The sequence below is a fragment of the Leucoraja erinacea genome, chromosome 10 (assembly GCF_028641065.1).
Source record: "Leucoraja erinacea ecotype New England chromosome 10, Leri_hhj_1, whole genome shotgun sequence".
NCBI lineage: Eukaryota > Metazoa > Chordata > Chondrichthyes > Rajiformes > Rajidae > Leucoraja > Leucoraja erinaceus.
The window spans coordinates 61,790,128-61,862,216 of NC_073386.1; the positions used below are offsets into that span (position 1 = coordinate 61,790,128).

The 72,089-nt window shown below is 42.9% G+C and overlaps 2 protein-coding genes across 2 annotated transcripts; one reads left to right on the forward strand and one right to left on the reverse strand.

Annotated features, from left to right (window-relative positions):
* Positions 1 to 28,413: 28,413 nt before the first annotated feature.
* LOC129700669 (probable G-protein coupled receptor 139) lies at positions 28,414 to 29,885 on the forward strand. Its single transcript, XM_055641249.1, has 2 exons — positions 28,414 to 28,483; positions 28,981 to 29,885. Exons 1-2 carry the CDS (start codon positions 28,414 to 28,416, stop codon positions 29,883 to 29,885), a joined length of 975 nt encoding a protein of 324 aa, XP_055497224.1.
* A 14,644-nt stretch (positions 29,886 to 44,529) lies between these two features.
* On the reverse strand, positions 44,530 to 53,590 carry LOC129700670 (uncharacterized). The gene is made up of 4 exons (XM_055641251.1): positions 53,438 to 53,590; positions 46,586 to 47,021; positions 45,747 to 45,961; positions 44,530 to 44,771 (listed from the first exon to the last, which is right to left on the reverse strand). Exons 1-4 carry the CDS (start codon positions 53,588 to 53,590, stop codon positions 44,688 to 44,690), a joined length of 888 nt encoding a protein of 295 aa, XP_055497226.1. The 3' UTR covers positions 44,530 to 44,687.
* Positions 53,591 to 72,089: the final 18,499 nt, after the last annotated feature.

Consider the following 72,089-nt stretch of genomic DNA (forward strand, 5'->3'; position numbering starts at 1 on the left):
AGCAGCACCCATGGTTCGGATTGAACCAGTGTCTCCGGCGCAGCAAGGCAGCAACTCTACCGTCGAGCCATTCAGTCTTCCAGATGCTTTGAATTTTATTTCTACATTCCTGACACTTACTAGATGACAAGAAGTCCTTAAAATTGATCTTCACTTTGCTTTTCACATTCTGTTGACGCAATACTGACACCTACTGATATAATTAGCAATCTCCCATCAGCACACAAGATGGTGATGATATGCTTGCATCTGACCTGGAGTTAAAACCAACACAGATGAATGGGTTCTCCTGGGCAATAGTTAGCGTAAAATGAATTGCATTCAAGATATTTCAGCTACATTGTTACTGACAATGGCACCTTATAGCTTGTTACATGGTGTTGGATGGTAGAGGCAGATACAATCGTGGTGTTTAATAGTGTTTTAGATAAGCCCAGCTGCTGCCTCACAGCATCAGAGACCAGCCTCTGACCAGCCTTTTCTCCAATTTCCAGTGTATACAAGCCCAGTCGTTCCATTCTTTCAACATATGAGAGTTGCGCCATCCCGGGAATTAACCTCGTGAACCTGTTTGAGTGAATGACTTTCTTCATGTGAATATCCTATATGAAGAAAGGCTAGCAAAGGATTAAGAATGGAGGACTACTGCACATCACAATTTGGAGCTATTTATATCCCAAAGGGATATTTCATTTAATCCCATGATGAATTAAGATGTGGAGTAGACTCGATGGGCCGAATGACCTACTTTAGTCTTTAGAGATACAGTGAGGAAACGGGCGCTTCAGCCCAGTGAGTTCGCACCGACCAGCAATCACTATCCTCCACACTCGGGACAATTTACAATTTACAGAAGCCAATTAACCTACAAACCTGTACGTCTTTGAAGTGTGGGAGGAAACCGGAGCACCTGGAGAAAACCCACGTGGTCACAGGGAGAACGTACAAACTCTGTACAGACAACACCCATAGTCAGGATCGAACCGGGGTCTATGGCGCTGTGAGGCAGCAACTCTACCGCTGTGCTCCCTTCCTCTGCTCCTATGACTTATGAATGTTTGTCGACAGGATCCAGGAAAATAAACTGTATTCATTTCCTTTCTCTATCAGCATTCTGCATAATTAAAAGATTAAAAAATTGCACTTAAATGGAATCTTAGCGGGTGATATTTTTCTATATTAGATTCAAAGAAGATGATGACCCCCCCCCCCCCCCCCCCCCCCCTCTCACCCACCAGGCGTTCACAATAGACTATAGGTGCAGGAGGAGAACATTTGGCCCTTCGAGCCAGCACCGCCATTCAATGTGATCATGGCTGATCATCCCCAATCAGTACCCCGTTCCTGCATTCTCCTCATATCCCCTGACTCCGCTATCTTTAAGTGCTCTATCTAACTCTCTCTTGAAAGCATCCAGAGAACAGGCCTCCACCGCCTTCTGAGGCAGAGAATTCCACAGACTCACCACTCTCCGTTCTAAATGGCTTACTCCTTATTCGTGAACTGTGGCCCCTGGTTCTGGACTCCCCCAATATCGGGAACATGTTTCCTGCCTCTAACGTGTCCAAGCCCTTAACAATCTTCCATGTTTCAATGTTTCACCTATTAGCAGCTATGCTATTCTGCCTCTCCTCTCCCAGCTTTCCTCTCCACCCCCTCACCCCACACATAGTCTGAAGAAGGGTCAGAGAGCACGGAAACAGCCCAAATTCCTATGTTGACCAATATATCCCATCTACACCAGTCCCAACTGCCTGTGTTGGGCCCATAACCCTCTAAACATTTCCTACCATGTCCAAAATATCATCTACCCATGTTTTCCAGAGATGCTGCTTGACACACTGAGTTACTCCAGCATAGTCTTTCATTTGTAAATAGGCATCTGCAGTTCCTTGTCATTACAAGATTATAGATTACAATATTCTCCTGAATTTGAAAATGAACAAAGAAAACAGCAGATGCTGGAAATCTGAAATAAAGTCAGGAAACAGCAGAACATCTCAGCAGGGTCATGTAATGTGTGTGTGTGTGTGTGCATGCATGTGTGTATGTGTGCATGTGTGCGTGCGCATGTGGAGGGTGGGGAAGAAAGAGTTAACATTTCAGGTCAAAGGCTCCATCTGAAAAGGGGGAAATACAAGTTAGAGACACAAGGAACTGCGGATGCTGGAACCTTCAGCAAAATACAAAGTGCTGGAGGAACTCATTGTGTAAAGGACCTGTTCCACTTTCACAAACTCTGCCGAGTTTGCACTTGACTCATACTCGCAGCATGGTCGTCACGAGGTCGCAGGTAGATCGTAGCAGGCTGTGATGCTAGTCGTAGGTGCTCGTGCCATCATCTAGGTCGAGGCATTTTTTCTAGCATGATGAAACATGTTCATGAGTAAAAAAGGTCGTGAATTAGGTCGTGAAAGTGGGACAGGCCTTTAGGGCAGCATCAGTGAAGGAAATGGGGAGGCAATGGTTCAGGTTTGGACCTTTCTTCAGATCCTGGCTGTTATAAATATGTTTTAGTTATCAGTATGAATATAGGTGGAGGAGGGTGTGAGAAACATGTTATCTCTAATACAGTGCGACAAAATAGCTTAATGAGAACAATTATCAGTACATTCATGGACATACGAAGGGGGGGGGGGTGCGCTGGGTGCAACCGCACCCCCCTTTTTTTCCCTTAAGAAAAAGATTGCCAACAAAAAAAAATTAAAAATTAAAATAAAAAAATTAAAAAATATATATATTTTTTAAATTTAAAAAATCAACGTTTACACTTTGGAAAAGGCCAGTTCTCTGTTCTCTCGTCCCCGGGCGGGAGTGGCTAAATCTGAATGCAACGGCTGTAACCCCAACACCAGTCGCTGCTGCAGCGGAGCACGCTCACCTCGCCTCTCCCCGCCACCGGGGCCCAAGCCATCTTCCCCCCCACACCACCCCCGGTGAGCCCACACCACCCCCACTGGGCTCATTCCACCCCCGCTGAGCACACGCCACCCCCGCTGGGTCCACGCCACCCTGGCTGACCCCTGCTGGGCCCATGCCACCCCCGCTGGGTCCACGCCACCTCCACTGGGTCTACGCCATCCCCGCTGGGCTCATGCCACCCCCGCTGGGCCCACACCACCCCTGCTGACCCCTGCTGGGCCCACACCTCCCCTCTAAACACTCTAGACAAAGGCAAAAAGACAAACGACAAACGACAAAGGCAAAAAGACAAACGACAAAGGCAAAAAGACAAACGACAAAGGCAAAAAGACAAACGACAAAGGCAAAAAGACAAACGACAAAGGCAAAAAGACAAACGACAAAGGCAAAAAGACAAACGACAAACGCAAAAAGACGAACGACAAACGCAAAAAGACAAACAACAGACAAACAACAAACGCAAAAAGACGACGCCAAAGGACAAACGCAAAACGACGAACGACAAACGCAAAAAGACGAACGACAAACGCAAAAAGACAAACGACAAACGCAAAAAGACGAACGACAAACGCAAAAAGACAAACAACAAACGCAAAAAGACGACGCAAAAAGACAAACGACAAAACGCAAAAAGACAAACGCAAAAAGACGAACGAGAAACGCAAAAAGACAAACAACAAATGCAAAAAGACAAACGCAAAAAACGACGCAAAAAGAAAAACGACAAACGCAAAAAGACAAAAGACAAACGACAAACGCAAAAAGACAAACGACAAAAACGACGACAAACGCAAAAAGACAAACGACAAACGCAAAAAGACAAACGACAAACGCAAAAAGACGAACGACAAACGCAAAAAGACTAACGACAAACGCAAAAAGACTAACGACAAACGCAAAAAGATAAACGACAAACGCAAAAAGATAAACGACAAACGCAAAAAGACGACGCAAAAAGACAACCGACAACGCAAAAAGATGACGCAAAAAGACGACGCAAAAAGACAAACGACAAATGCAAAAAGACAAACGACACACGCAAAAAGACAAACGACAAACGCAAAAAAGACAAATGACAAATGCAAAAAGACAAACAAAAAAGCAAAAAGACAAACGACAAACGCAAAAAGACAAACGACAAACGCAAAAAGACAAACGACAAACGCAAAAAGACAAACGCAAAAAGACAAACGACAAACGCAAAAAGACAAACGACAAACGACAAACGACAAACGACAAAAAAGACAAACGACAAACGACAAACGCAAAAAGATGACGCAAAAAGACAAACGACAAACGACAAACGCAAAAAGACGAACGACAAACGCAAAAAGACGAAGGACAAACGCAAAAAGACGAAGGACAAACGCAAAAAAAAGACAAACGACAAACGCAAAAAGACAAACGACAAACGCAAAAAGACAAAAGACAAATGCAAAAAGACAACCGACAAACGCAAAAAGACGAACGACAAACGCAAAAAGACGAATGACAAGCGCAAAACGACAAACGACAAATGCTAAAAGACGACGCCAAAAGACAAATGACAACGCAAAAAGATGACGCAAAAAGACGATGCAAAAAGACAAACGACAAACGCAAAAAGACAAACGACAAACGCAAAAGGACAAACGACAAGCGCAAAACGACAAACGACAAACGACAAACGCACAAAAAAGACAAACGCAAAAAGACGACGCAAAAAGACAAACGACAAACGCAAAAAGACGACGCAAAAAGACAAACGACAAACACAAAAAGACAAACGAGAAACGCAAAAAAAACAAACGACAAACGACAAACGCAAAAAGACAAACGACAAACGCAAAAAGACAAACGACAAACGCAAAAACGACAAACGACAAACGCAAAAAGACAAACGACAAACGAAAAACGACAAACGACAAACGACAAACGCAAAAAGACGACGCCAAAGGACAAACGCAAAAAGACGACGCAAAATGACAAACGACAAACGCAAAAAGACGAAGCAAAAATACAAACGAGAAACGCAAAAAGACAAACGAGAAACGCAAAAAGACAAACGAGAAATGCAAAAAGACAAACGAGAAATGCAAAAAGACAAACGAGAAACGCAAAAAAGACAAACGAGAAACGCAAAAAGACAAACGAAAAAGCAAAAAGACAAACGACAAAAAAAGACAAACGACAAACGCAAAAAGAAAAACAACAAACGCAAAAAAAAGACAAACGACAAACGCAAAAAAGACAAACGACAAACGCAAAAAAAAGACAAACGACAAACGCAAAAAGACAAACGACAAACGCAAAAGAGACAAACGACAAACGCAAAAAGACAAACGACAAACGCAAAAAGACAAACGACAAATGCAAAAAAAACGACAAACGCAAAAAGACAAACGAAAACGACAAACGCACAAACGCAAAAAACAAAACAAACGCAAAAAAACAAACAAACAAACGCAGAAAACGACAAACGACAAATGCAAAAAGACAAACGACAAACGCAAAAACGACAAACGACAAACGCAAAAAGACAAACGACAAACGCAAAAAGACAAACGACAAACGCAAAAAGACAAACGAAAAAAGCAAAAAAAAAAAAAGACAAACGACAAATGCAAAAAGACAAACGACAAACGCAAAAAGAAAACGACAAAGACAAAAAGACAAACGACAAAAAAAAAGACAAACGACAAACGACAAACGCAAAAAGACAAAAAAAAACGACAAACGAAAAACGCAAAAAGACAAACGACAAACGCAAAAAGACAAACGACAAACGCAAAAAGACAAACGACAAACGCAAAAAAAGACAAACGACAAACAAACAAAAAGAAAAACGACAAACGCAAAAAAAGACAAACGACAAAAAAGACAAACGACAAACGACAAACGCAAAAAAAAAGACAAATGACAAAAACAAAACGCAAAAAGACAAACGACAAAACGCAAAAAGACAAACGACAAACGCAAAAAGACACGAAAGACAAATGACAAACGCAAAACGACAAACAAAGCAGACGACAAACGCAAAAAGACGACAAACGCAAAAAGATGACGCAAAAACGCAAAACGACAAAAGACAAACGACAAACGAAAAAAGAAAAACGACAAACGCAAAAAAAGCAAAAAGAAAAAAGCAAAAACGACAAACGCAAAAAAAACGCAAAAAGAAAAAAAGACAAACAAAAAAAGACAAACAAACAAAAAGAAAAGACAAAAGACATGGAAAGCGGAGGGCGACGAAGGGCGAAACAAACGACAAACGCAAAAAGACAAACGTGGACAACAAACGCAAAAAGACAAACGCAAACGCAAAAAGACAAACAACAAACGCAAAAAGACAAACGCAAAAGACAAAAAGACAAAAAAGACAAACGAAAAACGCAAAAAGACAAACGACAAACGCAAAAAGCAAAAAGACAAAAGAAAAAAGAAAAAAGACAAAAAGACAAACGACAAACGCAAAAAGACAAACGACAAACGCAAAAAGACAAACGACAAACGCAAAAAGACAAACGACAAACGCAAAAAGACAAACGACAAACGCAAAAAAAAAGACAAACGACAAACGCAAAAAGACAAACGACAAACGCAAAAAGACAAACGACAAACGCAAAAAGAAAAGACAAACGCAAAAAGACAAACAACAAACGCAAAAAGACGACGCAAAAAGACAAACGACAAACGCAAAAAGACAAACGACAAACGCAAAAAGACAAACGACAAACGCAAAAAGACAAACGACAAACGCAAAAAGACAAACGACAAACGAAAAAAGACAAACGACAAACGCAAAAAGACAAACGACAAACGCAAAACGACAAACGAAAAACGACGACAAAAAAAAGACAAACGACAAACGCAAAAAGACAAACGACAAACGCAAAAAGACAAACGACAAACACAAAAAGACAAACGACAAACGCAAAAAGACAAACGACAAACGCAAAAAGACAAACGACAAACGCAAAAAGACAAACGACACGCAAAAAGCAAAAAGACAAACAACAAACGCAAAAAAGACAAACGACAAACGCAAAAAGACAAACGACAAACGCAAAAAGAAAACGACAAACACAAAAAGACAAACGACAAAAGACAAACAACAAACGCAAAAAGACAAATGCAAAAAGACACACTCAAAAAGACAAACAACAAATGCAAAAAGACGCAAAAAGAAAAACGCAAAAAGACAAATGACAAACGCAAAAAGACGACAAACGCAAAAAGACACGACAAACGCAAAAAGACAAACAAACGCAAAAAAAGACAAACAAAAGACAAACGACACGACAAACACAAAAAGACAAACGACAAACGCAAAAAGACAAACGACAAACGACAAACGCAAAAAGAAAAACGACAAACGACAAACGACAAACGCAAAAAAGACAAGACAACGCAAAAAGACAAACGACAAACGCAAAAAGACAAACGAAAAAGACGAAAAACGCAAACGACAAACGACAAACGCAAAAAGACAAACGACAAATGCAAAAAGACAAACGCAAACGACAAACGCAAAAAGACAAAAACAAACGCAAAACGCAAAAAGACAAAAACGACAAACGCAAAAAGACAAACGACAAACGACAAAACGCAAAAAGACAAACGACAAACGCAAAAAGAAAAACGACAAACGCAAAAAAAAAACGACAAACGCAAAAAGACAAACGACAAACACAAAAAGACAAACAAACGACAAACGCAAAAAGACAAACGACAAACGCAAAAAGACAAACGACAAACAAAAGACAAAAAGACAAACGCAAAAAGACAAACGACAAACGCAAAAAGACAAACGACAAAAGCAAAAAGACAAACGACAAACGCAAAAAGACAAACAACAAACGCAAAAAGACAAACGACAAACACAAACGAAAACGACAAAAAAACAAACGACAAACGACAAACGACAAACAAGAAACGCAAAAAGACAAACGACAAACGCAAAAAGACAAACGACAAACGCAAAAAGACAAACGACAAACGCAAAAAGACAAACGACAAACGCAAAAAGACAAACGACAAACGCAAAAAGACAAACGACAAACGCAAAAAGACAAACGACAAACGCAAAAAAAAGACAAACGACAAAACGCAAAAAGACAAACGACAAAAGGAAAAAAGACAACCGACAAACGCAAAAGAAAAACGACAAACGCAAAAAGACGACAAACGCAAAAAGACAAACGACAAACGCAAAAAGACAAACGACAAACGCAAAAAGACAAACGACAAACGCAAAAAGACAAACGACAAATGCAAAAAGACAAACACAAACAAAAAAGACAACAAACGACAAACGAAAAACGCAAAAAGACAAACGACAAACGCAAAAAGACAAACGACAAACGCAAAAAGACAAACGACAAAACGCAAAACGACAAAAGACAAACGCAAAAAGACAAACGCAAAAAGACAAACGACAAACGCAAAAAGACAAACGACAAAAGCAAAAAGACAAAGGACAAACGCAAAAAGACAAACGACAAACGCAAAAAGAAAAACGACAAACGCAAAAAGACAAACGACAAACGCAAACGACAAACGACAAATGCAAAAAGACAAACGACAAACGCAAAAAGACAACCGACAAACGCAAAAAGACAAACGACAAACGCAAAAAGACAAACGACAAACGCAAAAAGACAAACGACAAAACAAACGACAAACGCAAAACGACAAACGACAAACGCAAAAGACAAACGACAAACAAACGCAAAAAAACAAACGACAAACGCAAAAAGACAAACGACAAATGCAAAAAGACAAACGACAAACGCAAAAAGACAAAACGACAAACGCAAAAAGCAAAACGACAAACGCAAAACGACAAACGACAAACGACAAACGCAAAAACACAAAAAGACACAAACAAAAAACGCAAAAAGACAAACGACAAACGCAAAAAGACAAACGACAAACACAAAAAGACAAACGACAAACGACAAAAAAAAGACAAACGACAAACGCAAAAAGACAAACGACAAACGCAAAAAGACAAACGACAAACGCAAAAAGACAAACGACAAACGCAAAAGACGACAACGCAAAAAGACAACCGACAAACGCAAAAAGAAAAACGAAACGAAAACGCAAAAAGACGACGCAAAAAGACAAACGACAAATGCAAAAAGACAAACGACAAACGCAAAAAGACAAATGACAAACGCAAAAAGACAAACGACAAATGCAAAAAGACAAACGACAAAAGCAAAAAGACAAACGACAAACGCAAAAAGACAAACGACAAACGCAAAACGACAAACGACAAACGACAAACGCAAAAAGACAAACGACAAACGCAAAAAGAAAACGACAAACGCAAAAAGACAAACGACAAACGCAAAAAGACAAACGACAAAAACGCAAAAAGACAAAAGACAAACGAAAAAAAAGACAAACGCAAAAAGACAAAAGACAAACGCAAAAAGACAAAACGACAAACGACAAAAACGACAAACGACAAACGACAAAAAGACAAATGACAAACGCAAAAAGACAACCGACAAACGCAAAAAGACAAACGACAAACGCAAAAAGACAAACGACAAACGCAAAAAGACAAACGTCGCAAAAAGATGACGCAAAAAGACGACGCCAAAAGACAAATGACAACGCAAAAAAAGACGACGCAGAAAAACGACAAAAAAAGACAAGCAAAAAAGCAAAAAAACAACACAAAAAAACGACAAACGCAAAACGACAAACGACAAACGACAAACGCAAAAACGACAAACGACAAACGCAAAAAGACAAACGACAAACGCAAAAAGACAAACGACAAACGCAAAAAGACAAACGACAAACGCAAAAAGACAAACGACAAACGCAAAAAAAGACAAACGACAAACGCAAAAAGACAAACGACAAACGCAAAAAAAGACAAACGCAAAAAGACAAATGACAAAAGCAAAAAGAAAAACGACAAACACAAAAAGACAAACGACAAAAAAAAAAGAAAACAAACGCAAAAAGACAAAAGACAAATGCACACAGAAACGACAAACGCAAAACGACAAAACAAACAAAAAGACAAACGAAAAAAACAAAAAGACAAACGACAAACGACAAACGCAAAAAGACAAACGACAAACGCGAAAAAAGACAAACGACAAACGCAAAAAGACAAACGACAAACGCAAAAAGACAAACGACAAACGAAACGACAAACGCAAAAAGACAACGCAAAAAGACAAACGACAAACGCAAAAAGACAAACGACAAACGCAAAAAGACAAACGACAAACGCAAAAAGACAAACGACAAACGCAAAAAGACAAACGACAAACGCAAAAAGACAAACGACAAACGCAAAAAGCAAAACGACAAAACGACAAACGCAAAAAGACAAAAGACAAACGCAAAAAAAGACAAACGACAAACGCAAAAAGACAAACGACAAACGCAAAAAGACAAAAGACAAACGCAAAAAGACAAAAAAAACAAACGCAAAAAGACAAACGCAAAAAGACAAACGACAACGCAAACAATGACGCAAAAAGACAAACGAAAAACGACAAACGACAAACGCAAAAAAAACGACAAACGACAAACGCAAAAAGACAAACGACAAAAAAAAGACAACGACAAACGACAAACGCAAAAAGACAAACGCAAAAAGACAAACGACAAACGCAAAAAGACAAACGACAAAAAGAAAAAAGACAAACGACAAACGCAAAAAAAGACAAACGACAAACGCAAAAAGACAAACGACAAACGCAAAAAGACAAACGACAAACGCAAAAAGACAAACGACAAATGCAAAAAGACAAACGACAAACGCAAAAAGACAAACGACAAACGACAAACGACAAACGACAAACGACAAACGACAAACGCAAAAAGACAAAAGACAAACGCAAAAAGACAAACGACAAACGCAAAAAGACAAACGACAAACGCAAAAAGACAAACGACAAACGCAAAAAGACAAACGACAAACGCAAAAAGACAAACGACAAAAGCAAAAAGACAAACGACAAACGCAAAAAGACAAACGACAAACGCAAAAAGACAAACGAAAGCAAAACGACAAAAAGACAAACGACAAAACGACAAAAAGACAAACGACAAACGCAAAAAGACAAACGACGACGCAAAACGACAAACGAAAAAGACAAACGACAAACGCAAAACGACAAACGCAAAAAGAAAAAGACAAACGCAAAAAGACAAACGACAAAAACAAAAACGACAAACGACAAACGCAAAAAGACAAACAACAAACGCAAAAAGAAACGCAAAAAGACAAACGACAAACGCAAAAAGACAAACGACAAAAGCAAAAAAGACAAAACGACAAAAAGAAAAACGACAAACGACAAACGCAAAAAAAGACAAACGACAAACGCAAAAAGACAAACGACAAACGCAAAAAGACAAACGACAAACGCAAAAAAGACAAACGACAAACGCAAAAAGACAAACGACAAACAAAAAAAACAAAAGACAAACGAAAAAAAGACAAAAGAAAAACGAAAAAAAAAACAAAAAAAGACAAAAAGACAAACGAAAAAAAAAGACGACAAAAGACAAACGACAAAACGCAAAAAAACAAACGCAAAAAAGACAAACGACAAACGCAAAAAGACAAACGACAAACGCAAAAAGACAAACGACAAACGCAAAAAGCAAAAAAACAAACGACAAAAGCAAAAAGACAAACGACAAACGCAAAAAGACAAACGACAAAAACAAAAAAAAAAACGACAAACGACAAACGCAAAAAGACAACTGACAAACGCACAAACGACAAACGACAAACGCAAAAAAACGACAAACGACAAACGCAAAACGACAAACGACAAACGCAAAAAGACAAACACAAAACGCAAAAAGACAAACGACAAACGCAAAAAGACAAACGACAAACGCAAAAAGACAAACGACAAACGCAAAAAAAGACAAACGACAAAACGCAAAAAGACAAACGACAAACGCAAAAAGACAAACGACAAACGCAAAAAGACAAACGACAAACGCAAAAAGACAAACGACAAACGCAAAAAGACAAACGACAAACGCAAAAAGACAAACGACAAACGCAAAAAAAAAGACAAACGCAAAAAGACAACGCAAAAAGACAAACGACAAACGCAAAAAGACAAACAAACAAACGCAAAAAGACAAACGAAAAACGCAAAAAGACAAACGACAAACGCAAAAAGACAAACGACAAACGCAAAAGACAACAAAACGACAAACGACAAACGCAAAAAGACAAAAAGACAAAAACGCAAAACGACAAACGAAAACGACGACGCAAAAAGACAAACGAAAAACGCAAAAAGACAAACGACAAACGCAAAAAGACAAACGACAAACGCAAAAAGACAAACGACAAACGCAAAAAGACAAACGACAAACGCAAAAAGACAAACGACAAACGCAAAAAGACAAACGACAAACGCAAAAAGACAAACGACAACGCAAAAAGACAAACGACAAACGCAAAAGACAAACGCAAAAAGACAAACGACAAACGCAAAAAGACAAACGACAAACGCAAAAAGACAAACGACAAACGCAAAAAGAAAAACGACAAACGCAAAAAGACAAACGACAAACGCAAAAAGACAACGCAAAAAGACAAACGACAAACGCAAAAAGACAAACGACAAACGCAAAAAGACAAACGACAAACGCAAAAAGACAAACGACAAACGCAAAAAGACAAACGACAAACGCAAAAAGACAAACGACAAACGCAAAAAGACAAACGACAAACGCAAAAACGCAAAAAGACAAACGACAAACGCAAAAAGACAAACGACAAACGCAAAAAGACAAACGACAAAAGAAAAAAGAACAAACGACAAAAACAAACGAAAAAAGAAAAAAGAAAAAAGACAAAAGACAAACAAAAAAAGACAAACGAAAAACGAAAAAAAAAAAAAAAACGACAAACGCAAAAAGACAAACGACAAACGCAAAAAGACAAACGACAAACGCAAAAAGACAAACGACAAACGCAAAAAGACAAACGACAAAACGCAAAACGACAAACGCAAAAAGACAAAAAAAACGCAAAAAGACAAACGACAAACGCAAAAAGACAAACGACAAATGCAAAAAGACAAACGACAAACGCAAAAAGACAAACGACAAACGCAAAAAGACAAACGACAAACGCAAAAAGACAAACGACAAACGTAAAAAGACAAACGACGCAAAAAGACAAACGACAAACGCAAAAAGACAAACGACAAACGCAAAAAGACAAACGACAAACGACAAACGCAAACGCAAAAAGACAAACGACAAACGCAAAAAGACAAACGACAAACGCAAAAAGACAAACGACAAACGCAAAAAGACAAACGACAAACGCAAAAAGACAAACGACAAACGCAAAAACGACAAACGACAAAAGCAAAAAGACAAACGACAAACGCAAAAAGACAAACGACAAACGCAAAAAGACAAACGACAAACGCAAAAAGACAAACGACAAACGCAAAAAGACAAACGACAAACGCAAAAAGACAAACGACAAACGCAAAAAGACAAACGAAAAACGCAAAAAGACAAACGACAAACGCAAAAAGACAAACGACAAACGCACAAAGACAAAAAAAGACAAACGACAAACGCAAAAGGACAAACGACAAACGCAACGAAAAAAGACAAAACGACAAACGCAAAAAGACAAACGACAAACGCAAAAAGACAAACGACAAACGCAAAAAGACAAAAAAACGACAAAAGACAAACGACAAACGCGACAAAAAGACGACGCAAAAAGACAAACGACAAACGCAAAAAGACAAACGACAAACGCAAAAAGACAAACGACAAACGCAAAAAGACAAACGACAAACGCAAAAAGACAAACGACAAACGCAAAAAAGACAAACGACAAACGCAAAAAAAAAGACAAACGAAAACGCAAAAAGACAAAACGACAAATGCAAAAAGACAAACGACAAACGCAAAAAGAACGCAAAAAGACAAACGACAAACGCAAAAAACGACAAACGCAAAAAGACAAACGACAAACGCAAAAAGAAAAACGACAAAAAAAAAACAAACGACAAACGCAAAAAGAAAAACGCAAAAAGACAAACGACAAACGCAAAAAGACAAACGACAAACGCAAAAAGACAAACGACAAACGCAAAAAGACAAACGACAAACGCAAAAAGACAAACGACAAACGCAAAAAGACAAACGACAAACGCAAAAAGACAAACGACAAACGCAAAAAGAAGACAAACGACAAACGACAAACGCAAAAAGACAAACGACAAACGCAAAAAGACAAACGACAAACGCAAAAAAAAACGACAAACGACAAACGCAAAAAGACAAACGACAAATGCAAAAAGACAAACGACAAACGCAAAAAGACAAACGACAAACGCAAAAAGACAAACGACAAACGGAAAAAGACAAACGACAAATGCAAAAAGACGACGCAAAAAGACAAACGACAAACGCAAAAAGACAAACGACAAACGCAAAAAGACAAAACGCAAAAAGACAAACGACAAACGCAAAAAGACAAACGACAAATGCAAAAAGACAAACGACAAACGCAAAAAGACAAACGACAAACGCAAAAAGACAAACGACAAACGCAAAAAGACAAACGACAAACGCAAAAAAAGACAAACGACAAACGCAAAAAGACAAACGACAAACGCAAAAAGACAAACGACAAACGCAAAAAAGACAAACGACAAACGCAAAAAAGCAAACGACAAACGCAAAAAGACAAACGACAAACGCAAAAAGACAAACGACAAACGGAAAAAAAAAGACAAACGACAAACGCAAAAAGACAAACGACAAACGCAAAAAGACAAACGACAAACGCAAAAAGACAAACGACAAACGCAAAAAGACAAACGACAAACGCAAAAAGACAAACGACAAACGCAAAAAGACAAACGACAAACGCAAAAAGACAAACGACAAACGCAAAAAGACAAACGACAACGCAAAAAGACGACGCAAAAAGACAAACGACAAACGCAAAAAGACAAACGACAAACGCAAAAAGACAAACGACAAACGCAAAAAGACAAACGACAAACGCAAAATTGGTTGGAACTATACACAGTAGGTATGTTACAAAACTGCAAAAAGACGACGCAAAAAGACAAACGACAAATGCAAAAAGACGCAAAAAGTCAAACGACAAACGCAAAAAACAAAGACAAACGACAAACGCAAAAAAGACAAACGTAAACAAAAAAAAAGACAAACGACAAACGCAAAAAAGACAAACGCAAAAAGCAAAAAACGCAAAAAGACAAACGACAAACGCAAAAAGACAAACGACAAACGCAAAAAGACAAACGACAAACGCAAAAAGACAAACGACAAACGCAAAAAGACAAACGACAAACGCAAAAAGACAAACGACAAACGCAAAAAGACAAACGACAAACGACAAAAAGACAAACGACAAACGCAAAAAGACAAACGACAAATGCAAAAAGACGACGCAAAAAGACAAACGACAAACGCAAAAAGACAAACGACAAACGCAAAAAGACAAACGACAAACGCAAAAAGACAAACGACAAACGCAAAAAGACAAACGACAAACGCAAAATTGGTTGGAACTATACACAGTAGGTATGTTACGCAAACTGCAAAAAGACGACGCAAAAAGACAAACGACAAATGCAAAAAGACAAACGACAAAAACGCAAAAAGAAAACGCAAAAAGACAAACGACAAACGCAAAAAGACAAACGACAAACGCAAAAAGACAAACGACAAACGCAAAAAGACAAACGACAAACGCAAAAAGACAAACGAGAAACGCAAAAAGACAAACGACAAACGCATAAAAGACAAACGACAAACGCAAAAAGACAAACGACAACGCAAAAAGACGACGCAAAAAGACAAACGACAAACGCAAAAAGACAAACGACAAACGCAAAAAGACAAAAGACAAACGACAAACGCAAAATTGGTTGGAACTATACACAGTAGGTATGTTACAAAACTTACCTTCCATTCGGCCAATAAACCCATGACAATGAGATTTAGAAATTATGTTATATTCTGAATTCTTGTGTGAATGTTATTTGGATATTTAGGCTGTTTAAAAATGTTAAATTATTCTTAAGAAATGGATAGATGTTTAGATCTTGTAATTGCATTTTGTAATTAGCTACAATTAGGTAACTAACTAATTATATGCTTTAATTTCAAGTCATCTAAGTTAGATTGTTTCATATTTGTTTCAGAATGCTTCAATCTATAATAACTGAAAATTTCTTTCAGTTCTCTTAAATTTAAACAAAGTTATCGGCTTTTAAATGTTATCGATCACAGCTTTTGTGTTAAGTCAATGAAAAAGCAAAAGGGAACAAGATGCCAATTTCCGAGTATGAAAATGGCCATAACCTTTTTAATACTGAAGATATGAAAGTGAATTAGGTGTCAAATTAAACTTCTTTTTATGCTTTATCTGATGGGACAAATTAAAGACTTGATTTTTAAAATCTCAAAATTTTGTAAGTGCTCCAAATGTGTCCTCATAAACGTTTCATACAATTTGTTATTCCAAATGCTGTACTCAGTATCCTGCCACATCAGAGTTTTTATCCGAATTATCCATCTGCCCATTCCTCAGCCCATTGGCACAATTACTCGCCTTTACTAGACTTTTGGAGATACAACGCGGAAACAGGCCCTTCGACCCACAGAGTCCGCGCCGACCATCGATCACCTCGTACACTAAAACTATCTTACACACAAGGGACAATTTACAGAAGCCACTTTATCTACAGCCCTGCACGTCTTTGGATTGTGGGAGAAAACCAAAGCACTCGTAGAAAACCCACACGGATACAGAGAGAACATGCACATTCCACATAGACAACATCCTGAGTCAGGATCGAACCTTCCATTGTGCCGCCTTCAATTGTTCACGGTCCCGTTGTGATCATAGATACCCTCCCTCATTGGGAGGGTATCTATGATTGGCCACAGTACCACCACATTCTTTTTCATCTGCAAACGTATTAATCACACCACCCCCTACAAGTTGTGAATATAGATGAAAGTAGACTCAGCACTGATCCCTTTGACACAGCACTCCTTCCAGACTAGCATGAAAAATCACCCTTCTACCAACACCCTATGGCTCATCCCTTCAAACAAATTTTGCATCCAATTGCCACTCTTAATCCTGGATCCCATGTACATTACTTTAACAACTAGTTTATCGTGTGCTGGTCCAGAAACCTCTTCGATGTGAGAGTCATCATCCGCTCAGGCATTACAGGCCTTCCATTTCCTTCCTCCTAATTTACCTGCTAAATGCCTCTTAAACATCACTAAATTGCCTGCTTCCATCAACATCACCCGTGGCAGGACCTTTAGGGCGCACATCATTCTCTGTGTAACAAGAACATGACCCATTATGTTTTCGGAAGCTTCTCTCCCTGCTGCCTGTCCCGCTCAGTTGATCCTATCCAAGTATTCGTCACTATTCGGCAACAACAGGTTATTTCCAACACAATGAGTCATAAAAGTAAACAAGGTGATTATGAAATATGTGCGACGAATGCCATAAGTGTCCGTGATTGAACTGATTGATTCACAGGAGATTTGTCTTTGTATAAATAGACTGTCTTTTAATTGATCCGCTATTTCACACGCTGCCTTCTACTGACAGAAAATGGGGCGGGCTCCGGTTCTGCTGGTGAAAGAGATTTATTATCCGATTCTGGCGATTATCGGTGTTCCTGGTGAGTGGATTCTACACTATGCGTGGTCACTTCGCCGAGGTTCACCGAGCGATGGGAAAAGCTGGGGTGCGTTAAAGGCACGTCATTGCCCACACGATGGCCTTAGAAGCGCATAGTCTCTGACGGCGCGATGCCATCTAAACCTCCAATTTTTAAATACGTAACCAGGGCATCGAGACAACTTGTCCAGAAACAATCAGCTACAGATACTGGTTTATAATAAAACCAACAAAGTGCTGGAGTAACTCAGCGGGTCAGGCAGCATCGCCGGGGAACATGGACAGGTGATGTTTCGGGTCGGAACCCATCAGATTATTTGTTAAATTTAATGTCCTTTGCAGGTCTGGGTGAATGGTTGAGGTCCATTGAAGGTCTGAGTATCTCCCCCACCCTCATGTGTATCCACCTATTACTTGCCAGCTTTAGTCCTGTCCCTCCTGTCTTCCAATAACCCCCATCATTACATGTCTGAAGAAGGACCCCGACCTGAAACATCACCTATCCATGTTCTTCAAACCCGTTGAGTTACTCCCGCACTTTGTGTCGTTTAAGATAACCCGTCTACACAGAAACAAGATTATTTCATTCCTTTCTCTCTCTCTGTTACAGCAAACCTGTTGACAATCGTAATTCTCTCTCGAGGAAAGTGCGGCCTCGCTAAGTGCAGCTCTCTCTACATGGTGGGCATGGCTTCGGCTGATCTTCTCGTCATGGTCTTCAATGTGATGGTGTGTTATATTTTCACTTACCACTTCCCACATTCCTTCCTGACAATCTACCCCCTGTGTAAGTTCATCATATACATGACCACGGTCACTCTGGACCTGTCAGTTTGGTTCACCCTCTCCTTCACGTTCGACAGATGTGTTGCAATCTGCTCTCGGAAGTTACAAACCATGTATTGCACCGGGAGAACGGCGACTGTGGTACTAACGACGCTCGCCCTTCTGATCGTATCCAAAAACATCCCTTTTTTCTTTGCATACGAGCCCATGCACATTGTTGACGGGGTGCAGTGGGACTGCAGGGTTAATATACCTTTCTTTACCTCACCCGCGGGCGTAGGTTTTCTCAAGTTTCACGCCGTCTGTGTGGGCGCTCTTCCTTTCGCGTTGATTTTCGTGTTTAACTCAGTGACAGCCACGCGTATTTTAGCCGCCAGTCGAGCTCGCCGCGCGCTGCGGGGAAACATAAATGACAAACAATCCGACCCGGAGGTGGCGAACAGAAGAAATTCCGTTATTTTGGTATTCACCATCTCCGGCAGTTTCGTGCTGTTGTGGATTACAGCGGGCGTGACTTTTGCAGTCACTGGGCTGACAAACGCGAATCGTTTCCGCGGTGACCTTAACGACCCAGCCTATGTGGCCACGGAAGTTGGAGCCATGTTAAAGTACATGAGCTCCTGTTCGAACACTTGTATTTACGCTCTGACCCAGAGGAAATTCAGAGAACAATTGAAGGATGCCGTAACATCGCACTGGAGGTTATTCCACGGCTCGGGTAGAAACTGAGTTGTGTGCGAATGTATGGAAATGTATTTATGCAAGCACATTTTTAACCACTTTGAAAATCATTCTCATGATGTGAACGCCGTTGAGTTTTTTTCTGCTGTTTGTGAACTACCTAATATGCAGTAGTCATTTAATGTTCTTGTGAATTTGCAGGGTGACGCTTTATAATTTTTTTTAATTGGAAACAGCGTGCAAAAGTATAAACCGCGGCATATGACATAATACATTTTTAATAAAGCTTCAATTTTAATTTTTAGCTAAGATGAAAAAGAAAAAGAGAGAAAAAGCAAGAAAGAGAGAAAGTGAAAGAGAAAGTGAATGTGTAAGAATAGAACCCCGAGATTACCAATATGGTGAAGTCGAAGAGTGAGTAAGTAAAAGAAATGAATAGAATAGAATAGAATAGTTTCTTTATTGTCATTGTAACATGAACCATGTACAACGAAATTTAAAAATGTCAGCCAGTCAGTGCACCATTCAAACATTTCTAAAAGCTAACGATACATACAAGATAAAATATTAAAAGATAAACAACTAAAATAAATATCACGAAAATAGCACGCATAAACACCCAACCCTCCATCCTTCTGTTGATTTCACAGTGTACCACATTCCCTTAGTATGTCTGGCCCCTCTTTTACTTGGCGGCTACATTTAGTGCTTTTATAGCAGTGGGGTAAATACTGTTTTTTAGTCTGTTCGTCCTTGTCCTTGTAGATCTGTACCGTCTGCCTGATGGCAACAGTTCAAACAGGGAGTGTCCGGGGTGGGAAATGTCCTTTATGATACTCTGGGATTTTTTGGTGCAGTGGGAACTGTGTAAGTCCTCCAAAGTAAGGAGAGGGCAGCCGACAATCCTCTGGGCGTTGTCAATGGCCCACTGGAGCGCTTTCCTCTGAGCCGCTGTGCAGCTGGTGTACCACACGCATACACAGTATGTTAGTATGCTCTCAATGGAGCACCGATAAAAGGACAGCAGCAGTCTCTGAGTGATGTTATTCTTCCTGAGCACCCTCAGGAAGTGCAGTCTCTGCTGGACCTTTTTCAGCAGCGCAGTGGTGTTCACGCTCCACGTCAGGTCCTCCTCAATATGGATTCCCAGGAAGCGGAAATCCGCCACCCTCTCCACACAGTCCCCTCTGATAGTCAATGGTACCATGTCCGTTTTATTCTTCCTAAAGTCTATTATTAATTCCTTTGTCTTTAAGGTGTTGAGGAGCAGGTTATTTTCTTCACACCACACTGTCAGCTGCTCCGCCTCATCCCGGTAGGCATACTCGTCCCCCCCGGAGATGAGTCCCACCACCGTAGTGTCATCCGCAAATTTGACAATGGTGTTGCTGTGGTGGGCGGGGGTGCAGTCATGTGTGTAGATGGTGTAGAGCAGGGGGCTCAGTACACAGCCCTGTGGAGAGCCGGTACTGAGGCTGAGGGCCGTGGATGTATGATGGCCCACTCTGACTCTCTGGCTGCGACCCGACAGGAAGCTATTTATCCACATGCAGGTGGAGTGTGGAAGTCCCAAGTCCCCCAGTTTGTCCACCAGTTTGTGGGGAAGGATGGTATTAAAAGCAGAGCTGTAGTCCACAAAGAGCAAATGAGAAGAACGTAAAGAAATAAAAAGACAAAAACAGAAAGAAAAACAAAAAGTGATGATATACCTGCTTCATATCTCTCCCCACCCATCACCCAACCCGTAAATCGGTTTAATTCCAAAGTTGTGTTGCACCATACTATCCGTGTAATGAATCAATGAATGGAGTCCATGTCTTCGAAAATTGCTCTGGTTTTTCTGCTAAGGCAAGTCTCATATTTAAAAAATGTAGCATCGCAGACATGTATGTAATCCACATTTTAAGTGTAGGGGCAGATGTTTTTTCGCCGTTATCAGGCCATAATTAAGGAAATGTCTTTGAAATATTGATAGCTCAGGGTGACGCTTTTTTCAATGGACAAATTGGCAGGTACTCGAGGTGCACTGATGTACGAAGGATCTTGGGGTACAAGTCTACAGCTCCTTCAACATGCCATCACAAGTAGAGGGGTAACGAACGGGGCTATATTTGAATGGTTCTTGTCACCACATCAAGCAGACATGGAAATCGCAATCAAAACATGGGGGGGACCTGGGGACAGGGGAACACAATCTCTTGGTGGCCGCGCGCGCATGCGCACACTCACACACACATGCGAGGCTTCAGACATTCTCCCTGCGAACGGTAATTACTGCTCAATCCAGCGCTAAATGCAGCTCAACTCTGCCTGTCTCGCCGGGTTAACATACAGCCCTGTCTGGACTGACGCGACGCCAGCCTGGAGTCGTGGAGCTAGCGCTGCTTCTTCGCGCTGGCTGCAAACCTGGGCCATATTTTCCGTAAATCCAGGCAGGGCTGTAGATTAACCAGACCGACACCTCCCTCCTCCAATGATCGTGCAGAATCATCATGAGCCGCCCCCATTGCCTGCTGACCGACGTCTCTCTCGTCCAATCGGCGCGCACTATCATCAGTTCCACCCCACTGTCTCACGGAAAGCGGAGATTTAGAATCCGATTACAACAAAATCGGGGGGAGGGGGGGTCGCACACCTCCCCCTTCTCAAAACAGGGTGGGGGCTGCCCACCCCCCCGGGATTTCCGCCCCTGGCCATCAAGTACGGGGATTCACAGGATGCTGCCCGGATTAGAGTATAGCTGTAAGATGTGAGACACAAACAACTGGAGTATCTCAGTGGGTCAGACAGAATCTGTGGAGAAAAGGAATAGGTTACGTTTCGAGTCGAGACCCTTCTTTAAACTCGGATAGGAGAAATAGTCAGATACCCTTGTGTCGATATACGAAATACTCGAGAGCATAAGGTGAGAAGCAGAAATATTAAAAGCGACTTTTTTAGGCAACTTTGCTTTTACAGAGTGTAGCATGCCTGGCGTGCGCTGCCAGGAGAGGGGTGGAAGCAAATACAAGGGTGGCGATTAAGAGGCTTTTAGACGGGCAAACGAACTGGAAGGAAATGAGGGATAAGGTCCATGTGCAGTTACATGCAATTAGTTTAAAGTGGCATCACGGTCAGCGCACGCACCGTGGGCCGAAGGGCCACCCCATGTGCTGTACTATCCCATAGTCCAAATATAACATTTTCCCGTTAACCAACAATGTTCTATGCTTCGGAATCAAGATAGTGTATTCGAAATAGTGGACGGCTGTGGAAATAGCAGAACCTTCCCAACATCATGATGCAGCTTTAAAAGTCGTTGGTTCAATTGTATTTTATTGTCACATGTACATAGATACAGTGAAAATCTTTATTTGAATTCAATTCAGTAAAATGATACTGTACATAAGTACAATCATAAATAAGTGCAAGGATTGCAGTGCTAAAAAGTACACGGCGCCGGGTTGAGAATTCACGCGTTTGCGGTACCAACTTGTGTCCTTCAAGTTTTAAGCTCTTAAATGTATAGACTCTTTATCTTGGCCTTAAATGTCTGTTGTCCTCGGGGCGGCCCTGGATCGGGGTTGTAGGGGTGATGTTGTCGATATCCACACTGCCGTTCGGTCTGCTGCAGCCGCGTTCAATCTGCACTCTCATCCGACCTGTGGCTTTGGCAGCACGTGATCTCCACCTGTTGCAGGGCCTCCAGCAGCCCGCTGCTCCCACACCCCGACCCGGTCCCTTCAACCGCTGTAGTCTCCACAAGCGGGCGGCGCGGAGCCAGCCCACAGCCTGCTCGCCGGCACTGAACCCGTGTGAAGTAAACAGAGACCGAAGATCGGATGTATAGGGTGATTTCACTAAAGGTCACTGGAGCGTAGATCCGCACCCACGTGACCAAAATTCTCAAGTGGAGGACACTCGAGGGTTCGGTACATGTTAGTGGATGGGAAAAAACGCATTTTCCCACCCGTTAAAAACATAGAAAACGGCGAGGTTGTGAGCTGCAATTTACTGTGCCAGTCGGGGTGACCGTGAGGCACAGTTACCTAGATTTACAGGGAAAAAGAAAGATAGCAAGTAAGGTAAATTCAAGAGGGAACTGAAGGTGCCATACCGGCGGAAATGAACAGCCGACATTTGCCGTGGATATTTACAGGTCCAAAATATCGGGAATTATCGCGTTTGCTCGCTGAATTTCATCAAAAGTAAGGCATTATTAACTTACTTTTGATAAATTCAGCGAGCAAACGCGATAATCCCCGATATTTTGGACCTGTAAATATCCACGGCAAATGTCGGCTGTTCATATCCGGCGGTTTGGCACCTTCAGTTCCCTCTTGAATTTACCTTACTTGCTATCTTTTTTTTCCCCTGTAAATCTAGGTAGCTGTGCCTCACGGTCACCCCGACTGGCACAGTAAATTGCAGCTCACAACCTCGCCGTTTTCTATGTTTTTAACGGGTGGGAAAATGCGTTTTTTCCCATCCACTAACATGTACCGAACCCTCGAGTGTCCTCCACTTGAGAATTTTGGTCACGTGGGTGCGGATCTACGCTCCAGTGACCTTTAGTGAAATCACCCTATAGGAAGAAACTGCAGAAGCTGGTTTAAACCGAAGGTAAACTCAAGCTTTCTGCCCACCCTTACACTGGGGACCATCACCCAATTAAATACACACAAAAATCTGGGACATCTCAGCGCTTCAGGCAGCATCTCTGGAGAAAAATAACAGGTGACGTTTCAGGATGAGATCCTTCTTCAGATTGCTGTAGAAGGGTCTCTATCCGAAACGTCACCTATTCGTTTTCTCCAGAGATGCTGCCTGACCCGCTGAGTTGCTCCAGCTATTTGTGTGTATTTAATCGGGTGATGGTCCCCAGTGTAAGGGTGGGCAGAAAGCTGCACCCAGCACAGCCTCACTGGTGCTACAGTGGAGACACAGATCAGCAGCGCTAAGACACAATAGATAATAGACAATAGGTGCAGGGTTGGGCCATTGGGCCCTTCGAGCCAGCACCGCCATTTAATGTGATCATGGCTGATCTTCCCCAATCAGTACCCCATTCCTGCCTTCTCCCCATATCCCCTGACTCCGCTATCTTTAAGAGGCCTCTCAAGCTCTCTCGAAAGTATCCAGAGAACCGGCCTCCACTGAGGCAGAGAATTCCACAGCCGCACACCTCTGTGAGAAAAAGTGTTTCCTCGTCTCTGTCCTAAATATTTTTAAACTGTGGCTCCTGGTCTGGTCTCCCCCAACACTGGGAACATGATTCCTGCCTCTAGCGTGTCCAAACCTTTAATAATCTTATATGTTTCAATAAGATAGCCTCTCATCCTTCTAAACCCCAGAGTACACAAGCCCAGCCGCTCCATTCTCTCAGCATATGACAGTCCCGCCATCCCGGGAATTAACCATCCTGGGAAACCTACGCTGCACTGCCTCAATAACAAGAATGTCCTTCCTCAAATTCAGGGACCAAAACTGCACACAATACTCCAGGTGTTTTCTCACTCGTGCCCTATACAACTGCAGAAGGACCTCTTTGCTCCTATACTCAACTCTTCTTTTTATAAAGGCCAACATGCCATTCGCTTTCTTCATTGCCTGCTGTACCTGCATGCTTACTTTCATTGACTGATGAACAAGGAACCTCAGATCCCGTTGTATTCCCCTTTTCCCAACTTGACACCATTGATAAAGTAATCTGCCTCACTGTTTTTGCTGCCAAAGTGGACAACCTCACATTTATCCACATTAAACTACATCCGCCATGCATCTTCCCACTCACCCAACCTGTCCAAGACACCCTTCATTCGCATAGCATCCTCCTCACAGTTCACACTGCCACCCAGCTTTATGTCATCTGCAAATTTGCGAATGTTACTTTGAATCCCTTCAACCAAATCATTGATGTATATTATAGCTGTGGTCCCAGCACGGAGTCTTGCGGCAGCCCACTAGTCACTGCCTGCCTTTCTGAAAGGGACCCGTGAAACCTTACTCTTTGTTTCCAGTCTGACAACTAATTTTCTATCCATGTCAGCACTCTATGACAATAAAGGAATTCAATTCAATTCAATTCAATTCAATTCAATTCTACCCCCATGTGCCGTAATTTTACCCACTAATGTCCTATGTGGGACCTTATCAAATGCTTTCTGAAAATCCAGGTAAACTACATCCACTGGTTCTCTCTCCCTTGTCCATTTTCCTAGTTACGTCCTCAAACTATTACAGAAGATCAGTCAAGCATGATTTCCCCTTCGTAAATCCATGCTGACTCGGACCGATCCTGTTGCTGCTATCTAAATGTGCCGCTATTTCATCTTTTATAATTGACTCCAGCATCTTCCCCACCACCAATGTCAGGCTAACTGGTCCATAATTCCCTGTTTTCTCACTCCCGCCTTTCTTAAAAACTGGGATAACATTAGCTACCCTCCAATCCACAGGAACTGACCTTGAATCCACAGGAACTGACATTGGAAAATTATCACCATGCATCCATGTCAGCCACGGTCGCCTCTTACTCCACACGGAGCCATACGTGCTGTACTGTATGCAAGGAAAAAGAGACATTGACCAATAATGACATTTAAAAAATATATAATCCACAAGTAACCATTGAGAATATAAAAATGCTGTGTGTGCTGTGAATCTTTGAATGTTCTCTCTGAATGTTTCCATTTGCAGATTGTTAAGGTCTTCAATAAACTGACGTTAGATAAATTCACTACTGACCCACGAGATATTTTATTTTGTGTCTGTACTTAACTAAGCTGGGTCCCATGTAAAGCAGATTCAGGGTCCAGATATAACATAAAATTCCCTCCTTCAATATGCCAGTTCGGTATTCCGACTGCACTTGCACAGGTCATACGTTCGGGCTAAACACTCGCTGCGGCCGTGCCGCTGCATGGGTGCAGACTTGCGTCTCGTCCCTATTCAGCCGCCGCTGAGCCGTCTCCGTCCCCTCTCGAAGGTAGGCAAAAATGCTGGAGAAACTCAGCGGGTGAGGCAGCATCTACAGTATGGAGTGAAGTAAATAGGTAACGTTTCGGGCCGAAACCCTTCTTCAGAGGTGTCAGTTCTTCCAGCGGCGAGCGGAAAGGCACAAGCTCACCTGTCGGGCGCTGACTCCTCGATCCCGGGATCCAACCAATCTCAAAAACCACCGGTGTATGACGAGGACGGTAAGAATACTCGGTTCACTCAATGCAAACTTTAGGTAATTTTTCCTTGCGCCAGCAGAAATCTCCAGCACGGTGGAGACGAGGAGGTTCTGAAGTTGCATTATCTTAACTGAGGGCATTTTCTCAACATTCTAGAAGCAACATTCTAGAAGCAACTAGAAGCATGGCTTTACCACTGTTTAAGATGGAACTGCAGATGCCGGAAAATCGAAGGTAGATTAAATTGCTGGAACGGGTGAACAGCATCTGTGGAGCGATGGAAATAGGCAACGTTTCGGGTCGAGACCATTCTTCAGATTGATGTGGGGGTGGTGGGCGGGAAGAAGTAAGGAAGAGGCGGAGAAAGCGGGCGGTGGGAGAGCTGGGTCGTGGAGGTAAACGAAGGAGAATGTATGAACTACCTAAATTTGGAGGTCAATGTCCATAATGCTGCGGTGTAAGTCCTGGGCCTCTTCCATGGCCAGAATGAGGCCCACCGTAAATTGGAGGAGCAGCACCTCATATTTCGCTTGGGTAATTTACACCCCAGCGGTATGAACATTGACTTCTCCAATTTTAGATATTCCTTACTTTCTCCTTACCCCTCCCCTTCCCAGCTCTCCTACAGCCCACAGTCTCCACTCTTCCCCCCCCCCCCCCCCCCCCCTCCTCATAGTTCAGCGCCTTCAGTCCAAGGCCCGACCGGCTCGTTCTTTCAGCGTCTTTTGAATAACGGGGGGGGGGGGGGGGGAGTGACATCACTCGCAGCACGAGGAAGACTGCACGCAGATCCATTGTGACATAATCAGCGAAAGACAGTCGTTTTTAAATTCAAAGTTTTGTCAGATTTCTGAACATTTTCAGTAATAATTCGAGAAATAAAGCAGTAAATTTTCAGATAAGGCGATTTGGATTACAGGGGGAAAATATCTACCGGAATGTAAATTATTTTACCATTACCGCATTGTTTTTTCGCGAAGATGTGATTATACACAAACAAATAAACACACACACACACACATACACACACACATCCAAGATCAGACTTTTAAGTATATAGATATAATATGACTCGACCAAGTGGGACCCATTGAGTCCCTGTCACATGGGAGGTCTGGTCCTCCAATGCAATATTCCACCACTCACCCATGGCCCCCACTGGAGGCCTAGTCCCCATCAAAACCTGTTTCCACCACTCACCCGTGGTGTAAACCGTTACCACCACTCACCCGTTCTCCCATCACAACCCGTTTCCACCGATCACCCGTTCCCCTAATGCTATATTCCGCCTGCACCCGCTGAGTTTCTCCAGCATTTTTGTGTACCTTCGATTTTCCAGCATCTGCAGTTCCTTCTTAAACGCTATATTCCACCACTCACCTATAGCCCACAACTGCGCAGGCACGACTCGTATTCCTCGCTGCCAGGAATATTTTTTTTTAAATGTACCTTAAACTTTGAAACAAATGCTTGCTGCCAGGAATATACTTGCTGCAATGAAGGAAATCCCCCTCAAAAAAGGGATTGCAACATTGTAGCTTGCAATTGCATTTGCTAGTACGGACAGGACATAGTGCCCCTGGATTACAACATTTCTAGCTAGTGGGGTTACAACCTATTGTGAAGTCATAGCTGAAGAGGGAAGAATTTTTTCTTAAATTCGGATTTTTCAAATTTAAAAATATGAAATAACGTGAAATATAACATCGATCTAAACGAAACTTGACGAAAACCACCACAATTGTGAGTAAGGTGGTGCAAAGATTAAAGCGCTATCGTGTTCAGAAAACAAGCAAGCAAACAATCAATCAATCAATCAATCAATCTCTGGAGAGAAGAAATTGTGACGTTTCGCATCGAGACCCTTCTTCAGAAATCAGCGGTTTGAAGAAGGGTCTCGACACGAAACGTCACCCATGCCTTCTCTCCAGAGATGCTGCCTGTCCCGCTTAGTTGACCTATCCAAGTATTTGTCCCTGTTCGGCATGAACAGGTTATTTCCAACACAATGTGTCATAAATATAAACAAGGTGATTATGAAATATCTGCGACGAATGTTGTTGAACTGATTGATTCACAGAAGATTTGTCTGTGTATAAATAGACTGCCTTTAATTGATCCGCCATTTCACCCGCTGACTTCGACTGACAGAAAATGGGGCGGGCTCCCGTTCTGCTGGTGAAAGAGATTTACTATCCTGTTCTTGCGATTATCGGTGTTCCTGGTGAGTGGCTGTGCGCGGAATCTACACAATACGTGGTCACTGCGCCGAGGTTCACTGAGCGAAGGGAAAGGCTGGGGTGCGTTACGTCATTGCCCACACGATGGCCTTAGATGCGCATAGTCCCTGACAGCGCAGCGCCATCTAAAGCTCCAGTTTTACAATGTGTGACCAGAGCAACGAGATAACTTGTCCAGAAACAATGAACTAACATGCATAGATGATGTTTTGATTCAGACCCTTCAGACTGTTAAATTTCAGGCCCTTTGCAGGTCTGGGTACAGAAGGAAGGTCTGGAATGACATTGAGATCCATTGAAGGTCTGAGTATCTCTCCCACCCTCACGTGTAAGAAGGACCCCGACCCGAAACGTCACCTATCCATGTTCTTCAGAGATCCTCTCTGACCCGTTGAGTTACTCCCGCACTTTGTGTTGTTTTAAGATAACCCGTCTACACAGAAACAAGATTATTTCATTCCTTTCTCTCTCTCTGTTACAGCAAACCTGTTGACAATCGTAATTCTCTCCCGAGGAAACTGCGGCCTCGCCAAGTGCAGCTCTGTCTACATGGTGGGCATGGCTTCGGCTGATCTTCTCGTCATGGTCTTCAATGTGATGGTGGTTTACATTTTTACCTATCACTTCCCACAGTCCTTCCTGACAATCACCCCCGTATGTAAATTCATCATATACATGTCCACGGTCACTCTGGACCTGTCAGTTTGGTTCACCCTCTCCTTCACGTTCGACAGATGTGTAGCAATCTGCTCTCGGAAGTTACAAACCATGTACTGCACCGGGAGAACGGCGACTGTGGTACTAACGACGCTCGCCCTTCTGATCGTATCCAAAAACATCCCTTTTTTCTTTGCATACGAGCCCCTGCAGATTGTTGACGGGGTGCAGTGGGGCTGCAGGGTAAATATACCTTTCTTTACCTCGCCCGCGGGCGCGGGGTTTCTCAAGTTTCACGCCGTCTGTGTGGGCGCTCTACCTTTCGCGTTGATTTTCATGTTTAACTCAGTGACAGCCAGGCGCATTTTAGCCGCCAGTCGAGCTCGCCGCGCGCTGCGGGGAAACATAAACGACAAACAATCCGACCCGGAGGTGGCGAACAGAAGAAAGTCCGTTATTTTGGTATTCACCATCTCCGGCAGTTTCGTGCTGTTGTGGATTACAGCGGGCGTGACTTTTGCAGTCACCGGGCTAACAAACCCCAATCGTTTCCGCGGTGACCTTAACGACCCAGCCTACGTGGCCACAGCGGTTGGAGCCATGTTAAAGTACATGAGCTCCTGTTCGAACACTTGCATTTACGCTCTTACCCTGAGCAAATTCAGAGAACAATTGAAGGATGCGGTAAAATCGCACTGGAAGTTATTCCACGGCTCGGGTAGAAACTGAGTTTTGTGCAAATGTATGGAAATGTATTTATGCAAGCACATTTTTAGCCATTTTTGTCCAAACTATTTTTAAAATCATTCTCATGATGTGAACGCAGTTGAGGTTTTTTTCTGCTGTTTGTTAACACCTACTTAAGATACAGTAATTATTTAATGTTCCTGTGAATTTGCAGGATGACGCTTTTTTCTATGGACACATAGTTATTGGCGGGAACCTGAGGTGCACTGATGTCCGAGGGATCTTGGGGTCCAATTTGCATTAAGCATCTCTTAATCTTTTTGCTACTCACTTTATGCTCGTATATCGACACAAGGGTATCTGGCCATCGATGCTATCCATGCCTCGTAATTTTATAAACTTTTGGATTCACAGGATGCTGTCCTGATTAGAGTATTAGCTATAAGGAAGGGGAGTACAAAAAACTGGAGTAACTCAGCGGGTCAGACAGCATCTCTGGAGAAAAGGAATAGGTTACGTTTCGTGTCGAGACACATCTTCAAACTGATGAAGGCTCACGACCCGAGAAGTCACCCATTCCTTCTCTCCAGAGATTCTGCCTGACCCGTTGAGTTACTCCAGCTGTTTGTGTCTATCTTCTGCAGTTCCTTCCTAAAGTTGAAAAAAGAGATTGAACAAAGCTGAATCTCTTTCTGGAGGCTGAGGAGCACCAGATAAAAGTTTATAAAATTACGAGGCATGGATAGGATCGATGGTCAGATACCCTGGTGTCAATTTACGAGCATAAAGTGAGTAGCAAAAAGATTAAGAGATGCTTAAAGCAAATTTGTTTTTACAGAGTGTAGCATGCCTGGCATGCGCTGCAAGGAGAGGGGGTGGAAGCAGATACAAGGGAGGCGATTAAGAGGGTTTCAGACGGGCACACAAACTGGTAGGAAATGAGGGATAGGGTCCATGTGCAGGTAAATGCAATTCGTTTAAAGTGGCATCACGGTCGGCACAGGCACCGTGGGCCGAAGGGCCAGTCCCTGTGCTGTGCTATCCCATACTACAAATATATAAAATTACCGTTCAGCATGTGTCTGATGAAATGCAAATGAGGGTCCATGCTGTCCTATGATTATCGATTACGTCAGACCCTATCTTATAAAAAGGGGATTTGAGGAAACTCTCAAGAGGAGGCAAACAGTCGAGAGGGAAAAAAGTAGATTGGGAGGACAAATAAATGTATGCGTTTGCAACAAACCATGACAATGCTTCCCGAAATAGGGATGCTTAGATTTAACTAAAATAATCCAATTGTATTGCGATAATGGAAGAGGGTATTAAAAGCAGTAATAATACAAACCACGAGGACAGAATTAGGCCAGTTACTTTTCAAAAAGGCACAGTCCAATATTAGCTGAGCTGTACTGATGTGCTCAAGCACTCAACGGCTGTGGAAGTTTCAGCACCCATCACACTGAGGGAGGCTATACATTTACAGTCTTCCCATTGTAGAGTACAGTGTGACTCTTAGAAGCAGGGAGGTTGAGGGCAGTATCAGATAGATGACCTATAAAAGGCAGTGTTTAGTACTGCCTGACCATTTTTACTCACTGGGCATTTCCATGCCAAAATAGTACAGCAATACTCGCGGCATGGAGCCAAAGAAACCATTCCTTCTCGCCTGAGATGCTGCCTGTCCTGCTGAGTTACTTCAGCATTTTGTGTCTATCTTCGGTGTAAACCAGCAATTTCAGTTCCTTCCTACACAAATAAATAATATATAGGTGCAGAATATATAGGTGCATGGTGCCTCTTCAGATAGACTCTGGTCGGGGAATGTGTTTCACAGGGAAGGCGATTCACGAGGCTCGTGCCTTGTTAGAAGTGAAACAGCCAATTCAATTTCCCCACCATACAAAGAATTCATGATTATTGAACGAACGAGACACTCAAGAATAGTCTAATTAAAGCCTTGACCGATATCAGACAGGAATTACTTAATGTCCTTCCAGCAATTCAGATGAAGTTTAAAGCAACCCCAGCTAGAGGGACAGAGTTGATTTCTATGTTGATGACAGGGTGAGCTATGAACCCACGGAAGATATGATAACCGGAGGACAAAAGTTTGTAACAGAAGGAAATGAGCTTTCGAGTACATCCAACAATGAGCAAAGCCCTTGCACGAACTTTGCTATTGCTTGGTCTCAGGAGAAGCGTGCCCCGTTGAACATGAGGGGGCTGCTAAATGGAAACATTGGACTCAGTTGAAACAGTATAAACCACAAAGGAGAAACTTGACTGACACTACAGGGAATTGGCTGGATTTGTTTCTGTTTTGTGCAGGTTTCTAATATGCATGCATCGGGCTGGAATTAAAAGCACACTAATGAGATCACATTTAATTATCAGAATATTTAATTGGAATAAGAGAAACATTGATGGACTGTATACAGTTGTTAATGACGACAGAAATGCAATTACCTGCACAAATGAAGCTACAGTAATGCTAGGACTAATGAAGGGGAGTATACTACTTGATCATTTTTGAATTGTAGTATTTTGGATTGACTCCCTGGAGCTCAAAAGGGAAATAGACACATACAGTTTATCATGCCTTCTAGTTGGTCTGACAAACTTATTTCTGTAACATGTGGAGGTCAATGTTGTATGGTTTGGTTAAATGGGTGTTCAACCTACATACATCTGACCACGACTACCGAGAGCCTCAGCTTCTATAATTAGGGTATTAGGGTGGTGGATGGGCATGGGTTTGTGATGACCCCGAAAGAAGAATAAGTACACTTTGTTTTATATTATTGTCACATTCAGGTCATGTTTAACCTTAAGGGGTTGTATATTCCCGAATGGTGCTCTACACCTACAAGGGAATTATTCCAATATTTGTTAAGGGAAAAGCTACTGGGAAAAGGGATAAAAACCAAATAGAAGTCAAAGTGAGCCAGTAGGATTAATATGATAGATGTAACAAGACTTAGTGAACAATTAGAACAGCTAAGAGAGAAGTTCGAGCTGGTACAGATAATGGCAGCAATGGTATTGAAAGATGCCGAAACATTGAGTAAGGTAGAGGGGGAAGCAGTGCAAATATTTCTTAAGGAATTTAAAATACGTAAAAAAAAATGAGGGGACAATAAATAGAATGTTGGAGTGAGTAATATTTCTCATGAAGAGCATAGAGAACACTCATCAAGCATCGTCCAAATGATATAAAATCAATAACTAAAGCAGTGAAGTCAGGAAATACAACCTGTTTGTTACCTATTATCGCTGACGATAGTGAGTCAAGAGAATCAGAAATTGCAAGATGATCAGGGAACATATATTCTTTGAGTTGTTCTCCATATTCCACACCAGCTGAGGGATAATACTTTTGCCCTGTGCCAGGTGCATAATATTGGACAGCATAAACCAAAGATCCTATAGTGAGCAAGATAGGTCACTCGACGAAAAAGATGTAGTCGGTCATGGGCAGATTCATGGGTAATATTCGGCCCCATTTCCGTAACCGCCTTCCGTCTCCACACTAAAGATCCCATAGCGGAGCAAAGATACTAGTGCGGAGATGGAAGCCGGTTACGGAAACATCCTCGTAAAAATAAAAGTTATTTGGTAAAAATCTTCTCCTCATTTTCAGAATTATAATTTATTAACACAAACTGTTCCCCCGCAAAGTTGATTACACTGCCAGTCGGGTCGGGTTACTGAAGTGGATGAAAAAAAGGCCCACATTTCGCTCCGTTGCGTACTGAACGTCATATCATTGTATTTAGACGGAGTGGTCTATCCTGCTCCGCTATATGATTTTTGGTATAAACAGAGAACTTGCAGATCAGTGCACAATGCTCCTGACCGCGCTATAATACGTATTGAAGAAACAAGGGATGTCAGAATGGATAGATATCATCAAAGAGGGAATCATTGGGCCTGCTTAGAAGAAATATTGAATATGATAGAACCCAGTTGTGGATGTACACATTATTATAACGTGTTGCTCTATCGCAGGGAAAATATTATGTTTCAATCTCTGCTAGATGGTATGCAAAAAATGGCCAGAGGGTACTCTATCTGGTCTCAATGTCATAATCCATAGTCTTAAGAGACAGATCAATATAGGTAACAACAGAGGCAATTCGGACTGTAAACGCCTATCTCACCAGGGACTAACTCTACTGAATGTTTTTCCTTCCATTATTTATTATGCAAAATAATATGTGTGTTATGATTGTGTTTATAATTTGTTTGGTTGTTTGTTGTTTGTCTTTTGCACAAAAGTCCGCGAGCATTGCCACTTTCATTTCACTACACATCTCGTATGTGTATGACAAATAAACTTGACTTGACTTGACTTGACTTGGAGACAAGGAATTGATGGTACTGTCTGAGGAAAAATTCAATTACAATAAATATTTTTTTTGTACAAATTGATTTGAATGAGACATGAAAGAAATGTATTGCAACCAATCTTCCACCAATACCACACAGCACACCCCCATCCCAGTTAGAAGGCACTGGGGAAGGAGGCTGAGATGGTTATTTATGATGGTTCAAGAGCCCCGAGATTGTTTGGAAGCATGGCAAATGACATTTTTGAAAACATTTACTTGGTGGGAAAGATTCTGGAACTGGGGACTGAATGCTAACGTACAGCCAGTGATTAGGGTTATACGTGAAAATCAAAAGCATTATTGTTTGCACAATTATTGATTGTAATAATTCTGATATTCTCATTTTGGTATAATAGGAAGCAATATTATATAAGGAGGGACGAGAGAGCTGTACACCAAGGTAGCTTACACCTTGACAATAAGTACTCCTGCTTGAGTACTGTTAGGGGGGACAGCCTACCTGGGGGTAGCAACAGCGGCCGGGCCTCCGACACAGAGACCGGTCCAGTTGCTCAGAAGGGCAAGGAATAGAAGAGGAGGGCATTAGTAATAGGGGACTCTATAGTTAGGGGGTCAGACAGGCGATTCTGTGGACGCAGTCGGGAGACCCGGCTGGTAGTTTGCCTCCCTGGTGCCAGGGTCTGGGATGTGGCTGAACGTGACCAAGATATCCTGAAATGGGAGGGAGAGGAGCCCGAGCTCGTGGTACATTCTTTTTTTTTTTTTTAGTAAAGGATAGAAAAATGTGAAATATATAGTGTGTGAAGAAAGAAAACGAGTAAATGAAGAAAGTTGAGAGAGAAAATAGTGAAAAGAAAAGGAGATCATTATTTATAGTCTTGACCAACCCTCGTCCAGTCCTGAAACAGTTATTTTTTACAATTGTGTTGCACCATATGATTCCAAAAAAACGACGAATGGAGACCAACTCGTTATGAATTGGTCTGATTTATCCATTAGGAGGAATCGCATTTCCTCAAGATGAGCGGTGTCCAACATACTTGCAATCCACATTTTAAGCGTTGGTATTGATGTACCCTTCCAAAATTTAAGTATTAATTTTTTTCCTATTATTAAACCATAATTAAGGAATAGATTTTGAGACGCGTTCAATTTATTCCCATCTTCCATTACACCAAATATAATCATTTCAGTATTAGGTTCCATTCTTGTCTTGAATAATTTTGTAAGTATTTCAAAAATATCATTCCAAAATCTATAAAGTTTTATGCAGGAAACTAAGGAGTGTGTTATAGTTGCCTTTTGGGCTAGACATTTATCACAAGTGGCGGATATATTTGGATAAAATGTGTTCAGTCTTGTTTTTGAATAATATAATCTATGTACAATTTTAAATTGTATTAGATTATGTCTTACATTAATTGAACATTTGTGAATATATATCAGGTATTTTTCCCATTTAACCTTCGTAATTTTTATCATTAATTCCCGTTCCCACTCTTCTCTAAGTACCTCTGTCGATGGTAGGTCTATATTTAGAATACTATTATATAAATAGGATATTAATTTTTGTGAGTCAGCTTCAATATTCATTGCTTCTTCCAATAAGTCAGGAGTTACTTTTTGATATCCTTGTATATATTTTTTCACAAAGTCGCAAATCTGAAGATATTTAAAATATTGGTTGTTTTTCAATTTAAATTTTAATTGTAGTTGTTGGAATGATAGTAGGTTTCCTATTTCGTACATATCCCTGATCCTTCTAATTCCGAGACTTTCCCATTGGTTATATGTCTTATCAATAAGAGATGGTTTAAATAAAGGGTTATTCGCAATTGGCATTAACAGTGATAGATTTCTTAATTTTAAAGATAATTTTATTTGTTTCCAAATTCTTATTGTACCATATATAATTGGGTTCTTCTTATATATTGTGTTATTCAGTTTTTTGGGGGAAAAGAGGATCGTTCCTATATTACAAGGATGACAATCCTCCTTCTCCATTTTTATCCATTCTGTCTGTTGTGTAGAACTATCCAACCAATAAATCATATTCTTAATATGCACTGCCCAGTAATAATACATAAAATTCGGAAGTGAAAGTCCCCCGACCTCTTTTGGTTTACATAAGTGTTTTTTTGTGATTCTATGTGATTTATAGTCCCAAATATAATTTGTAATGTTAGAGTCTAATTTTTAAAAAAAATATTTTGGTATATATACCGGTATAGACTGAAATAGGTATAGTAATTGTGGTAAGAAGATCATTTTTATTGCATTTATTCTACCTAATAATGATAAGGGAAGTGTTTTCCAAAATTTAATCCGTGTATTAAGTTTATTTAATAAAGGTATGAAATTAGCATTGAATAATGCTTTATATTTTCTAGTAGTCTGAATACCCAAATATTTAAATTTTTCTGTTGCGATTTTAAAGGGGAACTTCAGTAAGTGTGTAGGTTCTTGAGGTTTTAATGTCATGATTTCGCTTTTGTTCCAGTTTATTCTATATCCAGAAAAAGACCCAAATTCCTCTATTAAGTTTAATAAATTTGGTATGCTCGTTTGTGACTTTGTAATATATAAAAGTATATCGTCTGCATATAATGAGATTTTATTCTTTGAGTCCCTGGTATTATAGCCCTGAATATTCGGATGAATTCTTATACTTTCAGCCAGGGGTTCTATCATAAGGGCAAATAGCAGGGGTGATAGTGCACATCCCTGCCTATTACCCCTTGATAGTTGAAATTTTTGAGATAACATGTTATTAGTTAAAATTCTTGCCATCGGTTTATCATATAATAATTTTACCCATGTTATAAAATTCTCTCCCATGTTAAATTTTTGTAGTACTTTATATAAGTATTGCCACTCTACCTGATCAAATGCTTTCTCTGCATCCAAAGAAATAATTGATATATCTTCTTCCTCTACTTTATGCGAGTACATTATATTAAACAGGCGTCTCAGATTATTAAATGAGTATCTTTTAGGTATAAACCCCGTTTGATCAGGGTTTATCAGTTTACTAATATATTTGCTTAATCTACTTGCTAAAATCTTTGCAAAAATTTTCTGATCTGTATTTAAAAGTGATATAGCTCTGTACGAGCCCGGATCTTCTAAATCTTTATCTTTTTTTGGAATAAGCGTAATGGTTGATTCTGTTAGTGTTTCAGGTAGTTTATTTTCTTTAAAAGCATGGGAGTATAAATTAAATAAATAAGGGGCCGTTATCTCCTGAAATTTTTTATAAAATTCATTATTAAAACCATCTGGTCCCGGTGTCTTACCATTTTTCAACGATTTTATTGTTTCACCTATTTCTTTGATTGTAATTTGAGCTCCTAGTTCCTCTTGTTCCAAAGGGTCCAGTATTGGAAGATTACAGTTATCTAGAATTTTTTTTATTTTACTATCTTCTATTTTAATTTTAGATGTATATAAGTTTTGGTAAAATTGGGCAAATCTATTATTAATATCTTTAGGTAGTATTAGTAATTCGCCTTTCTCTGATTTAATTTTGGTTATAGTATTTTCCCTTTCTTGTTTTTTGAATTGGCGAGCTAAAAGTTTATGTGGCTTGTCACCAAACTCAAAATGTTCCTGTTTTGTAATTTGGAATAGGCTTATTACTCTTGCCGATAAAATTCGATTAAGTTTAAATTTCAGTAATACTATCTTATTGTGTTTATCTGTCGTGGAATCTTTGGCATTATCCAACTCTAACTGTCTGATTTCTTGTTCTAACAACAATTGTTCTGTCTTATTCTTTTTATTTTGAAAACTTTGGTATGAAATTATAATTCCTCTCATAAATGCCTTAAAAGTTTCCCATAATAAAGAAGGCGAAGTACCTGGTATATCATTTGTATCAAAAAAAAGTTTCATTTGTTGTTTTAAATATTGATAGCCTTGCACGTCATTTAAAATATGTGTATTAAACCTCCAAAAAATTTTTTTACCCGGCATTCCCTCAAATTTTACTGAGAATGTCAACGGAGAGTGATCTGAGATACTACTAATGTGGTATGTTGGGTTGTTTGTATAAGGCATTAATTTCATGTCCACTAAAAAATAATCAATTCTTGAATAAGTTTTATGCACCGGAGAGTAAAACGAGTATTCCCTTCCAACTGGATTAGCAGATCTCCATACATCTATTATATTAGTATTTTTTATATATGTATTTAGAAGTTCGCTAGTTTTAGACTTTAAATTACTCTTCTTTTGTTTTGATGACTTATCTAGATATGAATCTAAAACACAGTTAAAGTCCCCCCCTATTATCACATTTTGGTAATTAAACTCTGATATTATATCAATAATTTTATCAAAAAATTGGGGGTTGTCAAAATTCAGAGCATAAATATTTATCAAAGTTAGTGGGGTTGCATAAATTTCACCCGAGACTATAGTATACCTTCACTCTTTATCTGATATAGTATTCTTTAATTTAAAAGGAATACCTTTCCTAATAAGAATAGCTGTACCCCTAGATTTAGAAGTAAATGAGGAGTAGTATGTTTGGCCTATCCAATTCGCCTTTAATCTTATTTGTGTTTGTTGTTTCATGTGGGTCTCCTGCAAAAACATTATGTCGCTTTTCAACGATTTTAGTTGGGCAAACATTTTACCCCTCTGAATTGGTTCGTTGGCACCCCTTATATTCCAACTACAAAATGTAATTCCTCCATTCTTTATTTGTTTATCGTCTTGCATTGTAATCAGGGTAATATTCCTGAATCATATGGTGCAACCAAATACCTCAGAATTTTAGGACTTGGGTGGTCATCCCGGTTTATTAGATTTATATTGCATCTCCTTCTTGTAAAGTGCCTTAGAAAAAGAAAAAAAGAATGTGATATACAATTACTTTCAAAAAAATTAAACAGATAAAAATTGTGCTTTAAAAAAAAAGGTGCTATTAAGGTATCTAAGGGAAGATACCTTAAGGACGAATAGCCATCAGTGATGGCAAAAAATGTATCGACCTCCGTGATGTTGTTATACATTGAGCTCCTCCCCCTTGGTGAATCCTCATAAAAAGTTACATACCGTTTCATATTTTGTCTTTTCTTATATGAGTTTATCAAACCAGTGCGTGACAGCCGAGAGAAAAAATTAAAAATTAAAAAAAAAAAAGTTACCAGGAAGAGACATAAGGAGTAAAAAAAAACCCAAAACAAATATAGAACATAACATATACACGATTTTGTATAAGTATATATGTCCTTCCAATTATCCAATCTTAATCTAATCTAAACTTTCCAATATATATCCCCCCAGGATTCTTACATAATATCCCATTCTATAACTACCATACATCATACAGGCCGGTAGCAAAGGGTTAACTACCGTACAGGCAGGTGCCAAGGGGTTAAACTTTGCGCTTTTCATCCAAGGTTGAATATAACCAAGCTCTCTGAATAACACATTCCAACGAGATAAGCTTTTTAATTGTCTGGTTAGCTCGGCCATTTTAATCAGTTCAAAGCTCTGTAAAAAGTTCAATCTTCTTCTTTGTCGGCAGCTTGCCCCGATGTTTTCTTAACAATGTCCTCTGCATACTTTAAAGCTTTTCCGGGCACTGCAAATGAGCGTTCAACGCCATTATAAGATATCTTCATTTTTCCGGGAAAGTAAATTCCATATCTTACTCCCGGGACATCCCTCAAAGAGCTCGTGGTACATATAGGTACCAATGACATAGGGAGAAAAAGGGACGAGGTCCTGAATGGAGAATTTAGGGTGTTGGGAGGAAAGTTAAAGAGAAGGACCGCAAAGGTAACAATCTCGGGATTACTGCCTGTGCCACGCGGCAGTGAGAGTAGGAATGGAGCGAGGTGGAGGATAAATGTGTGGCTGAAGGACTAGTGCAAAGGGCAGGGATTCAAGTTTCTGGATCATTGGGACATCTTTTGTGGAAGGTGGGACCTGTACAAAAAGGACGGGTTGCATTTGAACCCGAGGGGAACCAATATCCTGGCGGGGAGATTTGCAAAGGCTACTGTGGAGACTTTAAACTAGAACGGTTCGGGGGAGGGACTCAAATAGAGAATGCTAGTAGACAGGGTGTGAGGCAGGAGGCAGAGAAGGGAAGCACTCAGGCCCAACATGTAGGGGGGGGGGAGAAGAACACAATAATAAACAGAGAATAAGAGATTGTGGGGTTCTTAAATGTGTGAGCAGAGAGACAGAGGGGTGTAAAATGGGGGTAGAAGCAATAGGTAGCAAGGTGAAAAGTAAGTGGCAGGCAGACAAATCCAGGGCAAAAATCAAAAGGGCCACTTTTCAACATAATTGTATATGGGATAAGAGCGTTGGAAAAACAAGCCTGAAGGCTTTGTGGCTCAATGCAGGGAGCATTCGTAATAAGGTGGATGAGTTGAATGTGCAGATAACTATTAATGATTATGATATAGTTGGGATCACGGACATGGCTCCAGGGTGACAAGGCTGGGAGCTGAATATCCAGGAATATTCAATATTCAGGATGGATAGACAGAAAGGAAAAGGAGGTGGGGTAGCGTTGCTGGTTAGAGAGGAGATTAACGAAATGGAAAGGAAGGACATTATCTTGGAGGATGTGGAATCGATATGGGTAGAGCTGCGAAACACTAAGGGGCAGAAAATTCAAGTGGGTGTTGTGTACAGGCCACCTAACAGTAGTAGTGAAGTTGGGGATGGTATCAAACAGGAAAATAGAAATGCGTGCAACAAAGGTAAAACAGTTATAATGGGTGACTTCAATCTACATACAGATTGGGTGAATCAAATTGGCCGGGGTGCTGAGGAAGAGGATTTCTTGGAATGTATGCAGGATAGTTTTCTAAACCAACATGTAGAGGAACCAACGAGAGAGCAGGCTATTCTAGACTGGGTATTGCGTAATGAGGAAGGGTTAGTTAGCAGTCTTGTTGTGCGTGGCCCCTTGGGCAAGAGTGACCATAATATGGTTGAGTTCTTCATTAGTATGGAGAGTGACATTGTTAATTCGCAAACAATGGTTCTGAACTTAAAGAAAAGTAACTTTGAGGGTATGAGACGTGAATTGACCAAGATTGACTGGCAATTAATTCTTAAAGGGTTGACGGTGGATATGCAATGGAAAGCATTTAAAGACTGCAAGGATGAACTACAACAATTGTTCATTCCAGTTTGGCAAAAGAATAAATCAGGGAAGGTAGTGCATCAGTGGATAACAAGGGAAATCAGGGATAGTATCAAAGCAAAAGATGAGCGTACAAATTAGCCAGCAAAAGCAGCCTACCGGAGGACTGGGAGAAATTCAGAGACCAGCAGAGGAGGACATAGGGCTTAAATTAGGAAAGGGACAATAGATTATGAAAGAAAACTGGCAGGGAACATAAAAACTGACTGCAAAAGATTTTATAGATATGTGAAGAGATAGAGATTAGTTAAAACAAATGTAGGTCCCTTGCAGTCAGAAACAGACAAATTGATCATGGGGAACAAGGACATGGCGGACCAATTGAATAACTACTCTGGTTCCATCTTCACTAAGGAAGACATAAATAATCTGCCGGAAATAGCAGGGGACCGAGGGTCAAATGAGATGGAGGAACTGAGTGAAATCCAGGTTAGCCGGGAAGTGGTTTTAGGTAAATTGAATGGATTAAAGGCCGATAAATCCTCAGGTCCAGATATGCTGCATCCCAGAGTACTTAAGGAAGTAGCTCCAGAATAGTGGATGCATTGTGATAGTTTTTCAAAACTCTTTAGATTCTGGAGTAGTTCCTGAGGATTGGAGGGTAGCTAATGTAACCCCACTTTTTAAAAAGGGAGGGAGAGAGAAAAGGGGGAATTACAGACCAGTTAGTATAACATCGGTAGTGGGGAAACTGCTAGTCAGTTATTAAATATGGGATAGCAGCACATTTGGAAAGTTGTGAAATCATTGGACAAAGTCAGCATCGATTTACGAAAGGTAAATCATGTCTGATGAATCTTATATAATTTTTCGAGGATGTAACTAGTAGAGTGGATAGGGGAGAACCAGTGGATGTGTTATATCTGGACTTTCAGAAGGCTTTTGACAAGGTCCCACATAAGAGATTTGTATACAAACTTAAGGCACACGGTATTGGTGGTTCAGTATTGAGGTGGATAGAGAACTGGTTGGCAAACAGGAAGCAAATAGTAGCAGTAAACGGGTCCTTTTCAGAATGGCAAGCAGCGACTTGAATGCAACATCTCCAAGTTTATGGATGACACTAAGCTGAGGGGCAGTGTTAGCTGTGAGGAGGATGCTAGGAGGCTGCAAGGTGACTTGGATAGGTTGGGTGAGTGGGCAAATGTTTGGCAGATGCAGTATAATGCGGATAAATGTGAGGTTATCCACAGGTGGCAAAAACAGGAAAGTAGACTATTATCTAAATGGTGGCCGATTATGAAAAGGGGAGATGCAACGAGACCTGGGTGTCATGGTACACCAGTCATTGAAAGTAGGCATGCAGGTGCAGCAGGCAGTGAATAAAGCGAATGGTATGTTAGCATTCATAGCAAAATTATTTGAGTATAGGAGCAGGGAGGTTCTACTGCAGTTGTACATGGTCTTGGTGTGACCGCACCTGGAGTATTGCGTACAGTTTTGATCTCCAAATCTGAGGAAGGACATTATTGCCATATAAGGAGCGCAGAGAAGGTTCACTAGACTGATTCCTGGGATGTTAGGACTTTCATATGAAGAAAGACTGGATAGACTCGACTTGTACTCGCTAGAATTTAGGAGATTGAGAGGGGATCTTATAGAAACTTACAAAATTCTTAAGGGGTTGGACAGGCTAGATGCAGGAAGATTGTTCCCGATGTTGGGGAAGTCCAGGACAGGGGGTCACAGCTTAAGGATTTTGTGTTATACCTATACCCTGAGTCTAGCATTAGATGGGCCCAGCGCAGATAGGAACAAACGCAAAATAGAACATCTCATAGAACAGTGGTGAGTTTCACATGTAAGCCAGTTTATCTAAGGCATTGGTGAACATTCCGAGAGAACCCAGAGTGCTTTAAATATTAAAAGTAGCTACACTACATTTTTGTATTCTCATGACACAATGGTTCCCTGTGGATTCTACATCTTTGAAATAATTCATATTTGTGCAATGGCTCCATAGACTTTCATTTTTGTCTTGCCCTCGAGTTATCTTTAACCTTAAGTTACTTGTTATCTAAAAAAAACCCGTCCTGGGCAGAGTTGTTACCAAACCAGATAGAGATGTTTCCGGTCAGGATACTTTCTACAGCACACGGAGTAGAAGGATTGAAGGATCATCTGAGAGACTCTGAATTTTCTAAGCTGCCTGAGGTGGTAAAGGCGCTGCCTTGCCTTTCTCACCAGTGTGGCAGTGTGCGTTGTCCATGTCAGATCCTCTGTGATGTGGACTCCCAGGTATTTAAAGCTGCTCACCCTATCCACGGTAGTCCCATTAATCCCCAGTGGCGGGTACGCCCTCGGTTGTTGTGCCCTCTAAAGTCCACAATTAGCTCCTTAGTTTTAGTGACATTCAAGAGGAGGCTGTTGTTCTGACATCAGAGTGCCAGGTCAGCCACCTCCTCCAGGTAGGCCTTCTAATCGTTATCAGGCCCACCACCACTGTGTCATCAGCAAACTTGATGATGGAGTTGGAGCTGAACCTCGTCACATAGTCATGTGTGTACAGGGAGTACAGTAGAGGGCTGAGGACACAACCCTGGGGGGATCCCGTGTTCAGGGTGAGGAGGTTGGAGGTATGTCTCCCCATCTTGACCACCTTGGGCCTGACGGTCAGAAAGTCCAGGACCCAGGCACACAGGGGAGTGTTCAGTCCCAGTTCCAGCAGCTTATCGGCAAGTCTGGTGGGGACTATGGTTTTGAAAGCTGAACTGAAGTCAATGAACAGCATCCTCACATAATCCCCCTTCTGGCTGTCAAGGTGAGAGAGAGAGAGGGTGGTGTGCAAAACCTTGGAGACCGCATCATGTATGTGAACTGCAGCGGGTCCATGGTGCGAGGGAAGAAAGCGCAGATGTAGTCCTTGATTTGCCTCTCGAAGCATTTCATGATCACTGAGGTGAGGGCCACCGGTCCTCCGTGTCATTCAAGCAGGCTGGAGAGGCATTCTTAAGCACAGGTACAATAGTGGGTCTCTTGAAGCAGGCAGCGACCACGGACTTGGCCAGGGAGAGGTTGAATATTGAGGTGAACACTCGAGCTAGCTGATTAGCACAAAAGCACGAACTAAATGTAAAACTAAGCGCGCAGTGAACTCCTGTAGTTTGGAGCCCGGGGGAGAGAAACCGGAGCGGACAGTAACAGAAGCCATTCCTCATTGCAACCATTTTATTGATAGTTTCCCAGTTGTACAGAGAGTGAAAGGCGGAGACCTGGCGCTGCCATCGGGAACGGGCTCAGTTTGCCTCGATGTCGTGCTGTCGATCCAGGAGACGCAGCTGCAGACGCGAGTGTAGAAGCCGGGATGGTCCCTCACCGCACACCCGTATCCCCATGATCCCACTCCTTGAAGCACTCCGTTACACACCACTGGTCCACCTTACACAAAGAATCAACCTGTCACAAGGTCAGACGGGAGAGGAGGTTAAATGGCTTCGGTAAAGATAGTAAATTGTCCCAAGAGAGTGCGTGTGTGTAGGATAGTGTAAGTGTGAACGGGTGGTCGCTGGACGGCAGGGACTCGGTGGGCCCAATAGCCTGTTTCCGCGTAGTCGTGGGGAGCGAGAATGGAAGAGGAGGGGATAGGGAGCGGGTTAGAGACGAGGAGAGGGGGTGTAGCGGCCAGAGGGGACGGGGTTACAGAGACGAGGAGAGGGGATGTAGGCATGGGGCGGAAATCCTGGGGGGTACAGGGGGGACACCCCCGCCCCCCCCCCCCCCCGCATGTTTTGTCATCCGGACTTTATCAGCCGCTTTCTAAGGGCTGAATCGGCTCATTCGCGGAGCCATTCAGCGCCCGTCGCCGCTTAAAATCAAACTGCTGCATCGAGGCGATCAAGGCTCCCGATGATGAAGCCTCCGCCGGCCGATGAAAGACCCCGTGAACGGGCCGATTCAAGCCCACGGCCCAAGCCTCGCACTAATGCATCTCGCTCTCTCCTCCAGCCCAGTGCGCCGCTTGACTCGGGGGTGATTCGGTACAGCGTGGAGTCGGCGCCCGATGAGCAGAGGGAACCGGGACCAGGTCGTCGCCAGAGAAACGTTTCTCTATCTGGAAGGCGGAGGGTCTGCTGCGGCTGCTGGCAGGTACACAGAGAGAGAGGCCACTCGGCCCACACGTTGCTGCTGTCTCAGCGCCAGGGACACGGCTTTAGATCCTGACTGCGGGCACTGTCTATACAGAGTCTTTTCCCCCCCCACTAGCGCCTCGTCTAATGTTGATCTCACTCTTGCTGCTGAACAGAACGAGCACCAGCACCGAGTGCTCGCCCCGCTACCTCTCTCGCTTAAGATTATTTTGACAGTGGGTCTCCACGGGGCCCACGGCTGAAGCCCCCCCCCCCCCCAATGTTTTGATAGCGATTTCCTTGCCTGTAGGGTCCGGAGGCGGAGAGACGGGGAGAGGTGTGTAGGTGCGGGAGGGGAGCGGGAAAGGGAGGGGGTCTGTATCTGGCAGCGGTGGCGGCCTTCCTCCAAGTAGCCGAGCCACATCATGTTGTCATTAATCATTCCCGGATAGGAACCATGACAGTCCGCGTCACTCAGAACCGGGTTGGCCAAGCACAGAAGCTGGTAGCAGCTAACCGCTAGTGGGAGAAAGGTGAGAGATTAAACCCTCTCCCCGTCTCTGTAACACGATCCAGGGTGTGGCGTTTTTACTGCACACGTAACCACCCATCGGCTGTGGGCGCCGCGGCTGTGGGTGTGGGGGAGCGAGCACACGGTCATTGCCAGCGGGGGAGAAAGGAGGGGGATCAGCGGGCCGAGAGAGGGAAAAGGAGGGGTGAGAGGAGGGGGAGACAAGGGGGGGGAGGGGTGGGAGGGGGGAGATGGGACGAGGAGAGAGGGGGCGGGGAGAGAGAGATGGGGAGGAGAGCGGAGGGGTTGACACAGAATGTGGCGAGAAAGGAGGGGGAGACGGAAAAAGAGGGGGCAGAGATGAGGGGAGGAAGAGGGAGAGAGAGAATGGGAGTGGGAGAGAGAGAGAGGGGGTAGTGGGGGAAAGAAAGATAAAAAGAAGACGGCAGACGGGGGGGAGGAAGAGAATGGGAGAGAGAGGATGGGAAAAGGAGAGAAGGCGGAGGGAGAGAATGGGGCGGGGGAAAGGGGAGAGCAGGGGGAGGGAGAGGGGAGGGGGAGAGAGGAGGGAGGGGGGAGGGGGGAAAGGGGGACAGTGAAGGTAGGTTGGGCCCAGGGGGGAGTACACTTACCGGCGAGACCGAGGAAGACGAGTCCGAGAGCAGAAGAGTCTTCATGTTGTGTGGGGGTCGGGGCGCGGATGCCTTTGGCGAGCGGCCGCACCTGTGCTTTCCCAAGCCAGTGTATACCGCTGGGCGAGGTCGGGGAGGGAGCGAGACGGATGGTCGGGGAATAGGAGGAGGGAAAGAGGGGGAGGAGGTGATGGGGAGAGCGAGGGAGGGATGGGATAAAAGGGGGGGGGGGGGGCAGCGAGAGGCGATGGGAGAGGAAAGGAGAGGGGGAGGAACGTGAGGGGTGAGGGGGTGGGAGTGGATCCTCTCCCCATCCCCTTTCGCTCCTCTCTCCCTTTTCCCACCCCACTTCCCTCCCGACCTGTACGGGCTTGGAAAAGCACAGGTGTGGCCACTCGCTAAAGGCATCCGCGCCCCGACCGCCAGGTCGGAGTGAGTAGAATAGTGATTAAATCGGGAGCAGCACGTGTGTTGGGCGGTAACCTATTCCATTCCCTTATCGTCCTTGGGTAAAGGGAATATCAGTAGCAAACTTTATTGAAATTTAGACAGTTGATGTAAGGACCGTTATTTTGTCTTGTTTCATGGCAGCTGGTTCTCTGGGATGGCAAGAGATATGATGGCGTGATTTTGTAAATCTCCTTGTAAATTGCAATAAGTCTTAGCCTGATTCTGCTGAGCTCCAGGGTATCCCGTCCGAGAGAAGTCAGCATATAATTCACGCTTGATCTGCGTTTGTAGTCATTACATAGGATCCCATCTTCGTCTTCCTCGGACGTCAAGATGGTGCTGAGAGCAGGCGCCGTTGAATAATTCAAGCGAGCTGACTGCTCTGTCTATGGTGAGTGTGTTTTTTGGATGTTATTTAAAGCACATTTTTGCTTCAGCAGGAGCCTTGACAGGAGGCTTTAAACATTCGTTTTACACTGTATATTTACCACGTACTGAAGTTGCTTGGCATTTTAGTGGTGTGTGTGTGCGTGTGTGTGTGTGCCTTTTGTTTGCTATTTTCTTGACGAATACTGAGATCAACGATCCTCGACAATTATGGGATCACTTCAAGAATTCAATGCCTGAAGATTACCTTGAAGGAGAACGGAGAACAATGAATGATCCTAATATCGTGATTGAAGAGAAGCATCATGATCAGGCTCTGTTGTATATTCAAGACAAGCTTGAGAATTACAACAAAACAATGGAATTCTTGTGTGATTGTGTGAATTGTGTGAATGGAATTCTTTAATTTGCCACAATCAAGAAATGGAAGGATGCACCTTGATGGTGACAATCCAGAATTGCTGCAGAATTACAATACAATAGAAATGAACAACAGCAGTTTGTTGAGCAGAATGAGCCTCTGCTGAATGATGAGCAGAGAGCAGTGTATGACCAGGTGTGCAACTCCTTGAAAAGGAATCTCCCTTGAATGTTTTTCATTGATGCACCAGGAAGAACAGGACAAACATTTATCACCAATTTGAACCTCTCCAAAGTTAGAGGTCAAGGTGATGTGGCTATTGCTGTAGCATTCTCTGGGATAGCAGCTACATTAATGCCTGGTGGAAGAACTGCGCATTCTTGATTCAAGATACCCATCCAAGTGGTTGAGGATACATTCTGAAACACCGAGAAGAACTCTAAGACGGCACATTTCATGAGGCAAGTGAAAGTCTTTGTTTGGGATTTTATTGTCCAATGATTAGGCGGGAAAGCTTTGAAGCGGTGGACAGAACTCTTCAAAATGTCTGCAACAACACCAAGCCTTTTGGCAGCATTCTTATCGTTTGTTATGGCGATTTTCGACAACTACTTGCTGTGGTGAAAAGGGGAAATGATGCTGATGTAGAAAATGCCTGCATCAAGAAACCCTACTTGTGGAGACTTTTTTACCAAGTTTCAAATGCACACAAATATGCGATTGACAGAGAGAAGGCGACTATTCTCAATATTTGTTGAAAGTTGGAGAAGACAAGATTTTAAAGAATGAAGACAATGAAATTGAAATCCCACAAGACATGCGTCTATCAGCAGAAACACTGGAGGATTGTATTGATTTCATCTATCCCACATTTGACAATCCAGCAGAATTATTCTCCAACAATTGTATCTTGGCTCCTCACAATGATACCATGAAAAGCATCAATTCTACACGCATCAGACACTTCCCTGGAATCATTAAGGAGTACTTTTCTTTCAATGCTGTCACTGACAGAACTCATGATACTCACTTCCCAACAGAATTCCTCGATTCACTCGAGCTCTCTGGATTACCACCACACAAATTGGAGTTGAAAAAAGGATCTCCAATCATATTAATGAGATACTTGGAACGGCCAAAGCTAAGCAATAGAACGAGGATGATTGTGGAAGAGCTACACAACAATCTGATCATTGCAAGAATCAACATGGGAGCCTTCAAAGATGACATTGTTCTCATTCCTAGGATTACACTTATTTTGACAGAACCATATAACCATATAACAATTACAGCACGGAAGGTGAAGACATTCCCCTTCAGCGGACCCAATTCCCCATTGAATCAAGTTTTGCTATGATGATCCATAAAGCAGGAATGCAGGTGCAGCAGGCAGTGAAGAAAGCAAATCGTATGTTAGCATTCATAGCAAAAGGATTTGAGTATAAGAGCAGGGAGGTTTTACTGCAGTTGTGCAGGGTCTTGGTGAGACCACACCTGGAGTATTGCGTACAGTTTTGGTATCTTAATCTGAGGAAAGACATTCTTGCCATAGAGGGAGTACAGAGAAGGTTCACCAGACTGATTCCTGGGATGGCAGGACTTTCATATGAAGAAAGACTGGATAGACTTGGCTTGTACACGCTAGAATTTAGAAGATTGAGGGGGGATCTTATAGAAAATTACAAAATTCTTAAGGGGTTGGACAGGCTAGATGCAGGAAGATTATTCCCGATGTTGGGGGTCCAGAACTAGGGGTCACAGTTTAAGGATAAGAGGGAAGTCTTTTAGGACTGAGATGAGAAAATCATTTTTTACAAGGTGAATCTGTGGAATTCTCTGCCACAGAAGGTAGTTGAGGCCAGTTCATTGGCTATATTTAAGAGGGAGTTAGATGTGGCCCTTGTGGCTAAAGGGATCTGGGGGTATGGAGAGAAGGCAAGGATGGGATACTGAGTTGGATGATCAGCCATGATCATATCGAATGGCGGTGCAGGCTCGAAGGTCCGAATGGCCTACTCCTGCACCTATTTTCTATGTTTCTATGTTTCTACAATTAGAATGTGTTGATCTACCTCGACAAACCGGTACTTCAGCATGGACAACTATGGCCGAGCAAAGATGGAAATGTCAAAGTTTTCCTGAAGAATGGAACATCGACGAAGAATGTTTACATTAAAAGCGTGCTTCGTTGAATGATGACTTCTGAGATAAATTCTCTGATTTTCTTTCTTAAAATTTGACCGCTGAATTTCTCTATATTAAAATTGTCTCTTTTTATCAACAGGAAATAGTCATCAAGAGGCAGTGAGCAGCAGAACACAACAAGAGACACAACAAGAAAGAACTTAATAATTTTCATCTTTAACATTTAAATTGTTCTTATATTTTAAGAGTCATTCACATTTTAAACTTTAATAAATCCTTTTTGCACTTTTGATGTCTGTGTGCTCTTCATCACAATGGGAACCTAATAGGCAGAAATGGCTGCTCTGTGGGAGAGCCACTAAGAGTGCATGGGTGGGAGGTTGTGGGGAGATGCACTGAATGTGTGGTGGGGAGGGGAATGGCAAGGAGCAAAGTGGGGGGGGGGTGGTGTGAAGGGAGGAGAGGTGACTGAGTGAACTGCCAGCCCACCAGCTGTAAGTGACTGATCTGCCAGCCCAATAATCCATTCAGTCCACACTCTCCCCCTTCTCTCTCACAGTCTGTCACCAGTTTTGGACAGAATTTCTGGCAGTTTCTCAGCTGCCAGCCTGCCAGGTCAGAGTGACTGTACTGCAAGGCCTCAGTGACTGAGCAGCCTGGCCGCAGTGACTGAGCTGCCAGCTCAAGAATTCATTTGGCCCACATACTCCATACTAGCCCTCTGGAAACCAGCACCTTCGCACCACAACATCCATACTAGCGCAACAGAAAGCTGTGTGTGTGTGTGTCCGTGTGTGTGTGTGTGTGGACAGAACAGGACAGAAAGGTCGGGTTCACAATGGGAGGGGGAGTTGAAGTGTTGAGCCACCGGGAGATCAGATTGGTTATTGCGAGCTGAGTGGAGGTGTTGTGCGAAGCAATCGCCAAGCCTGCGCTTGGTCTCACCAAGGTTGATCATACGCTGAATAATCCAACCACATTTTTGTTTGGAAGGGTAAAGAAATAATAGTAATTGCATTCATTGCAACATGTAAAAAGAGTTGAAATACTGTGTTAAAATGTTGCTGCATGTCATTGTGGTATATATCATGTCTTGATTGGTGAATATGTTTAGTTTGTGACTTTATTTGAAGCAGAAATAATACGTGAATGTTTCATTGAGCATAATTCCGACTGGTAACTACGCACTTAGTCCAAGCACATTATCGCACGCATCATGCAAGCCGTCTTAAATGGCCACCTAAACTGTCATTTGGCAACTTATAAAGCTGCCTAGGTTGCCCGGCTGACAACAAAGAAAAAAAATTAAGTGAGATCCCTGCAAGGTGTATAATATTTTTGACACTGTCATAGGCCTTTCTTACATATGCTATCACAACACACTGTAGTCTCTAAACAACCCTTCTGTAATTTTCCTTGCTCTCCATTTCAGAATAATAGTGTTTAAGCCAATAACTCGACATTAGCAGTGGCAATCAATAAATAAATAAATAAACGTGCAGCTTTCCAGCGCCTTATCTCATTGGCCATGCTCGGCTGCAAATTGGTGTGAATCTGGTGGACCATCTTCCTCTAGTTGTGGGGGTGGGGGTGTGGGAGGGGCCTCACGTGGAACAGCTTGGGGCCTCTTTTCATCTAAATCTGCCCCTGGGGAGAGGTGGGGAGAGGGGAATGAGAGTAGGAGAGAGGAAGGGAGAGCGAGAGAGGAGAGAGAGAGGGGGGAGGAGAAGAGAAGGGGGGGAAGGAGGGAGGGAGAGAAAGAGGTAGGGGGAGGGAGAGAGGGAGGGTGAGAGGGAGGGAGGGAGGGATGGAGGAAGGGAGGGAAGCAGGGAGGGAGGGAGCAGAATCTGAGACACATGACAGCAGGTTGTAAAAACGAAGACAACAAAAGGTGTTGGAGGCAACAAAAGCTGGCTTGCAAAACACTCTGCAAGCAAGTAACAGAAGCAGGCAGCTACGGTGTAGTTACATAGATCTGTTTTGCCTTGTTCTTCTTTGTGTTGTTAAGGTGTGCCCGCGAAAAAAACCCAACAACAAATAACACGCAGGAAGCAGTTTTGAAAATTTCAGGAAATACCAACAAATTCCAGGAAATTTGGGCTTCTATTTAAGGAAAAAAAAAATTGAGGTGTGGAAGCACTGCCTCTGCCTGCATGTGATCAATATCCCTCCATATGCACTTCTTCGCACTTTAAACAGTTACATTTTTAAGGATGTTATATGCAAGACATTTTCTATATAAATAACGTGTTATCTTCCCAGAATAGGAAGCAATTGCATTTTCACACTAAGTGCTGGAGTAACTCAGCGGGTCAGGCAGCATCTCTGGTGAACATGGACAGGTGACGTTTAGGGTGCTACAGTATCTGTCACCTATCCATGTTCTCCTTGGATCCCGCCTGACCTGCAGTTACTCCAGCACTTTGTATCTTTTGCTCAGGATACCAGCATCTGCAGTTCCATGTGTACGCAAATACAGTGCATGTGAATATAATATAGTATAAATGAATATTGTGCCTGTAATGCAGATGCTAGTTAGCAGAGTCAGGTTGCTCCCAGAATGGACAGTCCACAGATTAGAACAGAGTTCAGATCCTGTGGGCCGTCTGTCGGTGGGAAATGAGCATCCACACAGTGTGTGTGGGTCAGGGTCACAGAGACAGGGGTGAGGGGAGAGTGCGAAGGCGTGGGGAGAGTGTCTGGCAGCCGGCCTCACTGACAGCGTGAGAGATCGGGGGAGTATGTTCAGTGCTCACAGCCCCTTGGGGGAGGGAGTGAGGGGAAGGTGGGGAGAGAAAGCACACACAAACTCCCCATCACATCTGGGAGCTGCCAGAAAACCCATCCCCATCATCCTGCCCTTCCCCCACGCACTGACCCTCATGTACAGACTGTCCATGTGTCAGGCCTTAGTGACCCTGACAGGAAATGTCTTTAAATTACAACACATATTAGTTTGCAGTAGCATTACTAGCATTGGGGCAGCACAGTGGAGCAGCAGGTCACAGTGGCAGCCTCACATCTCCAGACACCCGCCATTCCATCTTCACATTGGGTGCTGTCTGTGTGGAGTTTGCACGTTTGCCCTGTGACCGCGTGGGTTTCCTCCGATTGCTCCAGTTTCCTCCCACATCCCAAAGACGTGTAGGTTTGTTGGTTAATCTGTAAATTACCCCTAGTGTGTAGGGAGTGCATGAGAAAGTGGGATAACATAGAGCTACAGAGGCCGCGGAACGTTTTTGAAAGTGGGGGGGCTGAGCGATCACTGATCATCGGCCTCGGGGGTACCCGGTGAGGGAGCAGAGCGGGTTATGAAGTATTTCAGGTTATGAAGCATGCCTCGCCAAAAACATGGAGGACTGCAGCCCCCCGGTTCCGCGGCACATGAGCTGGTGTGAACGGGCCATCGATGATTGCTGTGGACTCGGTGGGCTGAAGGGCCTGGTTTCTATATTGTTTTTCTATATAAAACTAAATATATATAACGGGATAGTAAAGTGCATGCATACTTGCTCATCTTTGATGCCAGTGTTTTTGAGGTACACAAATCCAAGTTCACTGAATGTCCGTCCGATCTCCATGGATAATCGTTTCATTTCATGGGCTGAAGGTGCAGCTTCACCCAAGGCAAATGAGCCAAAGTCAACCACAGCGACACTCATCTTCTTCCAACGATTCTGGCCTCGTAAGGACGTCCTGTAACACAGGGCCGCGTGAATTATTCAACCTGATTCTAACTGGCACCAACATAGTTAAAGACTGTTCTCTTTATTTATCTTTATTGATTAGACATTTAGACTAGAGGGATACAGAGTGGAAACAGGACCTTCATCCCGCCCCATCCGTGCTGACCAGCGATCAACAGTATAGTAACATTATCCTACACACTAAGAACAATTCACAACTTACCAAAGCCAAGTAACTTACAAACTCGCAAGTCTTTGGAGTGTGGGAGGAAACCGGAGCACCCGGAGAAAACTAATGCAGTGCCAGGGAGAACATACGAACTCCGTACAGACAGCACTCAGAGTCAGGATTGAACCAGCGTCTCTGGCACTGTAAGGCAGCAATTCTGCCGCTGCGTCACTGTGCCGCCCCTTATCCACTGGAGGTCAATGTGCACAAGTTTAAAGAGTAACATGAAGATAACTTTTTACACACAGAGCGGTGTATGCCTGGAACGCACTGCCAGGGTTAAATAATTTATACAGACATTAATGCCCCTGTCCCACTTAGGAAACCTGAACGGAATCCTCTGGAGACTTTGTGCCCCACCCAAGGTTTCCGTGTGGTTCCCGGAGGTTGCAGGTGGTTGCCGGAGGTTGCAATTAGTGGAAGCAGGTAGGGAGACTGACAAAAACCTCTGGGAACCGCACGGAAACCTTGGGTGGGGCGCAAAGTCTCCAGAGGACTACGTTCAGGTTTTCTAAGTGGGACAGGGGTATAAGTGTATTCAAAAATCGTTAAAGGCCACAAAGTTCTGGAGTAACTCAGCAGGACAGGCAGCATCCATGGAGAACATGGATAGGTGACGTTTCGAGTCGAGACCTTTCTTCAGACTGTCCCTGTCTCTGTGACCCTCTCCCACACACACCAATAGTATTTGATATTTCCACCACCATCTTGGCCAACAGTGGTGTCAAAGATCTAGTTGCAAAACCTTTGTCAACACTACACTACCCATGTAGAGGTGGGTGCCTGGTAGTTTCTTGGTGTCTATATTGAGGCGTTGGACTCAGCACACGGTGGCCATCAAGTGTTCCTGGTGAAGGCCTGTCATTGTATCACACAGTCCAGACTCCACACCATTGACTCCATCTACCTCACGCTGCATTGGAAATGTAGCCAATATCATTTAAGATGTCCCACCACGGTCATTCCTTCTTCTCCCAGGCAGCATTCTGGCAAAGCTCCTCTGCACCATCTCCAAAGCCTCCACATCTTTCCTGTAATGTGGCAATCAGAACTGCACACAATAACTCCAAGAGCAGTCTAACCTAAGTTCTATAGAGCACCATCACGACTTCCTGAATCACACATGCAATGTCCCGAGCAATGAAGGTAAGCATACCATGCACCTTCTTTACCAGCCCATCCACCTTTGCTGCCAGCTTCAGTGAGCTATGAACTCTGACTCCAAGAGCCCTCTGCACAACATTGCTGCAAAGGGTCTTGCCATACTCTCTCCTTACATTCAACCTCCCAAAGTGCAACACCTCACACTTGCTCGAGTTAAACTCCATCTGCCATTTCTCTGCCCATTCCTTTAGCTGATCTATATCCCACTGTATCTTCTGACAGCCTTCCTCACAATCTACAACTCCTCCAATTTTGGTGTCAATAGACAATAGGTGCAGGAGTAGGCCATTCGGCCCTTCGAGCCAGCAAAGTTACTCACCACCCGTTTACATTTACGTCCAGGTCATTTCAATATATCACAAACAGCACAGGTCCCAGCACAGATCCCTGGGGAACTCCACTGGTCACAAACCTCCAGCCTGAATATCCACCTTCCACCACAACCCTCTGTCTTCTACGAACAAGCCAGTTCTTTTTTTTAATTTTTTTTTAATTTTATTTTTATTAGCAGTACAGTAAATCACATTAATACATCACATATATCTTATTACATTATGTTGTACCACTTCATTTTTTTAGCTTTAAAAGAGAACGAAATAAAAGAAGAAAAGTAAGCAAGAATCGTGAAGGTGCAGGAAAGTGTTGGGAGAAAAGAACCCCTTAGGGAAGGAATTAGAGAAGGAAGCAAAGAAAATAATTAAGACCCTAGAAAGAAAAGAAAAAAAAGGAAAAAAGGAAAATCAGTCACTCTATTGTAACACAAAACTCCGCAAAAAAGGATATACCAACCATGTTTTTATTAAAAATGTATTTTATACCCCCCATTACCCCCCTGGTAGCCTTTATATTTTAACTTATTGCACCTTAGCTTGTAATAGTTCCATAAATGCAGACCACGTCTTTTGGAAGTGATCTGCTTTACCTGCTAGGATGAGTCTCATCTCTTCCAAGTGTAATGTTTCAAACATGTTTGAAATCCACATTTTTGTTGTTGGTATTGGAGCATTTTTCCAAAATTTAAGTATAAGCTTTTTTCCGATTATTAGCCCATAATTAAGTAAGTTCTCTTGAAACATATTTAATTCAGGGTTACCTTCCGATATTCCAAAAATGATCCATTCTACTCTGGGTAGAAGTTTTGTTTTAAATAATTTTGTAAAGATTTCAAATATTTTGTTCCAGAATTTTTGAATTTTTATACAGAAAACAAAAGAGTGCGCTATGTTAGCTTCTTGTACCTGACATTTATCACAAATGGGTGAGACATTGGGGAAGAATTTATTTATTTTAGTTTTTGAATAATATAGTCTGTGTAATGTTTTATATTGGATTAGAGTATGTCGTACGTTGATCGAGCATTTATGCACATATATTAAGTGTTTATCCCAGCTCTCTTTTGAAATTTTTATAGCTAATTCTTGTTCCCAATCTCTTCTAATATTATCTGTTGTAGGTATTTCTATATTCAATATAATATTATATGAGTATGATATTAGATTTGCTGATTCAGCCTTTATTTTCATGGCTTCATCTAATACGTCTGGGGGCATATTATAATAGTCTTTTGTATATTTTTTCAGATAATCACGGATTTGAAGATATTTAAAATATTGATTATTTTTCAAGTTATATTTCAGTTATAATTGTTGAAATGGTAATAATTTCCCTAATTCATACAGGTCTCCGAGCGTTTTGATTCCCGTTCTTTCCCATTGTGTAAATGATTTATCTATAATTGAGGGTTTAAACGAAGGGTTATTGGCTATTGGCATTAGCAGAGATAGATTTCTTAATTTTAAGTTCTGTTTTATTTGTTTCCAAGTTCTGATTGTACTATGTATCATTGGATTTTTATTATAATATTTGTTATTCAAATTCGTTGGTGAGAGGAGAGTCGCGCCTGTATTACCAGGAGCGCAGTCCTCTCTCTCCATTATAATCCAGTCCACCTGCTGGGCAGAGTTGTCCAGCAGGTGAATCATATTTTTAATATTTACCGCCCAATTATAGTACATGAAGTTAGGGAGCGCTAGACCACCCATCTCTTTTGGTTTACTGAGGTGTGCTCTTTGTATTCTGTGGGATTTATAATCCCATATAAAGTTTGTGATGTCTGAGTCTAATTTTTTGAAAAAAAATTTTGGAAGATATATTGGAATTGATTGAAATAAATATAGGCTTTGTGGTAAAAAAATCATTTTTATAACATTTATTCGACCTATTAAAGACATCGGCAGCGTTTTCCAGAATTTAATTAGATTGTTTAATTTCTTAAGTAAGGGGCTATAATTAGCATTAAACATACCGTGGTAATTTCTAGTGATTTCAACTCCTAAATATTTAAATTTTTCTGTAGCTATTTTAAAGGGGAATTTCAATAGATGTGTTGAGTCTTTCGGTTTTATTGACATAATTTCACTTTTGTTCCAGTTTATTCTGTATCCTGAGAAAGATCCGAAATCCTCGATTAGGTTTAATATGTTTGGTATACTGATTTGGGGTTTTGTGATATTTAATAATACATCGTCTGCGTATAAGGATATTTTGTTATTTGAATGTTTTGTATTATACCCATAGATGTCAGGATGTGTTCTAATTTTTTCAGCTAAGGGTTCAATTACTAGAGCGAATAGTAGCGGTGATAATGAACACCCTTGTCTATTACCCCTTGTTAATTGAAATTTCGTAGATAGTATATTATTAGTTAATATTCTAGCCGTGGGTTTGTTATATAATAATTTTATCCATGCGATGAAGCTCTCTCCCATTTGAAATTTTTGTAATACTTTAAACATATAATCCCATTCTACTTGATCAAACGCTTTTTCTGCGTCCAATGAAATGATAGATAACTCTTGTTCTTGAGATTTGTGAGAGTGCATTATGTTAAGCAGACGTCTCAGGTTATTAAATGAGTGTCTCTTAGGTATAAATCCCGTCTGATCCTTAAATCCCAAGCCAGTTCTGAATCCATACGACCAAGTCATTGTGAATCCAGTACTTTGGCATTTAAAAAAATGAAAGTTCCCCTTGGTTAACAAAGTGATGTTCGTTTAGTTACAATTACAGGTGGAATTTACAAACCATGTCAATTGTTCTCTCTTTCCCACAGAAACACCGAGTGCGAATCCCACAGACAGAAGATGCCATGAACATGAGCCGACAGTCACTGATTTTCTTCACCCACCCAGATAACGATGCAATGATTGCCTGTTGTGATGGTTTGGACAAACACCCACCTATCACCTGCATCCAGTACTATAAGGATAAACACCCTGATTTGGTGAACGTAAAGTGATGGAGCAGGAAGGAGACAGCTGGAGAATCATGAGGCTTTAGACATTATGGTGAAGTAAATAAAACTGTTTCTTACCGAACATTAATTTGCTTCTTGGCCCTTTGGTTACGATCAGGGGTAGTGTCTGTTCTACGAATGCGAGGATGAGGATTGAACATCGAGGATGGAGGACTGGTGTAAATTGGGGGTGACATCAGTGACCAGACGTCTGTCAGTTGCTGGCTTAGAGGTGGATCCCTGCTGGTTGGGTAAGCGACCTATCACCTCTATCCAGTCAGGATAGAGCAGGAGGACAGGGTATCTGCAACACCCTGCGAGTGAGTGTGAAGGATCTCAGCGAGGGCACTCGCTCCTCAAGAGACCTCTTCATCAGGAAGGTTCTGCTGGAGGCCTGAACGTTCGAGGCCAAGGACATCGACTGCCTCCAGGACTTCCCGGGTAACGGCTACTTTCAAGTACATTCGGGCATTCAGGTCGGGTGATGCAGGGGTATAAAAGAAGTCCAGATATGACCTTCACAAAGCCATCAAAAAGGCCAAAAGGGCTGGAGATTGTGGCGGATTTTCGGCAACTATGGCAGGGCTTGAATGCCATCACCTCCTGCAAGGCAAAACCAGGAGGCAGCTCAAGCGACAGCGAAGCATCACCCCCTGTCGTGCTCAATGCTTTCCTCACATGTTTTGATGGGGAGAATATAGCAATGTTACAACATTTTGAGATTTAAAAAATCAAGTCTGCAATTTATCCCATCAAATAAGTTTAATTTGACACCTAATTCACTTTCAGATCTTCAGTATTAAAAAAGTTTGGCCATTTTCATACTCGGAAATTAGCATCTTGTTCCCTATTGATTTTCCATTGACTTAACACAAAAGCTGTGATCGAGGACAGTGAAATGGCCATAACTTTATTAAAAATTAAGAGAACTGAAATACATTTTCGGTTATTATAGATTGAAGCATTCAGAAACACATATGAAACAATCTTACTTGGATGACCTGAAATTAAAGCATATAATTAGTTATTTACCCAATTGTAGCTATTTCCAAACTTCAATTACTAGATCTAAACATCTATCCATTTCTTAAGAAAAGATGAACATTTTTAAATAGCCTAAGAGGCCAAATAACATTCACAAATAATTCACAATGAAACATGATTTTTAAATCTCATTTACATTAATTTATAGGCCAAATGGAAGGAATTTACTGTTCAATTGCTGTAAATTAATGGTCATTTAAATCAGCTTTCGAGTGGGATCCTGTGGAACTCCGTGGAACGCGCTGCTTTGAAACGTTTCCATTGCGGTGGATTTGTACCCCATATGCCCAGAAAAATACTGCGGGATTTAATGGGGCCCCAAATTAGCTACTCGCAACATAAAACTTTGTATAAAGGGATCTTAAGAAGCCCTTTTTAATGTAAAAATAAACAACCTACCTTCCGTTGTCCCCTGTATGAGATCTGTGCCGTTGTCGGAGGTCGCGGGTTTAGAGGATAATTTTTAACCTACTATAACAATTAAATTAACCAATTAAGTTTAAAAATAGCTGCAGCGAATGAACCTCGCAGCGATTTTCGTCAGCAACTAAGTAGGCTGAATAACCTCGATTTGAATAGCCTAGGGAAAATCGCGTTTTAAACCCGCCCCCCTCTCAACGGCGCCAAAATTCGAGCACACGGACAGGGACAGATCTGCAGCCCCGCTGAAGGTAGGTTTTACAATACAAATTTATTATCATTTGAGCCCCAGTGAGACTCAAACGAAATGTTGTTTCCACAGCCATACAAACAAAGACACTGTCTTACAGACATACACATAATTAAATTCACACAAACATCCATCACAGTGAAGCCACTGTGATGGAAGGCAAGTCTTTTCTCTCCCCTGTTCTCCGTGTCTCTCCCGATGTCCAAGCCCCAGGCGGGCGATGATGAGTCCCACGGCCATTTTAGGCCGCGCGGGGCGATTTACGGCCCCGCTCCCGGTCTGAAAGTCCAAGGTTGGAACCCCCACGGGCGATGGTGAGTCCCACGGCCATGAAGCCGTGCCGGGTGATGTACTGTCCCGGTCCGGGTTGTTCCAACCCCGTGACACCGGCTGGAGAAGTCGCGTTGCGGGAGCTCCGGGAAGCGGTCTCTCTCTCTCCTCCCAGACCCGCGAGCTCCCGATGTCACAGTCCACCGGACCTGTGGCTGCGTTGCTGGAGCCTCCGAGCCCCAGGAGTCGCGTTGCAGCAGCCAGTCACCACCGCTCCCCACGCCCCGAGGCCGGCCAGCCCCCCGATGGTGAGTAGTCCGCAGCTCCGCAGTCTCCCGAGCCCCCGGGTCGTTCAGGCTGGAGGCTGCTCCACGGTGCTAGGCCCCAACGACAGCCGAGACCCGACAGGGAAAAAGTCGGGTCTCCCGGACAGGGAAGAGATTTAAACAGTTTCCCCCCCCCCGCCCCCCACATTTACACATTTAAAAATACTATTAAAAAACACCAAGCACTACATTTAACTAGACAAAAAATAAAAAAAGACAGACAGGCTGTAGGGGCCGCTGCAACGGGTGAGTCGCGCCGCCAATTCTGAGGGTTTTGCAACATACCTAGAGAATACTGATGTGCCTTTCCAAGCCCGCATGGTATTACAGTCACAGAGGCCAACGTCCAAAGATCCTTCAGGGGGGTGAACCCTCAGAAAGTGTCTGGACCTGATGGTATAGCCGGGCAAGTTCTCAAAAACTGTGCAGGTCAACTGGCTGGAGTTTTTGTGGGCATTTTCAACCTCTCATGACTGAGTTCTGAGGTTTGGACTTTGTCTCTGGCGCTACAATGCTGAGAACTATATCCTGCACTCTGTATCTTCCCATTTGCTCTACCAATTGTACTTGAGTTTGACGATTGGATTTATGTGTAGTATTATCTGATCTGTTTGGATAGGATTCAAAACAAAGCTTTTCACTGTACCTCGGAATTAGCACAGAAGAGGATAGAGGCCTGGGATTGAAGAGCCATGGTCATAGACAATGAACAACAGGCTGGTGGGCTGTGCAACCTATGACCGCTGCAGTTATTTTGAGTTCTCCTTTAGGACAACAAAAAAGCCCCAATATTAGAAAAACAAAAAAAAAAGCCTGAAGTCCCTGGTGCAAAGATGACAGTTTAGTGGTGTTTGTAGTATTCATTTAGTGTGGTTGTGTGGTGGGTATTCACTTCTCAGGCTGAAGGCTTATTCACTTTACAAGCGTTTGCTAAATAGCTTGTCCAAGGTTGAAGATGTTTGTTGTTCTCTAAGTTAAATATCGAATTGGCCAAAACACACTTTGCTCACCTCTTTATTTAATCAAGATAAACAAGGGGTCCATGTTGGCCTAACAAACACTTCATCCACCTGACCACATCAATGTATTTGGAAAACATCGCATGCAAAGATGTCAACCAGTAGATTAAACAGTGCACATGTTAGAAGAAAGTCAGGGTCGGCAGGAGTTCATTAAGATGGAAGTTGAGTGAATAGGAGTCAGGACAGAAGACCTAGAATCCATTCTTCAGTCTTGATTAGGACGGATCTCATCCCAGAGCCTTCTCTCTGCGATGGACGACTTTTACATCTGCAACACATTGGTATGTTTTTCCAAATTGTAAGAATTGTACTTTTAGAATTCCTTTGTGAACTATGATCTCTGTTAAAATTACTCTTCAGAATTAAACGTGCTTCATTTCAAAATATAATTGTGTTTACAGTACGGTCACGGTGGTGCAGCGGTAGAGTTGCTGCCTTACAGCGAATGCAGCGCCGGAGACCCAGGTTCAATCCCAACTAAGGGTGCTGTCCGTACGGAGTTTGTACGTTCTCCCCAAGACCGCGTGGATTTTCACTGATATCTTCGGTTTCCTCCAACACTCCAAAGACGTACAGGTTTGTAGGTTAATTGGTAAATGTAAAAATTGGCCCTAGTGGGATATTGCGGGGATCACTGGTCGGCGGGCCGAAGGACCTGTTTCCACGCTGTATCTCTAAACTAAACCAAACTAAACTAAACTATTCTGCTTTGTTAGTTGGAAGTAATGCCTCCTTGTTTGGGAGAAGGGACCCAGAGCACAAAATTGTGATTATTGACAGATAAAGCCCTTCAGCAGAGACTATAGTGAAGTAAGTCTTTGAAACATAGGGTGATTCAGCATAACTTCTCTAAAGTGAGGGTACTTGTAGGTACTTATAACAGATGAGACTTGTCTTAAGTCTTGTCTTAAGTTTAGGGCTCTCAGACGGGTAAGCACATATCATCACAGTTGCTGGGACGAAGCTGTTCCTGAACCTGGACATTACAGTTTTCAGGCTCCTGTACCTTCTTCCTGAAGGCAGGGGTGAAATGAGTGTGTGGGTCTCTGATGATGCTGGCTGCCTTTTTGAGGCAGCGACTCCTGTAGATGCCTTTGAATGTGGGGGTCAAACAGCAGAGAACATCTGAAAAAAAGAGTAACAAGGCAGCAAGCATTCAAATACGAGATAAAACCAGAAATGTTAAAAAATGATGATGAGAATATCTGTAGATTTTCAAAACCAAAAGAGTTAAACATGTGAACTAAACTTGCTTTGTAATTCAGGAAGTGAACTTTAAGGGTCTAAAGCCTCAGTGTATGCCCTTGTTTAGGTTCAGTTTCACTAAATTATAGGAGGCGTTGGAACAAAACATCCAAAAGAACGTGAACTTTCTGGTTTGTCAACAGAGCAGCAAGTGAATTGCAGCCAGTCCTGGAGCAGGGACTTTACAAAGCCAGCCCACGGGCAGATGTGAGCCATTGAATTGCAGGTCGGAGCAGGAGCAGCAGCTTGAAGCAGCAAGCACGTTGATTAATTGCAGCAAGTGAACTTCAGGTTAGTGATGAGGTGGAATGTTGGCACGGAGGGTGATGGGAGAACGATTAGTGGATAGAATAGGCAGGAGAAAGGCAGGAGAAAAAACTAAACATTGTTAGCTGTGGGCTAGGTAAAAACACGTATACCTAGATGTCTAAGAAGGAACTGCAGATACTGGAAAGGCTTCTACACAGCGTAACTCTGCTCTCACAACCTATCCCCCCACTCGTAACAAGGGCAGAATCCCCCTTGTCCTCACTTTCCACCCTACCAGCCATCACATACAACAAATAATCCTCTGACATTTTCACCACCTCCAACGGGATCCCACCACTTGCCACATCTTCCCATCTTCTCTGCTTTCGGCTTTCTGCAGAGACTGCTCCCACTTCAACTCCCTGGTCAATGCGTCCCTTCCCACCCAAACCACCTGGCACTTTCGCTTGCAACCACAGGAAATGCTACACTTGTCACTTTACCTCCCCCCCCCCCCCTTAACTCCATCCAAGAACCCAAGCAGTCTTTCCAGGTGCGACAGAGGTTCACCTGCATCTCCTCCAACCTCATTTATTGCATCCACTGCTCTAGATGTCAGCTGCTCTACATCGGTGAGACCAAGTGTAGGCTTGGCGAACGCATCTCTCAACACCTCCGCTCGGTTTGCAATAACCAGCCTGACCTCCCGGTGGCTGAGCACTTCAACTCCCCCTCCAATTCCGAATCCAAAATTTCTGTCCTTGACTTCTCCAATTTTAGGTACGCCCTGCTTTCTCCTTCTTTCCGCTCCCCTTCCCAGCTCTCCTACTCTCTGCCTCTTCCTTTCTTCTTCCCGCCCCCCACCCCCACCCCCACATCAGTCTGAAGAAGGGTCTCGACCCGAAACGTCGCCTATTTCTTTCACTCCATAGATGCTGCCTCACCCACTGAGTTTCTCCAGAATTTTTGTCTACCTAGATGTCTAACTCATTTTCATCTTGACTACAGCTAACAATGGACTGCTGAGCCTGAAGAAGAGTCTTGACCCGAAAAGTCATCTGTTCCTTCCCTCCAGTGATGCTGCCGGTCCCGCTGTTTGTGTCTATAATGGAGCTTCCTTGCTCATCGTTACTTTTTTGCATATCTTTCATTTCTATCTCTCTATATTGCTGTCTATATCTCTCATTCCTCTTTCCCCTGACTCTCAGTCTGAAGAAGGGTCTCGACCCGTAACGTCAGAGGGCAGTGGAAGCCGGTTCTCTGGATGCTTTCAACAGTGATCTAGATAGGGCTCTTAAAGATGGCAGAGTCAGGGGATATGGGGAGAAGGCAGGAACGGGGTACTGATTGGGGATGATCAACCATGATCACATTGAATGGCGGTGCTGGCTCAAAGGGCCAAATGGCCTGCTCCTGCACCTATTGTCTATTGTCACTCATTCCTTCCCTCCAGAGAGGCTGTCTGTCCCGCTGAGTTACTCCAGCATTTTGTTTCTATCGTCTATACCAATGAAAAGCATGGTGGAATGATGTGACAGAGAAAATGAACAAAGGTATGGGTCCAGAGAGGTAAAAACTCATCAAATCATACAGAACGGAAGCAGGAACTAATCCAATCAATATGCAGATTAAAAGCACACCTGATAATCGCTGCTCCACTTGGAAACTTGGAAACTGTTCTTTCCATGTTCCCCCATTTACAGTTTGTACGGTCAATAGGCAACATGCCTTTACAGTTTAGTTTATGATCACATGTACCGAGGTACAGTGAAAAACTTTTGTTGCATGCTAACCAGTTAGCGGAAAGACTATAACAACGATTACAATCAAGCCATTTGCAGTTTATAGATACATGATAAGTGAATAACATTTAGTACAAGATAAAGCCAGCAAAGCCGATCAAGCATAGTCCAAGGGTCACCAATGAGGTAGAGAGTAGTTCAGCACTGCTCTCTAGTTGGTGATAGGATGGTTCAGTTGCCTGATAACAGTTGGGAAGAAGTTGGTGAGAGTTGTAGGGGACATGCCAAACCTCCAAAGCCTTCTCAGAAATTAGAGTGTGCTTTCTTGGTCATTGCTTTAATATGGGTGGTCCAGGAGAAGTTGTTGGTGATATTGAATCCATGGAATTTGTAGTGCTGAAAGGTTAATTCACTATGGTAAATTATTCATATGCAAAACATGGACTAAGACGGAACAGAAGAGCACAGGACAGGCCCTTCGGCCCTCAATGTCTGTGCTGGATATGATGCCTGGTTAAATTACTCTCTGCTGCACATGATCCATATCCCTCCATTCCCTGCACTTCCATATGTCTAACTAAAAGATTGTTAACACCACTATCGTATCTGCCTCCACCAACACCACTAGCAGTGTGTTCCAGGCACCCACCATCCTATGTGTAAAATATGATCTTCATTTACCTTAAACCTGGAGCACATTGACCTCCTGTGAATAAATAAAGACCATAGATAGACACAAAATGCTGGAGTAATTCAGTGGGTCGAACATATTCTCTGGAGAGAAGGAATAGGTGACATTTCGGGGCGAGACACTTCTTCAGATGAGAGTCAGGGGAGAGGGAAACTGGAGATATGTAAAGGCACAGAACAAACAGCCGGAACTAATGACTGAGGAAAGGTGGAGCCCACAATGGTCCATTGTTGGTTGTGGAGGAGGTGATAAAGAAAGGGATACGAACAGCAAGGCGACTAGTGTGGGAGAGGTACAGAGTGGGAGGGAATGCAAAGGTTACTTGAAATTAGAGAAATCAATTTTCATACCACTGGATTGTAAGCTGCCCAAGAGAAATATGAGGTGCTGTTCCTCTAATTTGCATGTGGCATGGTCTTTAACCATGTTGGTGCCAGTTAGAATCAGGTTGAATAATTCACGCGGCCCTGTGTTACAGGACTTCCTTACGAGGCCAGAATCGTTGGAAGAAGATGAGTGTCGCTGTGGTTGACTTTGGCTCATTTGCCTTGGGTGAAGCTGTGTACCTTCAGCCCATGAAATGAAACGATTATCCACGGAGATCGGACGGGCATTCAGTGAACTTGGATTTGTGTACCTCAAAAACACCGGCATCAAAGATGAGCAAGTATGCACGCACTTTACTATCCCGTTAATACATTTTGCTTGGTTTGGTGGTAGCATAAAAAGAAGGCCCAATCAACCCACCGAGTCCACTGCCAACCATTGATCACCCTTTTCACACTAGTTCTATGTTATCCCACTTTCTCATCCACTGCCCTACACACACTATGGACAATTTAGCTTCCTCCCACATCCCAACTACATTTATTTAGAGTATTGCGTTCGCATTTTTCGGCACCATGTTATAGGGGAAAAATGTTTGTCAAGCTGGAAAGGGTGCAGGTAAGATTTACAATAACGTTGACAGAAGCACTTGAGTGCCAGAGAACCGAGTCTCTTCCCTTGCCTCAGAGCAGTGGAATCCAGAGCCAGAGGACATAGGTTAAAGGTGAGGGGGGAAGATTTAATCAGAACCTGAGGGGGTAACCTTTTTACACAAAGTGTGGTGGGTGTATGGAACAAGCTGTCAGAGAAGGTGGTTGAGGCAGGGGGAACTATCCCTATAACACCTGAGGACTATAACTATATAACTAGTGTAGATGTCACATGTTGGCCGGTATGGGAAAGTTGGGTTGAAGGCCTGGTTTCCCAATGTATCACTCTATGACCCCAGTTAATTGGCTTCTAGAGATTGACCCGTGCAACATAGAGAAGAATAACATTTACAGAATATATGTGTTCCTCAGGTGTTTAGAGCGATGGACATCTGCAGGAAGTTCTTTCTACTCCCAAGGACATTAAACAGCAATATGCTACGTTCCGTGGTCTCAGATGTTCCATACCATGCTGGTTTGATCTTCAGACTGAGAGGTATGATAGAGAACCCACTGGATGACGCCAGCAATGGCTGCTGCCTCGTCAACAGTCTGTCTGTCCTTTTTTTCGCGTGTTGTTTTAATAGTATTGTGTATTAAAAATGTATGTTTTTTAGCTTGTTTTAATGGGGGGGTGGCGTTTGGGGAAACTTTTCTAAAATCCTTTACCCTCGACGGAGGATGCATTTTTTCTTTCCCGTATCGTATCGCCTCTGCTGGTGACCGACTTCAGGAGCTCCAACGCGGAGCCTGCGGGCTTACCATTATGGAGCTCACAATCACTTTTGCCAGGGATCGACCTCGGAGCTCCAACCGCGGGGCCTGTGGACTTTAGAGCTCATGGTCTCTAGTCAGTGACCAACTTCGGGAGCTCCAAGCCGCAGGAGCTTTGATCGCCCCGGACGCGGGGACTTTGATTGGTGGCGGCGGGAGCTTCGATCGCCCCGACTGCGGATGGTTCGACTGCCCTGACCACGGAAGAATAAAGAGGAAGAAGATTAAACTGTATGCCTTCCATCACAGTGAGGAATGTGGGAATCCCCTGTGGTGGATGGTGGCTTTATTTTAGTATGTCTGAGGGGAGGCGGGAAGGGGGGTGGGGGGGGTGGGCAGGTCGATGGCCCCACGAATGGACACTATTTGGCCAGGCCCATTGAGCAAACCGACAGGGGGATTCCCCCCCCCCCCCCCCCCCAACAGGGTCACAGTTTAAGGATAAGGGGAAATCTTTTAGGACCGAGATGAGAAAAACATTTTTTCACACAGAGAGTGGTGAATCTCTAGAATTTTCTGCCACAGAAGGTAGTTTCGAGGGCAGTTCATTGGCTATATTTTAGAGGGAGTTAGATGTGGCCCTTGTGGCTAAGGGGGTCAGATGGTATGGAGAGAAGGCGGGTACCGGATACTGAGTTGGATGATCAGCCATGATCATATTGAATGGCGGTGCAGGCTCGAAGGGCCGAATGGCCTACTCCTGCACCTAATTTCTATGTTTCTATGTTTTCCCCCTCCCCCCACCCCCACCCCCTTATCACTCTCTCTCTGGCATTATGACAATCACCACTTGAAGCTGTTTGGGAAAAGGCTCTCTGTGAGAAGCATTTTTTTTTTACTTTAATCTCGAATAGAGGATGAAATCTGAAGTGAACCATGAGGTCGTGGAGGGGAAATATGTGTAAGAATATGTAAAAATGTAAGCGTCAGCGCATAGCGTTTTGTGGAAGATACAATGAAAGACAGACAGACAGACAGACAGACGACAGACAGACAGACAGACCACACACAGACACACACACACCCACCCAAACACACACAGAATTTTATAGGTATAGAGATATAATGATCCAAGATTAAGGGGGCAGATGGATGGTTAATAATTCAGATGTGACTGTTCAAATAAATAAGTGTAAATCTTCTCTCTCTTGCAGTTTAGATCCAACACAGGCTTGTGATCTGAAAGAAGAGCCTTAATTCCTCAAACAGTTTTCTTCAAGTAACGTAAGAATTCAGATTAAGATTGTTTTTTGGAATCGATGTCCTTGCCAGGAATGAGGCCGCCTTCCTGCAGTATCACCAGGGGAAATGTCACTCACTTACACCGTGTACAGACATGCGAAAGGAAACTCCCCCGCTTTGTCTACCTTTCAATTTCAACAATGCAAACAAATCTGTATTGTATTGGTAGCACAGTAATGCAGCTGGTAGAAGCGCTGCCTCACAGCGCCAGAGACACAGGTTCGATCCTGACCTCAGCTGCTGTCTGTGTGTGGAGTTTTGCACGTTCTCCCCTTGGGTCTTCCCTGGTGGGTTCCTCCCACATCCCAAAGAGATGCGGGTTTGTACGATAATCAGCCTCTGTAAATTGGCCCTATTGTGTAGGGAGTGGATGAATAAGTGGGATGAACATAGAACGAGTGTGAACGGCTGAATCAATGGTCGGCACAAACTCTGTGGGCAAACCAAAACACAATCAGTAGCGTGTCCTGCCTTTCAGCGCCAGGCAAGTGGGTTCGATCCTCACTAACGGGGTGCTGTCTGTACAGAGTTTGTACATTCTCTCTGTGAGCGCCGGGTTTTTTCTCCGGGTGCTGCAGTTTTTCCTCCCACACTCCAAAGACGAGCAGATTCGTAGGTTAATTGGCTTCAGTAAATTGCCCCTCGGGTGTGTAGGATAGAACAATGAACGGGTGATCGTTGGTCAGTGGTTGCTCTGTGGGCCGAAGGGCCTGTTTTTCCACGCCAAATCTCAAAACTAAACTAAACAGTAATTATCCTCCTTTGGAGAACATAATGTTTTTAGTGAATGATTAAAGTCAATGAAGTAAAGTATTTCAAGCCTAAAATGTAAACATAATCTGTAACACTGCCAAATTATTCTTAATTCTCAAATTTGCTCAATTATTTCTATGAGTTACTTTAGTATAAAATAAGAATGAATTTTAAGTCATATTATTTTCTATACTATTACCTTGCCTATGATTGGAGTTTTTATTATAGAAACCAAGAGCTGCATTTGCTGGTTTATACAAAGTTAGGCACAAAGTTTCTGGAGTGAAACTCAGCAGTCAGGCAGCAATCTGTGGAGAAAAAAGCATGGGGAGGTATCGGTCGGGGCCCTTCTTCAATCTGATCCGAAATGTCCCCGAATCCCAGTTCTCCAAGATGCTGCCTGACCCGCTGAGTTACTCCAGCACTTTGTACCAGTCGCTCTGACACTAACTGGAAAAATATTCTCCACACTTCTAACTTTATACAGCTACATGTTTAGGTTTACTTTGCTTATTTCAGTACAAAAAGAACAATGAATTTCTAAGATATACTTTTGTTCTATATTCAGGTACGCCCTTGTGAAAGAGCTACCTGAGTTTACAAGCTGTATTGAGTCATTCTTCAGAACATTTTCAGGAGTTATCCATGCCTTCATGAAGGTCATTGAACTGAGTCTGGGGGATGAGCACTGATTTCTTTGTCAGCAAGCACCAAAGGATGTGAAGTAAGTCTCCATTTCAATGTACGACAATATTTCCCTCATTGTCCCACCACATACTTTATAAACTCTCTCTCAGCAAATCCATGGGTCTAACCATGACCCTGGTGCCCCTGTGGTGGGAGTTCACAACCTGATCAAAACAGAACATCAAACAGTACAGCACAGGTCAGGTTAAACTACTCTCCTCTGCCTGCACGCGAAATCCATATTCCTCCATTCCCTGCATATCCCATATATCTCTAAAAGCCTCGTAAATATCCCTATCGTATCTGCCTCCAACACTACCCCTGGCAGCACGTTCCAGGCACCCACCCACCCTCTGTGTAAAACACTTGCCCCGCACATCTCCTTTAAACTTTGCGCCCTCTCAACCTAAAAGTTAGGCCCTCATAATGTCTTTGACACTGGGAAAAGGTTCTGAGTTGTCTATCCGATCTATGCCTCTCATAATTCTATCATAATTCTATCCGGTCCTGCTATAATACGTCTAAAAACCGCTGAGCTGAGGGGAGGAGTCTGATGAGAAGTATATAAAAATCCAGAGAAACAACTCCAACTTTGAGACCAACCATTTGCTGTGTAGGCCTGTACCCTCTATTATACTTGCAGCATCCAGTACACCATTTCTGAAACTGCTCAACATCGCTACACTTCCTTCCTGTAATATAGAAAATAGGTGCAAGGAGGAGGCCATTCGGTGCACTTTCATTACGATCATGGCTGATCGTCCCGGCAAATCACTAACCAGGGCCTGCCTTCTCCGCGCATATCCCTTGATTCCAGCCAGCCCCATAACGTAATACATGAATGAAAAATGGATTATTTGAATTATGTCGCTGGTGGTTAATATATATCAATTACATCAATAATCAGGTGGCCGCACAGCAAGTCTTCTTTCGTTTTTGGTGTCTTTGAGGCTGGTTTGTTATATTACGGGCGTTTCTTTATCTCTTTACACTAGTCCTTTGCGTTTATTGAAAAACTGCAAGATCCTTATGTCGGCTGCAACTGGTTGGGTAGTAGGGGGGCAAGACAAGGCAGTAGCTGGGCATTGTACTGGTCCGTCTTTTCTCCACCTTCAAAGGTGTTTGGGGCCAGTTCATAGCCCCATCTTGCCATGGCAGCTTTGGATGCGCCCTGTTCTGTTTCTCAGGGCGTTGAGCGTGCCTGCACGTTGGACGCTGTTTATGGGATGGTGCTTCTGAGCCGCGTAGGGAGGGTCTTCAGAAGCGAGGGATAACCTCGTGTCAGTAGGGGGTGGGGGGGGGGGAAGGGGGGGAGGAGGGCGGGGGGGGGGGGGGGGGGGGGGGCAGGGGGGGGGTGGGTCGTCCATCAAGGCCTTTTTTGTCTGCATCGTTGGAGTCTGTTTTCTTCGCCAGTGATGTCTATTTAGGGCTGGACATTGGCTGAGAAGGCTTCTCCGGGAGCTTGCAGCTGTTGGGCGGGGGTTATCACGTCCATTTTTCTATTTGTGTGCGTAGAGTAGAGATGGTGGCGCTCATTCACTAGTGCCTTGGTCATCTCACTCTTCGCTGGCGGACGATTCCCGTCTCACATCGGTGCAGGGGGTCATTCCAGCGAGGAGGTTCAGTTGTTTATGTTGGTGGGGGCTTCTAATAAGGTCAGAAATGAGGGATTGAGGGGGGCAGGGCAGGTGTTATTGCAACGCTGGGTTCTAGTTTCCTGGGCATGGGACAATATCGCTCGCCAAACAGGGGCACGCATTACTTCCGCTAGAGGAGTGAGCAGCACGTGCAGAAGCGAGTAGATTTGGATGTGTGTGCTGTGGGCTCCCCATTGGAAGTTGGGTCAGGCTTCGGTAGATGAACTATTTCGGAGTTAACTTTCAGTTTGGTGTTTTTGAACTGGGTTCCTATTAGGAGAGAGTGCGATCAGTGTTACACCGGAGTAGACAGGGTGTTGCAGGCTAGAGGGTTCCAGACCAGTGATGTTAAGGGGTTTGTTGCTTCCGGTGCCTGAGATTGGAACGAGGCAGGCGCGGGTCTTCGCAGGGTTGCGGTAGGTGGTTGCGCTAGTAGTAGAGGGTAGCTCATCTAGGGT

What these genes read in the sequence shown, in the direction of transcription:
- LOC129700669 (XM_055641249.1), top strand. Translation starts at nt 28,414, where the DNA reads ATGGGGCGGGCTCCCGTTCTGCTGGTGAAAGAGATTTACTATCCTGTT. An exon ending in TGCGATTATCGGTGTTCCTG is followed by an intron (nt 28,484 to 28,980) that starts GTGAGTGGCTGT and finishes TCTCTGTTACAG; the next exon opens with CAAACCTGTTGACAATCGTA.
- LOC129700670 (XM_055641251.1), bottom strand. Translation starts at nt 53,590, where the DNA reads ATGAGTGTCGCTGTGGTTGACTTTGGCTCATTTGCCTTGGGTGAAGCT. An exon ending in CGTCTTCCTCGGTCTCGCCG is followed by an intron (nt 45,962 to 46,585) that starts GTAAGTGTACTC and finishes TTCTCCCACTAG; the next exon opens with CGGTTAGCTGCTACCAGCTT. An exon ending in TCCGCCTCCGGACCCTACAG is followed by an intron (nt 44,772 to 45,746) that starts GCAAGGAAATCG and finishes ACCTTGTGACAG; the next exon opens with GTTGATTCTTTGTGTAAGGT.